The 72,089-nt window shown below is 30.7% G+C and overlaps 5 protein-coding genes across 5 annotated transcripts; 1 reads left to right on the top strand and 4 right to left on the bottom strand.

Moving 5' to 3' along the window:
• Positions 1-34,887: 34,887 nt before the first annotated feature.
• LOC125064080 (THUMP domain-containing protein 1 homolog) lies at positions 34,888-36,105 on the bottom strand. Its single transcript, XM_047670865.1, has one exon. The coding sequence runs from the start codon at positions 35,890-35,892 to the stop codon at positions 35,029-35,031; it is 864 nt and encodes a 287-aa protein (XP_047526821.1). The 5' UTR covers positions 35,893-36,105; the 3' UTR covers positions 34,888-35,028.
• A 1,127-nt stretch (positions 36,106-37,232) lies between these two features.
• LOC125064092 (pancreatic lipase-related protein 2-like) lies at positions 37,233-47,215 on the bottom strand. Its single transcript, XM_047670880.1, has 11 exons — positions 46,219-47,215; positions 45,895-46,012; positions 42,284-42,431; positions 41,574-41,735; positions 41,218-41,313; positions 40,972-41,119; positions 40,157-40,383; positions 39,614-39,779; positions 39,159-39,297; positions 37,834-38,025; positions 37,233-37,585 (listed from the first exon to the last, which is right to left on the bottom strand). The coding sequence occupies exons 1-11, from the start codon at positions 46,319-46,321 to the stop codon at positions 37,498-37,500; spliced, it is 1,587 nt and encodes a 528-aa protein (XP_047526836.1). The 5' UTR covers positions 46,322-47,215; the 3' UTR covers positions 37,233-37,497.
• A 1,630-nt stretch (positions 47,216-48,845) lies between these two features.
• LOC125064114 lies at positions 48,846-54,415 on the bottom strand. The gene is made up of 9 exons (XM_047670916.1): positions 54,328-54,415; positions 54,047-54,225; positions 53,808-53,972; positions 53,509-53,645; positions 53,220-53,305; positions 52,870-53,064; positions 52,271-52,513; positions 51,212-51,503; positions 48,846-49,927 (listed from the first exon to the last, which is right to left on the bottom strand). Exons 2-9 carry the CDS (start codon positions 54,163-54,165, stop codon positions 49,104-49,106), a joined length of 2,061 nt encoding a protein of 686 aa, XP_047526872.1. The 5' UTR covers positions 54,166-54,225; positions 54,328-54,415; the 3' UTR covers positions 48,846-49,103.
• Positions 54,416-55,638: 1,223 nt separating this feature from the next.
• Positions 55,639-56,997, top strand: LOC125064221. The gene has a single exon (XM_047671167.1). It carries the CDS (start codon positions 55,954-55,956, stop codon positions 56,944-56,946), a length of 993 nt encoding a protein of 330 aa, XP_047527123.1. The 5' UTR covers positions 55,639-55,953; the 3' UTR covers positions 56,947-56,997.
• Positions 56,998-58,257: 1,260 nt separating this feature from the next.
• Positions 58,258-62,936, bottom strand: LOC125063952 (calcium/calmodulin-dependent protein kinase type II alpha chain). Its single transcript, XM_047670686.1, has 2 exons — positions 62,823-62,936; positions 58,258-62,073 (listed from the first exon to the last, which is right to left on the bottom strand). The coding sequence occupies exon 2, from the start codon at positions 61,974-61,976 to the stop codon at positions 60,444-60,446; it is 1,533 nt and encodes a 510-aa protein (XP_047526642.1). The 5' UTR covers positions 61,977-62,073; positions 62,823-62,936; the 3' UTR covers positions 58,258-60,443.
• Positions 62,937-72,089: the final 9,153 nt, after the last annotated feature.

The following is a 72,089-nucleotide window of genomic DNA, read 5'->3' as shown; positions in this document are numbered from 1 at the left end:
CGATTTTAATAATTCTCCTACCATCCGTAACCTAATTTATCCGGGAGTAACGCAGGCTTTTTTTCAGTAGTATTAGCTTGAAATATTTATAAAACAAGTCAGCAGAAAAAGCCCTATATAAATGGTCTGACAGAAATACTATTGTATTACAAAACATTGCTATTTCTATATAAAAAATATATATGTGTATATCTATTTTATAATAAGTAAGGCACAGCGATGGATTTTATGTCGAATATGAGTTAAAAACTCCGAAAAATCACTAATCAATACGGATATCACTTCGAAAACTCGGAAGTGCTTGTCGTGGGATCGAACCTCTGCGTTATAGTCTCAACACTCAATTATTGCTGCTTCTTAATAAATTAATTATGTCGTATCTATAATTTAAATATGAATTTTTATTATTAAAATAATAATAACTAAACTGTATAAGGGGACGATGCCGGATTTAAGACTTTCATCAGAAACTGAATGCTATGTAGGCGACGCCGCTCGTTCTGCTAGATATTTATATAACGGTTTGCAAGAGCCAAGCTAACTCAGTAGATAAAAAGATCTTAATAGGATGTAACTGTACTATAATTAGTCTGTTTTTGTTTACCACAGAGAGACACACAACTTAATAATATTATTTATACAAATGTAGCGATGTCTTTATTTAGAATAATTATTTTATAGTAATATATGTATATGTTTTAAATTATTATAAGTACCTGCGAGTATATACTTAAACGTAGCCGTAAAGCAATTTTAATTGGTACAAATAATGTAGACGGATTTAATAATTCTAGCATGAACAAGTCTAATATAAGTAAGACGACCTCGTAATCTCATTCCTTAGTACATGACAAAGAGATTATCTGCGATGCTAGAACCAACCAACATCATTAATGCGAAATTCAATTACTCTGTTAGTAAAATTTCTGTTTTATTAAAAATATTCAGCATTGTTTCAGGTTTATTTGGAAATTACTAAAGACATATCATGAAATTAATATAATAGCTATTTAATTAAAAATTTAACGTTACGTTTACCAACGTAACCAACCAAATAATAATATTAAAATATATTATTAATATCTATAATCATAAATGAGGAGACGTATTCCCTGATTGAAATATCTCCTAAACCAATATACATACATACATTTTAAACCAGAAAATGCGATTCGTTTCGGAAAATGTTTTAGTATATAATATATATTACATAAGTATATTATTAACAAAACAAATTTACTTTTAATAAATTAATTACGTGAATATAAAATAATAATTAGTAAATAACAAAATACTTTAATCAATTTCTGGTTTGCTAATATTATTACAAAAACAGTTTACAATGATACGCCTGACCGTATAACGCGCTGCTTCCCGCCAAAAAAAAAAGCGAATGCATTTAAAAGACGTCTGACAGCTTGACGCATGACGTTCGGAAAGTCACACTAATTCTCCTTATAATGTAATAAATATACGCTTTCAATTAAAAGTGCTTACATGTGCATGTGACAAGCGTCAAAATGAAGTAAAAATTTCCACTAGTTGTACATGAATGAAAAGAATATGAAAACTTTAAATGTATGGACTCCTTTCATGATCACATTCATATCTATCTTAATAAAGCTTGCTCAGCAAATCACATTGTTCCCGTGCTAAAGAGAATGCGCCCACTTAATTATGTTCTTGATGTACGACATACGAGCCAGATAAACTTTGAAATACGCTGACATACAACCTCGGATGATGACGACTTATCATTGTATCTAAATACTGTTTTGGAAATAAACATTTCATCGTGTCATGTCATGTCAGTAAAGCATCGCAAAAACTAAATGTACATAAAACTGCACTCTGTGTTAGGTAATGACATTCTTGAAGGATTTCAAAAGAAATATGCTATTACGAGAACTTTACAATAGTTTTATAGTTCCTGAAGAACGTAGGTACTTAGTTCTTGTGTCAGCAGTATAAATTGTATTCTTACTTTAAACATAGTGAATTTATAGTTTATTTATAGTCTAATATTTTTATTGTTGAAAAATATTAAAAAAGAAATTCTCTTATTACTTTACTTTAACTTACTTATGTTGTACTCTATTATTAAAAAGAAATATATGTTTTTATAAATGTTATGAATTTGCTACCAGACTGGCCGATAAACATTAGCCCACCATCACCACCATTTCTTTCCCATCCTGTATAACCTTATGAAATATTCTCTATGACTGTGAGAAAAATACAAACAGATTTTTACAGACAATAAACGAAGATTTTGCCACCTTTATAAATATAAAAGTAATCACAGTAGCTAATAAATCTGTCAATTGTTTCGTTGGAACCCTTATCACAAAATTATCTTAGAGCTAGGTCAATGTACAATCTATAAAATAAAAATTGAGATGTGAGAATTCTGAACTTCGGGCGCTCGTGAATATTTTTTAACGTGTACAAAAGGCACAAAGGGCGTGAAAGTGAGTTGCAATTCGATTTCATGCAATACTATTTTTTTCTTAAAATCTAATACAAAAGTACCATGTACAAGGATGAGATGACCTAGTCGGAGATGGCCTAGTGGTTAGAACCCGTGCATCTTAACCGATAATTGCGGGTTCAAACCCAGGCAAGCACCACTGAAATTTCATGTGCTTAATTTGTGTCTATAATTCATCTCGTGCTCAGCGGTGAAGGAAAACATCGTGAAGAAACCTGCATTCGTCTAATTTCAATGAAATTCTGCCACATGTGTATTCCACCATGGGTGAGGAGGCCTTAGCTCGGCAGTGGGAAATTTACAGGCTGTTAATGTAATGTATGTAATGTATGTACAAGAAAATAATAAGCAAAATGAAAAATGTCTTGATGAACAAGAACGAGGTCGTTGAACGCAGCTTTGTCAGTCGATTAATGCCGGAATGTGAAGCGAAAGAAACCCTGACACAAAAGAAAAGTTGTAAATTATGTTTAAAGTTAAATCTGCTCTAAATCTTTTCGTTTCTTTTTTTTTAATTAAATTATTAATAGCTAACTTTTTGGGACTAGTTTTTGTCAAATACATTAAGCAAATTATAATGAATTTGAAATTATTAGCATTATTATAAAATTAATGTTATCTCATAACACTAAAATTATATTATCATTAAAATATCACGAAACTGATGTTTCGTGATATTTTAATTCTGAAACTGAAGTTACAGTTTTGCAGTTTGAATAAAACTTTACGAATGAAGTCATTTAAGTAATTAATACATCAGATGATCAGATCTTGACCGATGACATAACATGAAATGACATTAATTCAATGTCAAAGTCATTTATCTTTACGCCTCTTTTTAGTAACATAGACTATAACTAACTGCACAGGTTATACTTGTTTGCCCAAAAAAAAGTTCATTCTTAGAATATCTAATCTCATAATCCAATAGAAAAGCAATTCCAATACGACTCGAAAGATTTCAGGTCCAGGATGAATGGATTTACGTGTTTTTCGAAGCTCAACAGTGTTTTTTAGCTGTACTCCTTTTTCGATTGGAATAGTTTTGTCTTGAGAATGGCAACATTGTCCGAAATCATCTTCGTTTAGTGGGTGCATCAACCATTGTTGTATGCACACACTAAATGCAGTTCATTTCATTTGATATTTATTAGTATGGTAATAATAGATTTAAGAAACTATACCGCTGTTTATATAAAGATATGTGAATTTTTTCTCTAAAATTTTATGTAGTTACATAAAAAGTTAGGATGAATTTGTAAAAAGCGAGATGAGCTACTAATGTCTACCATTTGTTATAAAGTGGTCACATTGCCGCCCCTGAATGAAGAAAATAAAATAGCGTTCTTTGTTCGTACTGAAAGAAATAAAATTCATGCAGACGTGGTGCGAGTGCCTACATTCTACACTAGCAATAATTCTATTATAAAACTTCGATACAATTTCTTTTGAACTCTTCGAACAGTTCGTTGTCCTCGTTAGTAATAGAAACTTTTTTTTAATTATTATTAATTTAGTAATCTATTTTATTATTCCAATAATATTAAATATATTTCATGTAAGTTAAACAAGCAGTCACTTTTATTCAAATGAATAAATGGTCACAGATTGAAATTATGTTTAGCATTTTTGTAGGTCGAACTGTTTTGAAAAAGAGGCGGACACACATTTCTAGAAATCTTTTTTATTCCCTCTCCCTTTTATCCCTTCAGTGTTTTTATGATGCATCTATCGAAAAATCTAAAATCAAATATTATATTCTGTTAAAGTACTCAAACAACTGAAAAATAGCAGTGTGATTCTATAAAAACTCATTTCGACACTCATAACATGTTGACAACCTTACGTCCCAACTTACGGTGATACGTCAATTCGATACGTGTATCCTATAAATTATATAATTATTACAGTCAGTGTCACATATCATATTCTTACATTTCACATTCGTGTTCTGCGGTGATTTTCGAGTTTCCTTCTTACATAATACCTGTACTGTTCTTGATCTTGATTGAATTCATATATATATATATAGAATTGAATATTAAACTGTGAAGTAATTACAAGCGGAAAAGTGTACAGACAAGGCAATAGAGCTGTCTTTATCATTACAGCCCTACAAAGGGAGGTTGGGTCGAGTGACTGTTGTAAATTGCTTGTCAAATTCTAACGGTAACCGTTTCTTAATATTGATTCTGTTGCATTTATTATTATATCTAAAAGTTTTTAACAGTCCTACCAACTTATCATACCAGTTCATTGAAACACTTGTCTATTAAATACGAATGTTATGTAATATTTACAATATTAGTTTCTACTAAATATTTATAATACATCTGAAACTCAATTCAACTATATTTGGTAACTTGGTGTAATAGTAGTAGTTTTTTTTTTTATAATTAATGTTACTATTGACATACTTCTTACGCACTAAATCCATATTAATATTATAAATGCGAAAGTAACTCCGTCTGTCTGTCTGTCTCGCTTTCACGCCAAAACTACTTGACCGATTTTAATGAAATTTGGTATACAAATAGCCTGAGATAGGCTACTTTTTATTTGGAAAAAAGTGCTGTAAAGGGGTGAAAAGGGGGATGAAAGGTTGTAAGTTGTTGAAAATATTGTCATTTTTAGAACTAGAAGCATAAAACTTATATTTTAGGCTATATATAACATATCATGACACCCACTAATAAGAAAATTTTGAAAATTCTACCCCTAAAGGAGTGAAAAAGGGGGGTTGAACGTTTGTACGGAAGTCCGTTATTTTTTAAGTTAGAAACATGAAACTTTATTTTTGGGATACTGATTAAAATGATTAAATACGTATTTAAGGGTTTCTCGATATTCTACCCTTACGGGGGTGAAATTAGACACATGCAGGTTTCCTCACGATGTTTTCCTTAACGGCCAAGCAAGAGATGATTTATAAACACAAATTAAGCACATGAAAATTCAGTGGTGCACATGAAAATTCAGTGTAGCACGTGAAAATTCAGTGGCAATAATACAAGGTTTTGTATATATATGTCAAAAATATTTGTACTACGTGTATGTCTATAGTTCAAATAGATAACGCGAAAACAATAAAATAAAACGATATAGATGCAAAAAATAGTGGCGTGAGTTATAGTCGATGAAAATGGAATTTTTTACAGGCGTTTACAAAGTATTGCATACGTAAATAATTAAAATCTATCTAATATTAATGTAGTAAGAGAATTCCTGGTTAATAATATATATATATATATATATATAATATTTTAAAAGTGTAATACCGATTTCGAATAGATCGACACCGGAGTAATTTCAATAAAAACTTCGCGATGGTATAACAACCTTCAGCAAACGATTTCAATATTTTAATCTCCTATTAAGAAAAACTTAACTTTGAACGGACGTTGTGGGAATCCAGAACAAAGAAACCTGCGCTTTACAAGATCCGATGGGAGATGCAAGCCGCCTGATGACTGTTACGAGCTCCTTCAACATTTCCTGGCGCAATTTATCCATTGTATTTGATCACAGCCTATTATCGCCGATAGACTTTTAAATATCTTACGTCGATTATTTTATTAAGGATTTTATTTGGGGTTACCATAATTACAGAGTTATTTCTGCTTGGTACCCTACTATATTTGCAATCATAAGGAATCTAAAGGAATTAATAAAATCGGACTACCAAAAGAACTTTTTCGTAGAAACAGTCGCTAGCTACTTATAGACCCGACCCGGGGTTTGAACCTAGAACCTCAGAGAGTTCCAAACCAAAATACAATTTGTAAAAGTAGATTGTAAATATTGTTGGTAAAAAACGTAGTAGATATGTCATTATAACATACAATAGGCAATGAAAGCCTTAGCTTTTGGTCCTGAGGGAGATTGATCTTTGAATAAGCAATACGCTTTACTTTGACGTACTTGATTAAATTTAATGAATATCACCTAAAATTATAATTAACAATCAAAATGTACACTTAGCCTTCTCATTTTTGTTTTATAAATAAACATTTTAATATTAGATCTGTAAAATATTTATAACATTAATTTTAATACTATTTTTTAGTTAATTCAATTCTAACAAGCAAATATTATCAATAAAAAAAAACGCATTCCATTTAAAAATATATCACACTCATGAAAAAAATTATTTATTTATTCGAAGCAAAACTTAGTATACGTATTGTTGTATTCCGATTTCCGGTTAGGACATAACACACTACATGTGTATGTCAGCCAGTGTAACTATAGGCACAAGGCCTTCTTTTCCCAAATTGGTTATATAAGGGATGCTTAATATTTTTACAGCAATAATGACCACTTACAATCAGATGACCTATTTACTAGTATGCTTACCTAATTTAAATAAAACTAACTATTGTTTACATAAACTTCATAAATATTTTACGTACCTAAATACCTAAATTTTGTATAAAACAAATTATAAACTTACTTTGATTATTGATTGCGAAACTAAGAAGTTTAATTCGGAGTAATTTTAATATTAAACTTTATTGTTTCAACTTCGGCGTATTGAACTAAACTAAGCTAATTAATTATTTACAATAAAACAACTACAAATTAATTAAAAACAATGTGTATAATTAGAACAGATTGAATATGTTAAAATTAACTGAAAATAAGGGATTTAAACACGGGTAAGCACTACTGAGTTCTCTCGTGTTCGATTTGAGTTTTAATCATCTCTTGCTCGTCGTTGTAGGAAATGACATCGCGAGAAAACTTGCATGTACCGGATGAAATGCAGCCACAATAACATATATCCACCACTCCGCAGTAACACAGCGTGGAGGACTACTCTCCAAAGTCTCATTCCGTACCACCAAAGAGCGTCGAGCAATGAACCCCCCTCCCCTTCCTCGTACCGGAAGAGAAGGTTCGTTACTGAGTTCGAAAAATTAAAAAAATATATTCACTAACAAAAAAAATTATTACACTAATTGTAATTACTATGAACTAAATTTTATAATATACGTCATAACAATTACTAAACTATTGTATATAGTGTACTGGAAATAATAAAATTAAAGAAAATTTAAGGAATAAACAATAATATTGTATCACACTGCACAAGTTATTCACTACTCTGCTCTAAATAGACAAGCTTCACAGATTGAAAACGTCGAGTGCACTTTGATATAATTAAATTTACTCTTTAACCAACGAAACAACTAGTACGTTGCTTTGTTTACAGTTTTTCTGTTAACAAGATCGTAATAATTATAAATGTAATTATTTTCTAGCTTATGAATATAAGGTAACCAAATTAAACAAAAGTTTGTTTTCATCCAATTAATGGATTTCATAATAATTATGAATGAATGAATAATTTTATTGGTGTTTTAATTTCCGATCGTCGCTTTTTGTAATGTTCCGAACGTGTCAATTAGTCCAGTCAGTTTGTGACCACAAATATAATTCAGTTAGGTATAAAAATATATTTTTTTAGCAAATATTTAATACTTAATATTATTAATATTTACTTCAATGATTAAATTAACGTTTTTCTGAATACAATTATATACAAATTTCAACGTACTTCATATAATATTTGAGAGCCTTAACAGGATTCTCATTTTATTAAGGACTCGGAAGCCCCGTCTTGTCTTCAGCCCTAAGAATTTCATTATTACCACATATTTTATAATGAAAATGTATCACGTCTTCTTAAGAAAATTTTTACACAAATTAAATTACATAAATTGTTCATGTAAAATTCGACTAGAATGTTAAATTTTCGTTTACAATGTTAACATTTTCAAAATTTACAGGTAGTCGAGAAATACCCAAGCCACCGGGAGTTGAGGCTTAAGAGTAAGCAACTTCCTCAACACATATACCGCTTTAAGTAACACTGCATACTCTATTCGTGTATATATGAAAGACTAACACGCTCTGAGGTCACCACACTTCCTACTCATAAAAGCAAGTCGTACGAAAGAAAATACAATAAAAGTCCGTGACAGCATATATCTTTTATGAGCTAGTGACAGTAACGTTCTGGTTTTATGTTTCAAAAAGTAAAACAAAACAAACAGCTTAAGTATTTCTACTTTAAATTTTATAATCGTTTTTAGAATTTCTTACCAGGAAATCATTTTGTGAACGATCGAATTCAGGTTTTTTATTAATGTAATGTCTTGACTGAACAACAATACTTTAAAGCATATAATAATTTCATCAAAAAGCGGCAATAGCACCTGTGCGAAAATTATTAATCCCATTAATTCTGCCTAGTAGATAAATATTGATACATTCGTGGTAGTGATACAGATAGTTTAACCACCATAGTAATACTTCATACTTTTTAATTGAGTAATTTCCTAACCTAAAGTTGAGAAAATACGGCATTTAATAATAATATTTTCTGTGCGCTGACCTGACCACGTACTTGGCCTGCATTATTATTTGAATACAAATATTATAAAGTGTATGGGTTCACACAAATATGTAATTTTTGTGTGAACATATACTCGATATATTATTTAAACGATGGATATGAAATTCCACATTCAGAACGATAACAGACTTTTATATTTTCTATTTTGGCAATGTAGGTTATTATGCCAACCTACTTAGTACGTTTCTAAATAATACCGACGTATCTTGTACGGACATGACCTTTTTACAAACTGTTTGATAATTTCACTCTAAGACTGCTTCGATTAAGTATTCCGCCTAATTTTAATAAATGATGTTGATTTCGATCACGGATGCAATTCCGAAGAGAAAACAAGAGACTAGCTAACTATGCAGTGGATACGTTTCCAACTTGTAGACTATGGGCTAATATAGAATATTTTTCAAGAAATGCAAAGACCTAATAACTTTTTATCGATTTAACATGGGTTTGGAACCCAGTAGACCTCGGAAATCTCAGCCTAATTTAGCCACTTTTACTTCATGCTTCGAAAACCTTCAGAAAAGGAGGTTGGCTTGGGATTCTTACCCATAAAACTACTACGATGGCCATCTTCAACACGAATCGGTGAGGCTACGGGATCGTTTTAAAATAATTCATCCGCGGCTCCTCTCATGGTGTCCTCTCGAAGGTAATCTTGTTGCCAGCACTTCTGGCTAGAGCAAGGAAATTCCAGCGACCATCCTTCTCAGGGTTTTCTAAAAAAGGACACGCAGAGCACCCTCCTCATGCATCTACCTTTTAAATACGAGATATGATATGATAATCCTCCACGAGAATATGGGCCTCCACGTCAATTCCCTATGGAGCATTACTGATTTCTCTCAGGGAAAGATCTCGCCCTACCTCGTGGTCAAAAATCTGCCTGTCCATGTTCCACGCGAAGTGCGCTTAGAGCGTATGCTGGTAAGTGGTAGGACCATATGCGCCACATTGGTGAAACATCGTCATCGCTTCGCGTCAGATCTTACACAGATATTCTTCAAAACAATCATGTCCGAACATCAACTGCGTATATCTAGCCACCAAGCCAACGAGTGGAAATTCATGTCTTAAGAATATTTTTATTTATAATAAAACTCGGTCGGTTGATGTACTTTTGTTGTGAAAAAACCATTGCGTTCACATTTCTTGAATATATTTACTTATTATAAACTCAAATGCTTCCTAGATATTCCTCCACTTTTTGAAAGATACAAATTACAGAAGTATAAAATGCATCTTTTGTTGGCGATAAGACGAATACATTTTATGCAACAGTCAGCACGCGTAGTTCAATTCTATACAAGTAATCATTCTATTGTGAAAGAAATTTACCAGACTGCCTTGTAAGCTTTCTATAAGTTTATATAGAAATATTTTTTAATCAAATACATTTCGGTTCTGTACAATTCCGTTATTCATGGGAGAAAAATCGCTGAAATTAGGTGAGAAAAGTAGCGTATTCATTAAAGTTACAAAAAGTTAACAAATAATGTTCGAATGATTTAAGTATGAATAGTGAAATGTATTTTTTGAAGTAATCACTTCAAATTTCAATAAACTTTTTAAAATTGCTCTAAAGGTTTGATTAAAATTTTGAATTATAATAATTTCAAGTGATTAATTACTTAGTGTGACTTATTTTTACATTAAAAGAATATGAGGGTTGAGTGCCAGTAGTCACTATCAATAGCATGTTTTATATAGAACATTATACGCGTTAAGCCGCATCGTCGACTCGATTCCACGCTCGCCGTCCCATGAAATTAAATCTGAATTTGTTTACGAAATTTTAAATTAGCCGTTTACAGTCACATAAATGTGGTGGTTTCAGAACTGGACCACGGCGCGTGTTGTTTTTTGATGACACCAAAAATATTTATGCCGTAAACACTTTGCCTAATCTGAACAACGGTCTAATTAAAAATAACTTCTTTAATAAAGTAGAATACTCTATACTCTTATAAGCTTAAAACTAAATCCATTTCTACTTAAAAATATGGACATAAAATCAACTGAACATCAATCAAATGATAATTCCGGCAAAAATATTGCTCTAGACGAATACTATCCAATTATGCAGAAGATATTATAGTCCTCTAGTGTGTGCGCAAATAAACATGTGCACTTTTTTTATAAGAAATAAGGCACAGGATCAACTGATACGTATCTTATTTTCGGGGGAAAGGAGTGCAAACCTTTCCTAAACGCGTTAGCCCTACGTTGCTCTGATAAAATTAATAGACCGAAAAATTTAATTGAACCCTGAAGCTGCATTATCGGGTATCTTCAAGCTTATTTACTAGTTTTGAAACCAACGAAGCAATTGCCGTGAATTATATTTGATAATTGAAGAATATCATTTACTCGATCGCAAAATCATCAATAATTTATGTCCACAAGAAGCACTAAATAAATATAATAGCGCTAAAACCTAAACGTCTGTAAATGCAATAAATCTTGGCTGTTCCACTGCAGTCAGCGAGAAGATGATGCGAGTGCGAATGGTCAGGTGTTTTCGACAAAATAGCATCCATTTTATCTACTTCGAACAAATTTAAGTGAACTGCGTTCATCCAAGCCTTCATTCAATACAAAAAAAATGTATACAATAAATATTTTTTTTGTAAAATAACTTCGATTAAATAAATATAGTCTTGATACCGTCATAGTTACTGCGTTAGAAGTATTTAATATTATAATTATTCATTATATTATTTGTGGGAGATTAAAATAAGTTGTTTTGTCATTGACGCTTAAATATTTTATTAATAGTATAAGAGAGTGAGTATATTATTTAACATTATGTTCCTCTTTTTATATCTAATGTTCATAAAAACAATCCTATAATCATCAGGTAAAGTTAAAATTAGCCGCTAAGTTATTATATTATTAAACAAATGATTATAACTTGTTTTACTATCATTCTATTATTGATTTTTTGTTACTTATATGAAGATTGTAATTTGTTTGAATATATTATAACGTATACATTATGATTAAATAAAATATTTAGAATAGAAAGCTAAGCTTTATTGTACATCAAAAATTAATTTAATGTACCATACATTACACAGAATTCGTTATTATCGCTAAGAGAAAGATTATTCAAATAACAAAGTCAAAATAAAAGTCAAAATCAAAAATCTTTATTCGATATAGAAGTGTTAGACTTGCTTATTGGTAGTCAAAAATCTACCACCGGTTTGGAAATTAATACCTCAGACCTGCGAAGAACCGGCGAAAGAAACTTTGCGGGATTTTCTTTTCTTTAAATTATTTTTATAGCTATTGTTTTCATACCATAACAATAAATATTTTTTCGTTATTTGAAACAGCCTGAAGGTGATCATATCATTTCCAAGATGTGCAATTTACTAAGAAGTCATTAGTGTTGTAATATCCTTTAACACACAAACGTTCTTTAATAAGTGATATTCAAAGTATACATTTTATTTTATATTATATTTTTATTTCTACTTTTTATTTTTATTTTTTATCGAAAGAATAAGATTCTTAATTCATGAGTTTATATGAAGAATCTTATTTTTCTTCTTGAATAAAAAATGTTCGAATATATTACTTTTTTGTTATGAATCGATTTTGTTTTGGTTTCAGTGTAGCTCCAAAGTTTGTCCACCTCCACTTCCATTTCATTGGTTTTGAACATTGTTAAGTTTTTATTGAAGCGTAAATTCAGGCCAAATTTTGAAGGCTCTTTGTTTTGAGATGGATGTTTTAGTTGTTAAATTATTATTATTTTATTGATTTTTATAATTCTTCCACATTTAAATTTTATTTTATAACATTGATAATAAAAATATAATTTAAGAATTAGGGACGACACCTAATGTCTAAGACAATGTTGACATTATAACATTCGATAGCTACAAGCTAGCAGCAGCGGTAGCCAATGGCTTAATTTTGCTTTGATGAGCTCACGACTGATATTGTCTTGCCTATGCGTTACACGGAACATATAATTATAAAAATACTGTAAAAAATAAAAGCATTAATCTTATTCAGCTAATGATATTTTCACTAAAACGTAAATTAAATACCTCAATAATGCTATGTTCAAAAGCAATTTCTAATTACTGGCAAACAATATATTTAATGACACTTTGAAACGTTGGAAACAGTGACAACGTGACACGAGCAGACCAAATGTTTGCCGATAAATATTTCTCCTTCTTTCATAATTATATTTATACTTTAGTAACCAACGATGATTTTCGAAATTGTCGATACAGCAGGCCTTTTTCATTCGCCATATATGAAATACAAGACTGAAACATTAAAAAAATTATGTTTGATACGAAAAATTAAAATCTTTCAATATATGATTTCTTAGCTGTTTTTTTTTTTTTTTAATAATATAGGTAGGCGGAGCTGTGGACCTATAGGTGGCAAATAAACAAGAGACTCATGTGATGGAAGGCGATTACTACCGGCCATAGACATTTGAAACACCAAGGGGCTTGAAGGTTCATTGCTGGCCTTTGAGAAATGTGTAGGTTTGAAGGTTCCCAAGTCGTATTGGTTTAGAAAAACCGCTATTGAAAGCTAGTGCCACGGGTTCGTTGTACGAGGCAGAAAATGCCTTAAAAATCGCGCTGCTATGTATTTTCGGCCACCTTGGTAGTAAGGATGAAAGTGATCACCACCGTCCATAGACATCAGCGCTATAGTTACACTGACTCACTCAACCCTCAAATCGGAACACAACAATACTAAGTATCGCCGCTTGGTGGTAAAATATATAAAGAGTGGGTGGTACTTAGCCAGACGGGCATGCAAAAAATTCTACCACAAAGTAAGATTGCTCAACAGTATGCGGATGACTTAGTAATGTGTAAACAGGTGCGATGTTTAATACTTAAGTTTTAACTTAATATATGGTATGAAACATTTCGCAGAGCTTACAGTTTCTAAAGTATTTATTTATTTAGGTTGCAAGTTGCAACATTATTGTTATCTCTACTCCTGCAGATGAAATTTAGAGAACACTAGCTTTGTGCCATTTGAACTATGCTCTTAGAATTCGGAACAACTTCCAGTTAAATAGATGTTAGTTCAAAATAATTGTACTGTCGCTTTTACTACGACATAATTACAACACGTCGACCTAAGAGTTCTTTAAATTTCTGAAGGAAAATTATTATTGCAAATAAATTTGATAAATAATTTTAGTACTATGAAAACCAAAAAAATATATAAAATCATAACATAATGTGCACGAGTGTCGGAATGAGTGAACGTAATATTCTACTTATGGTTGTAAAAATGTTTCAGTTTTGTAAGTTCATCTAGTAAGAAGGTGCAAAAAGCTGATTTGTATTCACGAGAAGAACTCTCTGTACTATGTTAGAATGATGCGTTAGCTAAGTTGAAGTTTAAGACTAAGCGGAGGATTAATTCCGGCCCGTACGCTAAAAAGTTGGGCCCTATATAAAAAAAAGTTTTCATTACAAAGATGATCTCAGCTGTTAAAGTGTGGATATGCGTAAAGTATCCATATTTGAATTGCATTACGATTACATACACGTTAGTGTTCCAGAACGTCGCGCAGAACACGCTTTGGATCGGTACGCTTGTTTAAATATACATACAGACGAAAAAGACTTAAAGCATACGCTTTCGTTGACTTGTAAAATAATATCGAAGCTTGACAAAAACTCTTTATCATAATAAACATTGAGCAAAGCGGATATTGATGTGAGGTCCCCGCTTCTAAGCTTTATTGTGCTACATTTATTTACTTTTTACTAAGATTTTCCGGGGTTCAATGGTTGATACTAAAAGGCGTGCTTACTGGAGGTATAATTTATTAAAATGGTTATTATTCAAATATATCTGTTGCTAATGGCTTTGAAACTTTTTTCTTTGATAGTCTCTTGAATAAGGCGAAGATATTGTGATCCAAAATTAATTTTGTCATTGAAATATACAGAGTAAAATGAGAGATAGATCATAATGGTTTAAATTGGACCGTTGAGCTTAGCTGTATCTACGGAAAAGTGTGTTTATGACTTTATGAAATTAAAAGACACAAAATAAAATATGGGTAGGGCTTTGTGCAAGCAAGTTTAGGCAGGTACTACCCAAACATCAGATCTTCTACCAAGTAGCAATGCTTAGTGTTGTTGTGAGGCAGTGTGACTGACGGCACAATGGATATCACATCTTAATTCCCAAGGATGGCTTTTGAATCTTTTGTATACAAAAAAAAATTTGTAAAGCCTCAAAATATTTTGCATTGCTGTTATATAACTAGGGCGCCATTAATCTTAAAAAAGCAATAAATAAAACCAGTATTTATTAATGTCACAACTTGGTGATGACTTCCTTCGCCTACAATTTGTTAGGTACACGACTCTTGACTTATTAGTTTTGATGTTTGGCATTTTACAATTAACCTCTAAATATAATTAACTTAATAAATCTACAAAATATAACACAAGGAAACAAATTTTATATAATAAAACCAACGTCACGTCACTTGATTGTCTTCAATAAAGTTATTAAAGAAATATAAAAGATCGTATTTATTATTATAGATATATAATGCTATTTATTGTTATAATGTATTCCATTATGTATACATATCTTTTTGTATAAAGCCAGTAAATATGCTTTGAAAGATATATTTTTATTTATAGAATTACTTTATCCTGGGAAATTAAAGTTGTAGTCGATAGAACGTAGATTCGTATACAAAAGAAAATGTTTGAGATGTTCGAATTCGTTACTTTTGAAACAGGCCATACATATATGTTTAATTATTTCTATTATTGTTATTAGTTTTAACGGTTATTTACACTGTTCCGTTATTTAATAAATAAATAAATATTGGACAACATCACATACATTACTCTCGATCGATCGAACCCGGATCGAACCCGGGACCTCGGAGTGGCGTATCCATGAAAACCGGTGTATATACTACTCGACCACGGAGGTCGTCACTAGTTGTCTATATATTTAACTTGAGTAAAACTGTACTTTTTTTTAAATTTATTACTAAATATTCTTGTCGATTCTTCTCGGTAAAAACTACATAGCAAACGATATGGTAACCTCATGGACTATACATGAAGTTACCTGTTTCATCCTATAACATGATTACTCAAAAGTACATACACATTTTCGGTAATTATGTTGTCATTTATGATATCTGTTGAAGGATTGGCTTTAGAGGCAGGTGAGACTAACTTACATTTTATATTATTGTCAGTTATATATTATAAATTTCCAACAGCTATAACTTAACTTTATGAAACACCAGTTTCCGCTCGCGGTTTCGCTCGTATGTTAGGTCAGGCGTTAGGTACCCTATGGCCTTTTCTATATATCCCTCACAACGTGTATGCAAAATTTAATGATGATCATTTTCACACAAATAGTATTACTTAAGACATAACCTACAAACTTGTAGAGCTTTGTGCAAGCCCGTCTGGGTAGGTACCACCCACTCATCAGATTTTCTACCGCCAAGCAGCAGTACTCAGTATTGTTGTGTTCCGGTTCCAGCCAAGTAAACCCAGTAAGCCAGTGTAACTACAGGCACAAGGGACATAAAATCTTAGTTTCCAAGGTTGGTGGCGCTTTGGTGATGTAAGGAATGGTTAATATTTCTTACAGCGCCATTTATATGGGCGATGACGTCCGCCTAGGTAGGCGGATAACGGTACATCATAAAAAGAAAAAAAAAAAATCTTATACCTAGATTGAGTGTCACACTACATAAAACCGTATAAAAGAAAATAATTCACTTCACAAATACCCAATTTTTCAATTTAGTAGAAAATAATAGAAATTATAGAAATAAAGATATCCTACAAAAACATTAGAAAACGATATTTGTTGGGATGAATTATTGTTAAGTGAATTAAGATGAAGTTGAAATGATTTTTATCAAAACAAAAAACAACGGACAGGAAATGATAGAGTTACGGTAAGCCAGAGAGGAAATTTAATTAAGACAAGCGGATACTTGACTTTTACAGTCTGAGGCCCGCCAACAGCCTGCCAATTAAAAAGTAGCTGAGATTTGTACGCTATCCGCTGCAGAATAACTCAGAACTGAAGTTGGTGGTGCTTGAAAGTTAAACGAGGAGCGCTTTTAGTCTTGATTTTTTATAAAAAAAATCTTTATAATAATATCCTGAATATAGACTTCTAATTTACGTGAGGACGACATTACCTCTCACGTGACATTTTTATTTAATTATCGTTTTATTTTGTGAATAAACAATTCAATAAAACTTACATAGTTTTTATAATTATTTTATAAAAAAAATATTTTATACATTAGCTGGTTTTAAATAATATAAAGGTATTATTACTACTTCACTTACTATATATTGAAAGTAGACCAAAATATGACATACTTCAGCCTTATTTATTCATATCTAATATTTTATAATAGGTAATATGAAAAAACAATACGACACTATAATGACATAAAAGTTTCCTGTAAATTTTACTAATTAATTTTCTTAAATATTGATTATTGTAAAAACAATTTGTTGAAAGATACTAATGTTATTAAATAATATAGGTAAAATTAACAACTATTTAAAGTTATATCAGCAAATACTTCCTTTTTTTTAAATATTCTGGAAGTTAATCAAAACCAGTGTTGCCAGTAAGTAGCCTTTAACATATAGATAGTTCCTAAAAAGAAACTTTTCTACAAGGAAGAAAAATGACAATTTTTATAAATATTTATTAGCCTAATTTTGTTGATATACTTAGTTTACCAATTAAGTTACGCTTAAAAATAGAAATTTCCACGAAAACTTTTATGTATCAAAATGTCAATTTTAAACATTAATACAAATTGAAATACGACGAAGCGTATTTTTATAAAATTTCCTTATTGATCTACTGACAAGCTAATTAGGCTGCCGATTCTGAGTTCCTGATTTTAATCTCCGAGTTGGGATAACATTTCGGGGTTTGTCTGTTAAGACATTCTCAGTAGCAGTGCAGAGTTTCTAAGTTGGTAGTATATACAAGCCTCGGTAAGTATACTTAATGTGCCTGATATTTTTTTAGTCTTGTCAAACGTTAAGACCCATTGGCTTATGAAAGTTAAGGTGTTTGAATATATAAACTTGTGCACTAAAACACATGCTATGAGGTGTCCATCGTCATTTACTTAAATATTATCAATTTAATTTTCACTTCAAAATTAGTCAAAATGTCCAAACTATTTGTTATACTATTTGTTATACTTATATAATTAAAATATTTCAAGTGTCACTTATCACTTATAAAGACTACCGCGAAACTAAACACAAACTCAAGTTGAATAGGAACGTGATCTGTTCAAATATATATATATATATATATATGCTTTAGTGCAATAAATCGAAGAGATACAGTAAGACGTCTCCCATTTTTCCTGCCGTAATAACTTTGTACAAACGTACTTACACGAAAAACCTTTTACGTAAAGCTAAGGAATTATAAGTCTATATATATAATGGGATAATTTTCAACCACTACTTTAAATTATGAAATTTCTAAACAAAAGTAAGTATATAAGTAATTTAATCATAATTTAATTTTCCTGTCGCGTTGTTGTTGTAAATTTATACTTATACGAATATATATTTTATTTCAAGTTACTAGTAATTTTATTCACATACGAATTATTAACATTAAGTCCTTAAATATATACAAATATAAATTAAAAATAGTTACTGTATAAATCTTGACCGCGTGGAATGGTGGCAAGAATTCTAGCAGCATTTCCCCGTTGAATCGCAATTCCGATCTTCTGGGCAAAAAATGAACCAGCCCTCCTGTCAGCAGTGGGGGATAATAAAAATTTGATAAAAAATTAAATAATCGTCAATAATCGTATACATTTATTGAGTTATATTTATAATCTATACGATTTTAAAACTAAACTTCAAGCTTCACCCAAAAATACTAGAAAAGTTTTCCTGAACTACTTATAATTTAAAATTTATAAATTTCATCATAAAAAGTACTCAATGGTGAGGCAAAATAAGGATTTCGTATTCAATTAATAAGTATAAGTCGATTACGCCGCGGACATAAGCTATCATTACCTTTTAACATAGACAAAATACGACTAGTTTACCTTTTATATTTTCTTGCTTTATTTTTTTATTGCGTCTGACAACAAAAACGTACTTCTTACCCGTGCAGTGTGCAGCATCTCATTAACCTCAAAATGCGTAAAATTATGTTTGTTTGGACAATTAATCATTAACTCTGAAAGATCGAATAAGTACTATATATTCTAAATGAAGGTAGGGTGTAGATAAACAAACCTTAGATTAAGTTGTTCCACATTCCATGCAATTTGCTAATAGTTCTGCTATATTATACATTACAAATAGTTCTTGACTAATATGTATATTAGGTAACGAGTTCATAGTCGACATGCATATTCTGATAAATCTTACAGCTGTCTGAAGGTATCGTAATGTAATATAAGAGTACGTAATTAGTGAAAATGTTAAATAATTATAAATTAAAATTAAATTAAGGTTATAGTGAATTAACTAATAATATTTTCTTTTATTTCTAATAGATATTGTTTACTAGTACGAATCAAAGGGAGAAGTTTAGGCCACACAATAAAAGGCTCTATTAACACAATGCTGCCAAAATTATTTAGGCATTATTACTTCTAAAAAGTGTAACATATTCATATCCTTCAAATGTTGTGTTTTCCAATTTGTTTTCATTTACATTGTTTTTTTTTTAATAAAACTGACTTGCAATGCGCCGCGTGGTGTTCACCACCGCCCATAAACATAATCGCCGTAAGATATTCAAATTATTCCATACATCGTCAATAAGCCTCATCACCTATCTTGGGAAATAAGTTATTGTTTCGTTACTTTGGTTACACTGGCTCACTCCCGCTTCAAACCGAAACACAATAATGTTAAGTATTGCTGTTTGGCGGTAGAATAAATTACGAAGGAGTGATACCTCCCAAACGAAGCTTACACAAAGCCCTCCATCAAATAATTTGTTCCCAGATATTTGAAATATTCTATTTTGAAAGTCTAGGGTTACATCTTGTGCTCGTTGATATGTGATAAACATGTAAGACAAAAGGTAACGAAAGGGTTCTAATTATATTACCTTCTTAACTACGCTGTGCAAATTATTAAACAGCAAAAAAAATATTGCTAACTAACACATTCTCGAAAAATAAAGTTACGAACTTCTCTATTTGATTATGATAATCAATGTAGAGGAAAAAACCGTACTGGACGATGAAATAAATTGTATCTGCAAAATATAAGAGCGATCATTTTTCAAATTTCTAGCATTAGGGAGAGACAAGTTGACGAAACTAATGATCAATGTCCAAGAATGGACTAATAAAGGAAGAATGGATTGATGGATGATTTTAATTTACTCCAGCACAATATTTAACACAGTTATTGGAATTACACAAAATAATAAATTGTTTTGTTTAAAATCTCTATTTCTAAAACAACAAAATAAAATGATAAGTTATATAATTTTGTAACAACAGCACAATGTACATTGTTTCCCGTGAGGTTTGGTGAACTATAATCAATTACAGCAGCAGATGAACAATTTCCAGAAGCATTTATTCCTACATTCCTTGACGTACAGTTTCTATATATAAACTATCTAATTGAAGATCTCCCCGTGGGAATGAAAAGGTACATTGTTTGAGGAATAGTAATTCCCAATTGAAATTACAGTCGTGATTTTTTTTTCTTAATGTGTTTGTATAAAACGGGTATAAAAGCAATCACATACGGTATAATTATTATTTATCAGGTAGGCGAACCGGCAAATGGCTAATTTGATTTAAAATAATTACCACTGCCCATAGACATTGACGCTGTTAGAAATATTAAAAATCCTTTACTTCTCCAATGCGCCGCCGACCTTTGGGAATTAAGATGTTATGTTCCTTGTGCCTGTAATTACAATTGCTCACTCACCCTTCAAGCCGGAACACAACAATTCCAAGTATTGCTGCTTGGTGGCAGAAAATCTGATGAGTGGGTGGAACTTAACCAGACGGACCAATTTTAATAACAAATTTGTCACTTCATCATAATCGGATCGCTACGTTATCGTTGCCGTTCATCCGTTTTCCATTTCTATTAACACAACGATCCAGTCGCGGTTCCGTCGAAGTCGGATCGGGATCGTATCATGACTTATACAGATAAGTAGAAATGGCCCTCAGTTGCATTTAAGCTGAATTTTATTTTTGTGAGTAATGGTCCAAGTCGGATCGAAATAGAATCGTGATCGTATTATAACCGTCTTATGTTAGTATAATTGACCACGCCCCCAAAATAACGTAAATCCAAGTTATAAAAAAAGTACAAAGTAAGAAGCACAAGTCTATAAAGATGTTACTATTCGAGAGAATTTAATTATACATAATCATGTAGTTCGTTTAATATAAAAGAACGTATGTAAATAAGGTAATTACGAGCACAATATAGTTGCTTTTTAATTCCTGTAAAACGTTGTCAGGATCTCGAATGCTAATTTTAAAAGAACCTAAAAACTTACGTAGTATGCTCTGAAAAGAAAAGCGACTTCCTACTCCAAAAAAATATGTCAGCAGTAGGCTCAGAAAACGGTTGTCAAAGAACGGTATAAGAGCCACTTTCTGGGCACGGGCCTGCTTTATCGACATCTGTGACGGCGTTCAAACACGACTTCAGCGCTCTTCTTTGAACCCCTCTAGCTAACCTTACCCTCCACATAATGTGTACTATAATGAAAGATATTACAATATAAAAAATATTTTTACCCTAATATATATATATATATATTTACCTACTGATTATTAATAAAGGCACTAGTAGATTAATTATCCGTCACGAGTAACAGGTTAAAAAGTTTAGCCACTAGATATTATTAAATAATAACCAATATCTTCATTGATAAAACAATAATAATAAACAATTAAATTAATTTTTGTTTGCGACGAAACTAGAAAACAATGTATTAGTTAACGTGTAATGTTAGTTATCTTAAAATTCAATGTATTATTTTGTTGTGTTTTAATGTCTTGCTTATTTCTAGAGTTTGAATGTGCATTTTTTTCGGATTAATTTGGTTGACTTTATAGTTTTACATGCGCTTTATTTACTGGATAGTAGTCCTAATGAAGTTTGGTTATTTATATCATCATTCAAATTCGATCACTACTAAGTTTATCGAACATTAAAGAAAATATACATCTTAAAAATATTATTATATTAAAATGTGCTGAAGATTTTATTAAGTACTTGTTCTTCTTCTTCGTATTATCGTTACAAAATATTTTTTTTTTGAGTTAAAATAAGATGTACAGATACTTGGGATACCAATGTTGTCAGCATTTATGAGAATTGGAATAATTCCTTAAACAGTCAATGCAATTGCAACCATGCAGTCCTGAATGTTAAGTTATTTATGCTTGTATTAACGCTCACTCACCCCTTAAACCAACACAATAATTTAAAGAATTAATATTTTGCGATAGAATTACTGATTGATGGCTCAAACTTTGAACAACCAGAGGGTTTTGCACTGTGGACTTCCAACGGTAAATTAATGATATATATTACAACAACCGTCTAACACTTAGTTACAAAATATTGTATTTTAAAATCGATTGTTTTTGAGTATATCAAAGTATTTAATAATACTTTGATATATCAAAGTATTATTAAATACTTTGATATACTTTGGTATATCAAAGTATTTAATAATAAGAATAAAAACAATTTACAGGATTATTTAACTAAATGTATTGCTAAATAATTAATTTAGTTCCAAAAAAACCCAAAAGCTTTAACAAAGAAAACATTATAAAATATTCCTAGATTAATATTATATTTCAATATTAGATAAGTGTTTTTAAAAACATTTTCCAGGAAACCATACTCATTGTGTCCGCTCAAAATTACCAGGAATGTTCATATACTACAATACAAAGGTTTCAAATTCTTTCATCGCTACGCGTGAATTAATTTTTTCAACGCAATTATACGTACGAAGAATATTAATTAAGTTACCTGGGAAAAATAAATGATAGATATTTTAAATCAAAAAGAATCAATTTATACATATATAAAAGCCAAAGAAACATTTAATGTGAATACGGTCCCTGGAAGTTAAACTATTAACGACTACAACTTTCATGATAAAGAAACACTTCTTTGGATGATGAAGATTTCCAAAGTTTTTAAATTATTGTTGTATTTGTTCAATGAACAATTACAGCCTTGTACTTAAGTGTGTTTATTTTTCTCTATTTAATTGATAAACTGTACCAACTTGTTTTTTTTTTTTAATATAACACAACATAACATAACATAAACGGCCTGTAAATTTCCCACTGCTGGGCTAAGGCCTCCTCTCCCTTTGAGGAGAAGGTTTGAAACATATTCCACCACGCTGCTCGAATGCGGGTTGGTGGAATACACATTTGGCAGAATTTCGTTGAAATTAAACACATTCAGGTTTCCACTCGATGTTTTCCTTCACCGCCGAGCACGAAATGAATTATAAAACTAAATTAAGCTCATGAAAATTCAGTGGTGTTTGCCTGGGTTTGAACCCGAAATCATCGGTTAAGATGCACGCGTTCTAACCACTGGTCCATCTCGGCTTTTTATATATATAATACTAAAAATGTTGCACTTAATGACGATAATCTTCTGGCCAATTACAGCCATGGCGACCAGTCCCAAGCGAGACTAGCCATGTGCCTGGACATATTATAGTTCACGTGTATGTGCGCTAACACAAGTACACTCTCTAAATCCGATGGGACAGCAAATCCGACAGAATCGAAAAGAGTTCAGGCACACGACTACGTGCTTTGCAGTTGGAGGTTGTTTGTTAGTTGGGAGTGTATCACGGGAGTGTAGTCTTTTTTGATGGAATTAAATTTTAATAAAACTCTATAAAATGCATAATAATAATTATCATGAGCCAAGGTTTAAAATAGTGTTCATTCTGGAAAATAACATACGATAAATTGAGAGAATAAAATCATATACTTTATAACCATATCGAAATTGCAATTCCAATTATTCACCACAATTGGATACAGCCGTTCTTCGATTATTATAATTCAATTCTATATTTATTCACAGATGACATCAAAAACAATCAAATTGACATTACCTGTAACAAGTTAATAGTAAATAAAATACATTAATTACAAGCTTACGTCGTTACTGTTTCACACTAATTTATTGCACCGAAAAGTATGCCACAAACGCGTTCCCTTCACACAACAATAAACTTAATGTTGCGGTATCTTCCCTCTGCGGTTAGCTCCGACGTATTGGCAACTACGTACACTTCCGCCAGCTTCTAGAAACGGCTCTTGTATCTACGTTGAGGTGTTACGTACATATTATAACTAACGTCTAATTGCCTCTTAGCAACAAAATAACTAATAGCTTAAATTTAATACGCTTAAGATTTATTAAGTAGGTACGTAGCTACGTAGCCTACTAGATACATCTACTTATACATTAATTATAACAAAGAAATTTGGGATCTATTTTTAATTATGAAAACTAATATTTAATTTTTCACTTTTTGATTGTTTCTAAGCATATTGAAGAAATATTTTATATACTTACAAAAGAGGCATTAAGGCAAACTTGTTTCGTGTTACAATTAATGTAATAATCCTTGTCAAAAGTAATTAAAAAAATGACGTACGAGGTCAGTCAGACCTTAGGCGACAATATATTATCCCAAGTTATAAGAAGAAATGATATTTTATGTAGTTATAAATAAATTTCAGAAAGGACTATTTAACTTGGCACAAATTTAGATCTCACTTCTTTTGTTGTTGAAGTCAACAACCAAGGTATATACATAATATTTAACTTGGCTCTCATTTTTACATTTATGTTTTTGATGGGATTACCTATCACTTTATACTTTTCACGTGCTGAACAATTGAAATAGATTTCAATGGTACAGATTTTTGACGAATTATATTAAAGAACAGTTATATTTTACATAATCTGTTTTGATGTATGTATTATACGGTCAACGAGATATTATAATCTGTCTGGCAATAATTGACGGCGGCTGTCACGATGAGGTTCCATATTATATTACTTTATTGAAAATTGCTAACTTCATACGTGATAAATTGTGATGGTCGAATTGCACAGAGCTACTATTAACGAACGACAATTTCATAAAATGCTTCGCTTTATCGGCATACAATGTACTTTAGTACGAATCACAATCGCGAATGGTTCGATTTAACGCGTCGTGAAACTCGAATATAATATTGGCATATTTTTTAATATTGGTTTGCAGTCAAAAATTATTTTATAATAACAGTAACGCTATTATCATTTTTAACAAGTACAAAATTTTTACCAATCGAAATACAAAGAGTTTAAAGGTTATAAATATAAATACCTAATTATTATATAATTAAGAATTGCTGATGGAGACTTTTTTATTTAACCGATTTATATTCATGACAAAGCAAAAAGAGAGAAGCCTTTAAACTTAAAAAATTGAACATAATAATCGGTGTCGAAAAATTATATTTTATCAAATACTTACATTAATTTATTGCTTCATAAATTGTATAAAGTTGTGCTTGAGAATTTATATTTATTGGCACATATATACAAATAATGAATTAATTATATAGACCTTTAGAGAACCGATGTATTTCTGAGCATACCCAAACATTCTTGATGGAATTGATTCGTCGAGGTGAAATTCTAGGTTCAGTTATGTAGTCTGTTAGAAGCTTTGAAATTTAATTACAATTAAAATCACTATCTTCACAGCTTAATTGTCTAGATTTCAACGGTAAGGTTTTAATATCAAGTGACAAGCTAGTGTCTGTTTACAACCGGCAATATGAAGCGTACGTTATTGAAATTTTAGTACCGCTAAATTTAAATTCTAATTAAGTTTTTATACATTATGTCCGTTGATGATATATCCTCAGACACTGTCGATTATGAAGATATTTAACCTTGTAATAAACAAAGTCCAAAGTGTTATTGTATGCGTCTATATTGAATAAGAAAATTGAAATGAATGAATCTTTTTTAACTCAGACTATTATGCTAAGATTCGGTTCAATATTAAATCCATCAAAACGATTAGCACGACATTATGTATCTAAATGGTATTATAAGGCAATATTTGTTTAAACTGCTCACATTTACGATTTCTTTTCTCGAATTCGTGTTCCATTAGAAATATATTCGATAATAAAACACGTAAGCATGTTCGAATTTCAACTAAAAAAATATAATGAGTAACACTACTAATAGCGGAATTTAAGTTACGATATAACTTTTATACACTATAGAATGAGAAAATAATCTTGATAAAATCAACTCTTCGACTCATGACGACCTCCGTGGTCGAGTAGTGTGTACACCGGTTTTCATGAGTACGCCACTCTGAGGTCCCGGGTTCAATTCCCGGCCGAGTCGATGTAGAAAAACGTGGGTCTGGGTGTTTGTGGTAAAGTCGTTACTTCTGATTTTCCATAACACAAGTGCTTTAGCTACTTACAATGGGATCATAGTAATGTATGTGATGTTGTCCAATATTTATTTATTTATTATTTATCTGCTTTATTATTATAAAAAATATATAAAACACTCGCTTAAGTTTTAAATAAACAATAGAAAATATCAAAGCAATAATTAATTCTCATGAACTTTAAAGTGATGTATCATGTATTAATATTAATTCGCAATACATACTTTTTTGCACAAAATGCAAAAATATAATTAAATTAAATATTTATGAAAAATTGTGACTAAATCATAAAATTATGAAGGCTTAATGAACTTATTATGGTAATAAATATGCCTTCATGAATAACACATATATTCTGAAAATTTCGTTGTTCGTGTTTTATCAGGCAGCTAATTTGCATTGTAGGCACCAAGATCACCATTTCCAGACTCCGGATTGAAAATAATTGTAAACTGTATGTATAATACGACAGCGTTTCAAATATATAGCTATATCTGTATAAGGTGTGATTAATGCTAAATAATACGTTCATTTTAATACGTTAGTTTTAGAGTTTGAGTTTGGATTCATCATTATGGATTAAATATCGAAATTTTATGGATTTTTTCAGATATATGTTGTCGATTAAAAAACTTTATTTTTTAACGATCTACAATTATGGACAGGTTTAGATCGGGTCAAGATTACAAATGATTTAATTTTTATTTTATGACAAAGATAGTTAAAAGCGTAATATTATATTTAAATTAAAGCGCAAGTACCGAGTATTTTATAGCTAAAAGTTAAATTATGGAAAATTGAATTCAATAATCCAATATCAAAAATTGTATCAACGGAAGAAAATACCTACTCTTAAAACACGTTTATTTCTCACTCACGTTACAAAAATATATTTAATGCTTTCGATTTGTTTTCTATTGTTGCCCTGTTCGCTCCAATCAAACAAGAATAATATTTGAAAGTGTTTATTGATTTTATATAAAATTGTGAATTATGACTTAATATTTCAACTCGTTGAACATTTAATGTATTTTCAAGTTAAGAATCTTGTATCAAGGCTTATTGTGAAAACTATTAGCATTAGCATTAGCAGTCTGTAAATTTTCCCACTGCTGGGCTAAAGGCCTCCTCTCCCTTTGAGGAGAAGCTTTGGAGCATATTCCACCACGCTGCTCCAATGCGGGTTGGCGGAATACACATGTGGCAGAATTTCGTTGAAATTAGACACATGCAGGTTTCCTCACGATGTTTTCCTTCACCGCCGAGTACGAGATGAATTATAAACACAAATTCAGCACATGAAAATTCAGTGGTGCCTGCCTGGGTTTGAACCCAAAATCATCGGTTAAGATGCACGCGTTCTAACCACTGGGCCATCTCGGCTCGTACTATTAAGTTTTCGTAAATCATAATTTAATTAATTTATTGATATATGTGTTCTTGTATCGTTATTTTTTTACTATTGCTATACTGCATTATATGAATAGATTTCCTTCGCTTCACTTCAATGAGAAAGCCTCTCTATATATTACTAAATTTAATTTTTCTACTTTGTTTTTCTTGTTATTTAAATATAAGAATATTTTGATATAAGCATTGAAGAAAAACAATTTATTGTCTTAAAATTAAATGTTTATTTAAAAACCAATAATTATGCTAAAAATATTGTAAAGAATCAAATATACACTTTGTTTCATTAACCTTACCTACTCTATTTAAAAATGTTTCCGATCAACATAAGCTACAAATAAAATACTCTTTGAAACATTCTAAGAAAATTATACAATAAAAGTTTGAAGGAATTCCATTCGATAAAATATAAGTCTTTCAAAATAATAATTTAAGTTTCATACTTAGAGTTTAATAGGATTACAGTTGATATATCCAAACAATACTTGTATATAGTAACATACTTAAAAAAAAATGAACAGAAAAATATCGTTACTTTTAAATTCAACCTTAATCATTTACAAATGTGACAAGCAACTTAAGTATTGTTTCGAGTCTAGCTGTTTCACGCGGATTCAAATGTATTTAATGTTACAGTAACATCGTTACTGCCCCGTCCCCGTGGGACATATAATAAACAATATATCATTTTATCAATAAATAGGCTACCTAACGCAATAAAGGATTTATTTCCTAAATAATTCATAACGGCTTCTGCTGAAGCACAAGGATGCGAATAAAGTATTGCTCGTATATTTGGGCTATAGTCCCAAAATACCAACTGCTTTCCCTTAACTCTATACAAAGACGAGCGGTCCGAGTGGTCGTTAATCCCCATCTGACCTACAGCCTGGGTGTTCTGCCGGCTCTCTAACGAGGTGTACTTTAAGAAACTATTGAATTTGATTTCCAAAGCACCATTCTTCTTTCGCAGTACACCTCGTGAATAACTTCACCCATTTTAACTGGAACCTATTTTATGTAGTACCGTGTGCTTCTAGGGGTCATGTATACCTCTTTCTTTAAAATTATGGGTTAATCACGTCACCTCCGTGTTTCTTTAGTGCTATGCCATAGCAAAATGCCCTTTGTTAAGAGAAACTTGAGAAGAGTATTTTCCGAAACTCATTGGCTTGGATGTGTCCCTGTCATTGATGACGCTCAAGAGTGACGGTGACCACTCAACATCACGTGACCCGATTGCTCGTCTGGTGCGAAAGACAAAAAATAAAAATTCAAATTCAAATTGGACTAGGGCCCTGATTATTGAAAGTGCATTATGCAATAAATTTTACAAAGAAGTAAAAAAGATCTTCAGCATTATATTTATGTTAGTAAATACCTACATAGTAATATAAATGAAAATTCATACGTGCCACGATATAGCTGCATATTGCATATTACTCAAAAAAAAATTTACAAGTTTTCTTCTTTAGAAAACTTATTATGTACAATATTAAAACAAAATAAAAAGTATTGGATAGCCGCACTTTTATTATAACTTTCCTTATTTGCTCACAGAATCCGGACGAAAGACGTCCAAGAATTGAAACAACATTGAGTATTTGCAGCAAGCATCTGCGCTCCGAGTGTTTCGGTCATATTATGTAGAAGTGAGCTGAATAAGCCGCACTTTGTTACAAATCCCGCACTCGGGTTGGATTTGCCGGTGTCCGTTTTGTGCTTGTTATTCCGGCGTTCTGAGACCGGTGCAGGCTTAAGTGAGCGCACACACTGGGGACGCAAATGGAACCTTCTAACGACTGTCTCTAAGCAAACTAGTCGAAATCCTCATGTGTAATGTATGTATACATTTTATTATTAATAGTAAAAATATCATTTTCAAAATTTATATTAATAATTTATTTATATTTATTAGCATATATTTATATTATTAGCATATATTAGCATAGTAAAAATATCATTATATTTATTTATATTTATTTATATTTATTAGCATTTTCACTTCAGAACATCCGAAGAAAAAAACGAACTTCAACAGAATATAATTCAATGGATGAGGATACTTAGAACAACCCTAGTAATGATACTAAAAAAATCTATTTTTTATTTTAATATAATTTTTATAACCATGTTAGTTGTTAATCTTCTTTAGAGATAACTTTTCTTAACCATTTTTAATTCTTTTTACACATTTTTATCAATTAAATGTGTTCTAGTCATATTATGTTCTACTTCATATGATACTTACTTAACACCAGCAATATCGCTAATTTATCTTTTTTCATTTTAGTTCGTAAATATCTAAATATTTAGATCATAATATCATAATTAATGATGTATTAGTTTCCTTAGTTACCTTCGCTTGCCCCTTGGACCTTGAAACCTTCGAATAACATATCGAGTATCTTGGTGTAAATGTTTAGTTCAAGAAACTATTGAATGTGGCTTCCTTCGCTTGGAATCAGTTACCTGTCAGGTAGGTAAGATATATTTAATATTACCTATGAATATTAATAATTGAATACACGTACAATAATCCATAGACAATTTTACTATTAAAAAAATCACCCGCATACTCTATTGAATATTTTAATAGCTGTATTTAAGTGAATGACTGTGTATTTAGGACATGAAAAGGTCTAATAAATATAAGGTAGTCATAATTGTATTGAAATCTTCAATAATAAAACTGGTATCCGAATCGTAACTTTTATTTGGGGAAACATTCTAAGTACACTTAACTACATGTCCATTGCAACACATTACGTGTCTTCATTAATATTCTTTTCACTCTTCGGCTGACTGACGAATATTTCATTTAAATGGTAAAAACGGACCGTGAAAAAGAAAACTCGCTGACTCGAGGGGAAAAAATAAAATGAGTAGTATGTCCTAACGACCGTCAAGGGATGTCATTAGCTGATGTCCACGGCCGCATGACTTAAATTAGTTCCTTTAGATATTCTGAACACAGACAACATTACCCCATGGACTTGCCTATAAATTTATTATCATTTACTTGTACTAAATAGATAATTTTGTGACCTCGTTCACGGGGTATATGAAACATTACAAATTGTCTAATGTGTTTTAAGTTTCGATAAGATCTGAAGAAAAAAAATTTGGGGCGCTGCATCAAACCTTTGTAGTTTTCATCACGTATTCGATTTTCACTTATCGTAATGGAATCCTCTATAAATATACTTGTATAAAATATATCTTTGCCACAAAAACATTATTTTATTACATTGCTTAGTAGTAAAGTCGAGTGAGAGGCCGTTAATGTCCAAGTGCTGGGCTGGAAGAGTTCTCACTTTTCGAGGGGAAGTTTCGGAGGTTATTCCAATACGTTGCGGATTGATGGATGCACATGGAATATTTTCATCCGAAACGTTTTCTAACGACGTTATCCTTCATCGCCAAACACTAGATGATTTTTAAACACAAATTAAGCACATAAAAATGCAGTTGAATTCGCAATCTTCGGTTAAGATTCGCGTGTAAATACACACTACTGGACCATTTCTGTAAAATCGCTTTCAAATCCGTAAATAATTATACAACGATATAATTATTCTATCACGTTATTGTTTTAATTTGTTGTTCTCTTTCCCCGTTTAAATATATAAACGTACCTGAAATTGCATTAAAAACAATACATGTATTACGCGCGTATTTCGTGCCAGTATTTTTGACACATTTTTTATTAGTATATGTAGAACAATACGTAACTAATTACAAATTTCCCATTGCTGATCCACCTCTCTCCTTGAGATATAAAGTGAGGTTTTCCTACCAGGTTCATCTCAATGTGACTTCGCAGATATACACATTTAATTTTCATCCGCCACCTGCAAGCTTACTTACGTTTTCCTACACCGCAAACAAGAGATGAATTATAAACAAATTAATCACATTATAATTCATTGGTGCTTGCCCCGGCTTGAACCCGCAATTTTCAGTTAAGATTCAAGTGTTATAGGCACTGGACTATCTCGGCTAAACAATAAATATATGTATGATGCAGCATTCGTTAAATTTGTCTGGGAAGTCCTACTTATTCATGAATTAAACATTATCAGGTCTAGAAATAAATTTCATCTTGAAATTCGATTTAAAATGAAAAATGTACTTATAACATTCAACTTGGTCTTTGGGGATAATATCATATCTAATATGTTCAATAATATATAAATACAAAATGTATGCAGGGATTATTATTATATATAGGTGCAATCACTTAATATAATCAGGTAGCTTTTCATTTAATATAATCTTGTAAAATGATTATTTAAAAATGCTTTAAAGCGACTAATTGATAAAATTGAGTGTTGATTTTTTTATTGTAATATTATTTTATTTTTTTATTGTAATATTATTTTATTTTTTTATTATATTAACTTTATCACAAACGATTTCATTTTAAAAATTAGCTACATTTAGCTGTAACCGAGAACAACGAATTTTGTATGGAACATCTTGGCACAATTCCAACGATCGCGTTGATGCCCTTGAAAACTTTTAATTACCTAGGCCACCCCGGCAATTACGATATTTTATTTAGTTGGGTACAAGAATTAGTGTGCTTTATTAAAACAATATTGATGAATTACCGTGTAGGGTTATATACAAATTTTAACCTAAGAATTATTATTTAACATGTAGAGTTAATGACAAAAATTTTTTTACATAATTATATACATAAAAATTCATGGACTAGTGGCAAGAGTTCTAGCAGTATGTCTAAGTAGTCTCTATTAAATCGCATTATGTTGTCATATAAATAATAATATTAATAAGTTTCGTGTAACTCAAAACTGGCAAAATTGTAATAAAACTGGAACACAAAACTCACACAACAACCAAAATGATTTCAAAAAACATCTGAATAAAATGAATGTTATTCAACGTTAGATAACCCGTTAAATGAGAAAATTATATCTTAGATAACTACTACTCTCGAGAAATGGAGCAGTAACCATAAACGTCAACCAACCTGGCAAACTAAAGGCAAGTTCGCGAAGCGAGAACTATGACAGGCGACGTAGGTACGGCGGCGCATTGAGAGGATACCTATTATGTTAAAAGATATGCATTTCCTTATGTACTTAATGATGGTGACTATGTGTGAAATAGGATTTTGTAATCCAAATTTAACGCAGGTGAATCAAATAACACGCCTGAAAAGGAGATTTATATTATTTTAGAAATACGATGGGCAAATGTTTTCCTTGATGGATCACTGTTCGTAATTGTGCTATTATACCGGCTCACCCTTCAAACCAAAACACAGGAATACCAAGTAGCAACCCAAGTGGCCTACACTAAGTATTATAATCAAATTTATTTATATTGAGTCGATACCAAACTAAAATACAATAGATTAAAACAAATCCCTGTTTATATACATGTACATAGTATTGTAGTAAACAATAACTTAAGCATAATAAAAATAATAAGATATTCCACTCTCATTTTGATCCATATTAGCGCAACAATGGGACAGGTCGTTGTAAGAGCATTCAATTTCGACACTGACCAGCTTCAACCGTCGGAACACCAAAGGTGCCTTTGTTGATTAGTTCCCTTTGTTTCAACGTCCGACCGCTATTCTGTGAACAATTTATTGAAGACGTATTCCTTTGAAATGCAATGTATTTATTTGATACTATTTCAACGGATTATATATATTCTTACGCTCTACCTTTGAATTTCTTCGTGAACTATTTAATTAATTATCGAGTAGATTCGCATTCGTAAGGCTAAGTTAGAGACAAGTAGTCCAAGCTTCACAATCAGAAATTGCGGATGAGCCCTTATACCCAAAAATATTCATAGCGCTATTGTAAACAATTCAGATCAGATTCAGGGAATATATTATAAATTAAAAAAGCTAAACTAAATCATCTTCGACTCGATTAAGACCTGGTTGTGCTAGCAGAAACAATGTTACAACGTGTTATATGAGATATTTAAATGACCATTATATGAGTGGGTCTTCAAATAAAATCATAATTAACTATATTAAGGACGAACAGCACTCATAGTATTAAAACATCCAAAATTAAATCTCTGAGCTGTTTTGTTTCCACTATATCCACAACAACGCGATTTCTGAGACATATTCTGCCTCGCAGAACCACTTCGTGAAACCAGCTTTTGCCGGCGGTTTTTCTGAAATGACACGACTTGGAAACTTTCCTTAAGGTGAAATAAATAGCATAAAAAACAAAATAAACAACCTGCAACCATAGCTGGCCACTGAAACAAAACGTTAGTTGTTTACCTATGGAAAAAAAAATCATACTAAGGAAAACAAAAGTTATTCGTAAAACGAAGTTACAAAAAATATTTAAAGTCAAATGCCACTTAATTTGAATAATAAATAATACGAAAATAATATTTATTATGAAATATTGCAGTTAAAATATAGTATGGAGTGAAAAACAATGCATGAATTATTGTTTTAATAAAAGTTTTTAATAACTTTATTGCTAGCACCTGTTACCTTTTGTAAATAAATAAAGCCCATATTTTATTTTTCTCACGTCCTCTTTTATTAAGTTCATTCTAAGTTATTGCACAGGATAAATATATCATTAAATTTTACGATGTGTAATTTTAAAATACAATATCGTAATTCGTTTCCTGGCAATATTCTTAGCTTTGCAACATATTAAATGACTTTTATAATTTGTTTGCCATTTTTTTTAATACAACTACTGGCGCCATCTAGTACAATCTCGTTGTAACTCTAAGGACATTTATTTATGTCTATTTAAGGTTTAGGTGGTTGTTACTTTGTAGTGTTCAATGTTTTCGTTATATAAGTCTTGTATACCTAACTCTTACATCACATACCTTACGTGACACGTATTAGTGTTATATAATATTGTTATGAATTCGTTAGTTTTGTAGCCTTCAAAATTATATAAATACTTCATGAAAATATCATGTAACTGAGTAATATTTTAAAAAATTTTATAGACTATTGGAGGAAAATGAAAACAATTGATTCAGTTACACATATATTTATATAGTAAACATTTATGTATTTAAAAAGATAAGAAATAGAGAAGAATTTGGTGCAAGAATTGGTATTGGGGCCCCAGGTTGCCTTAACCTATACACTAAAGTACAACAAAGAGAAATACATTTATTTATCAATTTTACTTTGCTCTTCTTCCTGAGATATGTCAGACTTAAACTTCTTAGCTTCTGTCTCTCCGGAATCATCGCACACCTCTTCTTTACATATTTCATGTAAATTATACTTTTTATATGAATAGTAATTATCCACAATACTTAATAAGCAAATGCCTTTTATTATTTCCACTATTATACAAAGGCCTGGATTTTTCAAATCTGCCTTGTTTTCACCATTCTTCAGTACTATTAAATCAGCGAGCTCTTTTATTATAAGATCTCGAGAGGCACTACTATTTAACCTTTTGTTAAAAATAACTGCAAATGTTGAAGGTTCCTTCAAAAAGTATTTATCAAAGAGTTTCCCTGCAGATTCCATTATATCAGGCAAGTTTGCTTTGCAAGTTGCCATTATGGGTAGCAAACGTAAAACGTGTCGTGTTTTCTGCACTTTCGTCGTTGTTAAATCTTTTATGATAGCTGTTGTTAATTCCTCAGGGCTTGGTAAATTCGTTTTGATAAAAATACAGTTTGATACACCTGTCTCTACAACCTGAAATCTCTTATGCTTAAGAGATTTTTGCGAATCTTTTCTCATTGAATCTACTTCACGTCTAAGCATATCTCCAATATCAGTCTCATTGTCTGTATCAGTGTCAGATCGCTCGTCGGAATCAACAGATGTTGGCTTAGAGCCGTAGTCTTCAGTGTACAATTTACCTGCATACTCATTCAATAAATTGTACATCTCCTTTACACAGTCTTTCTCCCTGAAGTTACATGTGCAGAAGAAGCCTCTAAAGCCGGGTTCCAGGAAATATTTATTTCTTCGTTTACGAAAGTAGAATTTTTTCTTCTTTCTGTTATCGCCCATTGTATTTCCAACAATTTCCACCTTATTTCAGGAGTGATTCAAAGGATAAGATATGATATAACTTTTATTACGTGAATTGAATTATGAAATCATAATAACACAGCGAAGATACACCCATGCTAACATAGTTGTCAAATGTGACTTTACAGAAATGACAGTTGGGAATGTAGACTCAAGAGCTATGTTGCTAGTCTAAAATTTTAATATCTAATATAAAAGCAATTTGTCATTAATACATTGTTTTATATAAGTTTTATACATTACAGTTTTCTTATACTTCGGCGTAAATAATTAAATACGTCGCTCATTCAAAAAAGTCAGTAATTCAAATTTTCTCTAAGTATCGCAAGTGTTGCATGTAAAATTGCCGCATAATTAGCATTAGCATTTTAGCATTAGCAGCCTATAAATTTTCCCACTGCTGGGCTAAAGGCCTCCTCTCCCTTTGAGGAGAAGGTTTGGAGCATATTCCACCACGCTGCTCCAATGCGAGTTGGCGGAATACACATGTGGCAGAATTTCGTTGAAATTAGACACATGCAGGTTTCCTCACGATGTTTTCCTTCACCGCCGAGCACGAGATCAATTATAAACACAAATTAAGCACATGAAAATTCAGTGGTGCCTGCCTGGGTTTGAACCCGAAATCATCGGTTAAGATGCACGCGTTCTAACTACTGGGCCATCTCGGCTCTGTCGCATAATACAGATCATTATTGCACTTATTTCCAAAAGACTAATAAGCGCCAGATTCTCACCCTAACTGTAACGTTTTGTAAAAAGTTACTTAATCATTTTTTGATACACTTAATTTATTATATCTTACGTTGTTCATCGTTAATTCATCGATGAGAAATAATCTGATCATTCTTTAATAAATCGATACAATTATAAGCTTATGTATGTGCCATTAGTAGTAATCTTTAGATTTACTGTCTATTCACGCGGAGTAAGAAAGTAAAATTGTACGAATGAGCAATGCGAAGCACAGTTGTGAACTGTTTGTCCATTAAAGCGTTTAAGCGAAGCGAAGCTAGGCCGATAACACGTGACGAGTCCAAGGTTGGCAGCAGCGGGCTTTTAGATTTGTTAGATTTGTAAAAAGTTGCACATACGACGGCATCTCTGGTTCACAAAACTATATCCACTGAGCAAAGTTTAAGTTTTATAAAAATCTATTGATCCAAATTTGCAAAACTCTGCTCCGTTGCTCTCTCCTCTGAACAGGCGGATAGGCAGCCTCAAAAACCACCTATGCCTAGCATTTTACGAAATGGCAATATTTTACTTAATAGAAAAAGTAAGAATTATATCCACATAGAACGACTAAAACAAAACCATTATTTTCAGTAATTTTATTGATGGTACTACATACTTACAATAATTTATATTAAATATTAAATTATTTCTAATTATGTACATTTCATATTTTAGTTTGTAATTCATTGAATAAAGGTTCTATAACAAAAATAAATCTTAATTAATAAAAATACTATTACAATACTTTTAATTTTCGCTATTGCGTTAAAGTAGGCGTCTTTATTTCATAGCTAACACGTTTTATTCTGCCGCTAGAATTTTTTTTCAATCAAAATGTTTGGAAAATTACTTTCCGAAAACGCAATACTTGGTTTTCATAACTGTTGGTAGATTCGTAACTACGGGTTTCTTGAGTTTCGGGCATACAGTGATACTGAAAGAAAATAAAAACATTCACTTAATTTTAAATTTTAAAATTAGGCCATTTAAAAACTGAGCGCAATATTAATATATTATTTTACTGCTACTTTTGATTTCAAATTTTTATATATATATTTTCTATAAAATTATCTTTCTATTCTTTTAAATGAATTTAAATTGCTTAGTTGCATCTCTAAGAAATTTCAAAGGATTTATAGGTAAATATTATTAGAAATTTAAATTTGTTGTAAATAAACTTACATAGTGTTATATTCGATTGATGTAAATTTTATGTATTCAATATAAATGCTAGATGATTTAAGTAATCTCCAGGTCATTGGGTTAAGGAGGTTTGTTTCATATTTCCATTCAACAATAACTGATAGTGGCGGGTGTCCAGTGTCCTTGAATGGTATCAATTTTTTATCTAAATCTCCGGGTTTGTAGTACTTTCTATAACAAAAAATAATTAAACTTTTATTTTAAGTTGCATAATACAAAGCAAACTGCATGCTTAATGCATTTTCTAACACTTTAAATATGCAAACAAGGAATATTTGGGTGAATGATTATGCTTGGTTAAAATACCGAAATACAACTGAGATCAATAATTTGTCAACTACAAGGTACTATATTAATAATTAAAAAAATATGTCCTATAACTAAATAAGACATATTTTTTGGTGTAAGTTATGATGAGTAAGTTAGGATTTTCAAAAATATTAAAGTTTAATCAAAAGTAAAACAATTAATTCCTAATATTATTACATATTAAAAAGTAAGTTTGTTAGTTGCCCCGCTTGTTATCTATTCACATGAGGTTTAATTACCAATAAACCTTGACAATTAGATATTAGAGTTTAAAATTTAAATTATATATGTATTTCTGTTTTGCTAACGGTACATAGTTATCAAAAATAATGCTTTATCTGAATTACGTATGATAAAAAACCTATAAAAAATCATATTAGGAAAACAGTTACAGTTCAATAATAATGATTATTGTTTATACATTTGATAGTAATGTATTTAGACAAAAAATATTTTGTTTAAAAGCTTTTTACGTATATTAATTGACGTCATTAATTAATTTTATCACTACGTCGCAAAGTTACAACTCATTTACAATGCAGTGTCAAACAAAAATCATTATTATATAAACAAAGATAAATGAGTTCCGTGTACACTCACAGTACCTACAGATTTATATAATTATTACAAAAATATTATTAAATAAACAAATATGTACTGGTTATATAAAACTTTTAAAGTATAAACTACATCTTTATATTTTCTGAGTTCTTAATATTATGGGTCAAATAAGCACTTGTGTTGATTTGAAGTTTTAAATAAATTCTAATCAAAACTTTTGATTTCTTGTCGGAATAGCTAGTTTTGCTTATAATTTAATATATGTATCATTAAATAGTATTTGCAAATAACATATTATGGTGATGCAATTACGGATTTTATTTCACTGAAACTCTACAATTATAATTATGATGATGCAATAACTAAATCCGATCGTAAGAATGCTTGAGCGAAAATTGAAATAAATATTATACAAGGCAATAAATGTGACTTACTGTTCATCATTCAGAAACTTGTGATCACTTTTATTATTATTCCTATCAACGAGTGTAATAGAAACTCTTCCGACATCTGGACCGTGGATCCTGCTTTCGGTTGAATTGGACACTTTCAATGTGACCTCGTAATGTACTCCTGAAATGAAAAAAACAATACATATAGCTATATAAAGATATATAAAGTACATTACTTCTATACTAATACAAGAGGAGAATATTACTATTATATATTACTATAATATTTGTATTGCCTAAATGAAAACACTAGTAAAGCAATATCTATAAAAACTATACCAGGAGATACAGTGTATTTCGGAGATGGTGTTATAGGAGTCTTAAAACATAGTATGTATAGCAACTGTGTTTAGCTGCTTCACCCGCTTTAGATTTAAACAATTGAGTGTGAATTTCGTTTTCTTATAGATATGTAGTGCTGATATAAAAATACTTACTGCAAAATGGTTTTACACTTCCAGTTAATGAATACAAGGCAATATTGTTGTTCGAATCCACGAGTCCTCCGTTTTGGAGCTGCTTATACGAACTTTGGGAATGTAAACCAATCGGCACGCATAAATGCTTGTGGTCACACGTTGTACAATTTCCTTCTAAGAATGCCTGAAATTGAATAAAAAATACACATCGATTATAATTTACAAACAAAGCATCATCTACTAGGATTGTATCTGACTAAAACACGTGAATTTTATCGGAAAATAACCTCCAAATAAATTTAGTTTTTTTTTAAATTATTTTAGATAGACAAACTAGCAAGGTAGACCTGATGCTAAATGATCAACCGCCACCTATGCACATTGGCATTGCAAGAAATATTAACTATCCCTTGAACGACAATGCGTCACCACAATCTTAGGGACGATGTTTTGTCTTGTGCCTGTAGTTACCAGATGTCATTAATCCAGTAGTGAATAGGATAAACGGACCATTGACCCTAAACGAATACTATATTAATAAACCGAGCCTACGTAGCTCACCTCATATGATTTACATTGGATTGCCATGAAAGGGCAAGATGGCGCCACACTCTCAGTGAACAGTTCGTAGCTTCTCTCGTGGTTGCAGCTCACGTATCTGACGACTTGTTTGTACATGTCATTGTCCATGTCCTGGTAGGTCGGCGCGTCGTTCTTGCAGCCCGGTTGGATCGAACCGCCATTCGGGTAGAAGTCCACGTGACCGATCGGTTCCGATATACCGAAACCTGAAACGGATATACGAGTTTTAAAAAAAAAAGACAGCTCAAAAAAACATATTTATTTTTATATTTATTGAATCTTATGAAGGTAGAACTAGATAATATAGACAATAATCTATCATACACAAATAACACCTACATATTTTTGTTAATTATAAATCTTATAGATAGCGGGGACTGCAGTGATATTCTGTAAGAACTCACTTCGTAGGAAACGTAACAAAATAAATTTGGTCCCTACATTTACCAACTCTCAAATCTGCCGTCCTAGACTTAAGCTAACTCAGTCTGCTGGTAAACTACTGATTAAAAGTTACTTATAATTCCCAACTAATACATTATCTGTATGTAAGTTTATGGCTGCACCAAATTGTATTGAAAAGATGGCTAATTAACCATAAGTCGGGTGGACTTAAGGCTTATAGGATTTTTTATGAGCCATCAATCTTCCAGTGGTTCCAAACACGTTTTTTCTTACTTTCCAACCGATAAAGTATATCGATAACAATTAATAAATAAATAAGTTACATTAAAGACGTAAAATATGTAATTTTTTTTTAATAATTATTTAATTTTTAAATATTTGTCTCTTACCTGAGAAGTACAAGGGCATGGCATTACTGTGAATGATATCAACGTAGCTAGCATCTGATCTGTCTAAGCGCACTAAAGTCACGGTATTACTAAAGTATGGCGCAGCAGGATCTAAGCCCGTTATCCTTCCCAATTTAAGACTAAATTTCTGAAAAAAGTAAAAACAATTTTGAATCAAATTTTAGAACTTACAATAAACATTGTATCGTCATTATTTCTTTAAGGTATACGCAAGATATAATTTACCTTTTGCAACGTATGCCCGCAATAACCCCCCAAGTGTGCTCCCAATGAGTGGCCAATAAAATGAAAATTATCCAAATCTGATAACTGTAATACATCCTGTAAAATAAATTAAATTAATTGGTTATAAATGTATACGTGAGTTGTTTAAATGTAACGTGATGTTAATGTGAGTTGTTTTAACTAATAAACCGACCGTCCTGAAGTTTTTCATACACGTTGTCAAATATACAGAAAAAAACACGCGGGTAGAAAATTGGTTGTAAGACAAATATGATGGAATACTATATACTACTAAAACTTATTGACTCTTGATACGATAGATGTAATTATAGTACTTTGGAGTTATTTTTACTTACGTATATGTTATGTATAAGAAAAGCGGTCATGGCACCAACAAGTCTGATGTTGGCCACCGCTTGGCCGTATGGTGGCTGCGAACCTCTACGCCAATCGACTACAACTACGGTTGCTGCGTTATTTCCTTGTAAATTTAAAAGTGCATCCGCCATATTTTGAATCTAGAACAATTTAGAATTAAACGTTTAGTTTTTTTTATATTACAAGATCATGACCAACATTATAATATATTCAAATTAAATTAAGGTAATAATTAAATTTAAAGCAACCACTGCTTCACCATGTAGAATAAACCAAAATAACCAAGAAAGAACTCAGTATAGATCTATTCAATCAAAATTGCAAGATGCCTTAGTGCGCGTGAGACGACTACGTATGAAGTCAGCAAAAAATCTAAATTAGTTTATATTCCTTATTTTTTTTTTAATTCGTGAGTGAATAGATCTGTAGTTACTCTTTTCATTAAACACATTGAAGCCTAATGTTAGGAATATAACATGCAGTAAAAATAAGTAAAATTTTCTTTTTATAAATCTCATTTTCTTTGTTTAAATTATATATCCTGTATAAAAATGAACGAATACTAACTCCAAATTCTTTCATTATCTAATTTCTTGTACAGAAAAAGATACCTTATTTTTTAATTCATTTTATGATAATAATAGCTTGAAATTTATTTAATGATTCATAGATATCATTTAATTCTAACCCAATGCTTATGTCCGCCTTCCAAAAATCCATGAGAAATAAAATAAAACGGTCCCCTTGAATCCAGATTAGCATTTCGTATTTTAGCCGTGTCTTTCGCTTGTAATAACACCGGTATCTTACGATTCCGTCTGGTGAACACGGCATACCTGCAACGATGAAATAATATGAATCAGTTACAATCAAAACCAAAAAAATCGAAAAGTCGCTATATAATTTACTTTTATCTTTATTGACGCTATAAACTGAAATTCAAGCATTCACAAAACTTAATGTTTTGAACGTTAGCATTGATAATTAAAGCGTTAAATGGCTGATAAATATTATTTCTAAGTATAATTTCGTTATCTTATACCCACGACAAACCCTGCAGAGTCCAAAGGTTTATAGACCCTTTCGAATCTATGATAAAGTACACGTTACAAATAATAGTCCGACTTGTTTACTTATTGATAATACGTCATAATGCAATAATGAGACAAATAAGTGTTTTGTCTCTGAACGATGTCACGGACGAGCCCCCGTCTTATCACAATGAACCGTATTATATTTTTAATTAAGTAACGCTGTACTTTGAACGATTTAGGGGCAAAGCAAAGTCATAAAAATATTTAACAATGTAATTAATATTTACACGTACACAAGTGGTACTCTAATCCCTACAAATATTATAAGATGCGAAATGTGCGTATCTACTATCTATTTATTATTTTTTTATAACATTTTTGTAGCCGGATGTTTATTTTTTTGATCAAGAGTTTTGTGGATATAATAAATACATAATATAAGGCGATTAAATTCTTTTAGATTATTGAGAGTTTAATAAACAGAACTACAATTAAATATAAACAAACTCTATACTAGGTAGGTACGTCCTTGAATCCATTAGGTATTCAGTATGTTTTTAGAAAATAATAAAAAATCTGTAATACAAATACTATGGGTAGCAACTAGCGTAAAGCTCGTCATATGTTTTTTTAATAATTGCAATTAAATAAATTAAAGTACATATATACATAAATAAATAATTAAAATATAGATTTATCTGCGAATACGATGCGCATGTTGCATCGTATGAAATGATTACTTGAACGATACCTAATTAAAAAGGTCTTATCAATCTTCGTACGATTGACTACGAGTCTGAAATAAACAAGACTTATCTTTACACGTCTAATGACATCATAAAGTAAAGGACACACCCTCGACTATCAACAAAAAATAAGATTATTTCAAATGTAACATTAGTTGAAAAAATGAAAAAAAATTACGATTCATCGATTTTTTTTCTAAGCAATCGCATGACAACAACATTTAGACTTCTATATAACGTTTTAATCGCGTTCCATGATAATATAAATATACCTAAACCTCTAAGTATCCGAATCCGATAGGATCGATTACTTTATATAAAAAAGGATCGTTGCGATCTATTATATTATTTACTTACATTGTACTTATTTAAACAATAAGAGTTAATAAAGCGAAGGTATATTTAAAAAAAAAAGTAATCAATATTTTACCTTCTCCTAAAATATTTTCAATCTCAAAATTATTCAGTTAATATTCATGACAAAAACATTTTTTTACTATATGTTATTATCTAAATCGAAGATACAAATAATTATATTAAGATAAAATCATTTTTATATTTTTTGTATATATAAACTTAATATAATTATTTTTATAATATGTTACTATTCATTTTTTTTTTGCATTAAATTAGAATTTATGTCGTGTCTGTGACACACAAAAATACATATCAAATCATATTTACTTACATTATAGTCAAAGTATCATAAACATTGTATGCAGTTACTAATAATTATTCTAGAATTCATAGACGAAAGGTCTTAAATTCGGTCAAATAGATAAAACAAGACGCAGACTAATATTAGAATATTCAAGTGCGATGACACACATTTAACTGCTATAAATAAATATTTGTAAACGCAAAATCCAACCGACTATCATGAGTATAAATACAATGTAGTTTGATACTGTAATGATAATAAAACAGAAATAAACGATGAAAAAGCAATAGGCAGTATTAAAAAAAAAGAGATAGTAACTCTGCCAGTTTGTTACGCTTTCACGACAAAATTACTGAATCGAATTTGATGAGTTATGAAGCAAGCTTAAACACCAAGGAGTCTACTTTTTTATACATAAAACTTGACGATCAACACCTAAAACGGAAAAGGAACCCCGTGTGACAACAAGTTAATAAAACAAACAGAAATCTCGAATATTATTTTATAATACATATAGTTTTTTTGTTTATTTTTTTATTTTTTATTATTTATGCACATTTCCTGTGGCAAATAGAAAGCAGCTTTAAATAATGTTTACTCATAAATAATTTATATGCATTAATAAATCAAATCAATAAAAAGGAAGTGTCTCTATGGCTAATACCAAGTTACCAAAACCAAAACATTTTTTTTTAAATTGTCGTGTTTTATAAAATAAATGTTAAATCTATCGAAAGTTATAACAACTTAAAGTTTATTTATGTAGCAATTAATGAAAACAATTTTGAAGATGATATTAAAAAATAGGGCAAAATCAGTTACATTGCTATTTATTAATACATGTACGTATATGTGAAACATATCAATTAGTTAAAACATAGTAGAAATTATATTAATAAATAAACAATTATATAAGAGTCAATAACTTATCATGTTAATTAATACAGTGTTTATTACACATTACAGATTTAACGGGAATAAAACGACTTGAGTCATAGTTTTATTTATTTTGGAAACTGCGTCTTTTTACTTCCATTGACTGCACGGGTCTCGCCTTTAAGCTGAATATATTTAAGCGTGAATTTATTCAATTTATCTTTTCTATAAATAGGTACTAGGATTTATACTCTACTCAAAAGAGGCCTAAGGCCAGCAGTGGGTCATATTTATAGACTGTTACTATATTGGTTTATGTTGTTTATTAACTCAATGGTTTAAAAGTGCTTTATTGAAATTGATCGGAATGAGCTTTAATCTACAGTTTGAGCAGTTTTGTTGTCTCGTCGTATTGTCTCCAGACACGTTTGTACCTTGTTCTAAATGTCCGTATGCAATCCAATTCAGTTGATACTTTTTACAGTTGTTGATGATATTACTAGTTGTTGATCAAGATTCTCATTTAAGGAAAAATTTATAAAAATATTTAACCTAAATCTTTGATCGTTTTATATTTTTTCTAAGCCAATATAGCCTATAAATGTTCCACTCCTGGACTAAGGAGCTTAATAGACTGAGTTACTCCAATGCGGTTCGGTGGATACAAATGTGGCAGATTACATTAAATCCGACCATGCTGAAACCAGCATCTGATGTTTTGATTTATGCTAAGCACGAGACGAATTATAATTATAAACACATGAAGGATCAAAAAATGCAGTGATGCTTGACTGGGCTCAAACTCGAATTCATCGATTGAGATCCATGTGTTCTAACCACTGGGCTCTCTTGTCTCATCTTTTTTGAAAAAATTATTGTGCAATTATTATCTTAATAAGACTCGCGGTTATTTTAAAATCTAAAGCAGTAATTAAGCACATAAACGGCATAATTTGGGCAAAAACATATTTCATCCACTCACCGAACACCCAGCGACTCAGGAGACACGGGGAAATAGTTGTCAGGGCGGTGTTCTGTCCATGGGTAGCCCTTCGAGAAGCAACCATAAGGGTTGTAGCATCGCTCCAACTCCGCATCCTCTTATAATACAATTAAAATTATTAGAATTTTTGTCATACATTAAAAAATATATATAAGTTAACATACCATTGCAAAAAACAGTAAATGAGAACCAGAATAGAACGAAATTGATTTTATTGTTTTGTCCAGAGAAAATAACCAAATTGTTAATGACTCATCGAGTCATTAAATTTAACTAATTAATTATATCATAAAATGAACTAACCATAGAATGTGCTAGGAAAGTTGGTGACACCTGTCGAATTTTGTTTTTCCATCAACACCATAATGGTCTGCAACATCAAAGTCGCGCTTGTTTTGTTAAGCATGTTGAAACGTCAATCCGACGAGTGTTTTGCCGAAACAATGTTGTATGAACCCGAAATTCGACCTACGTGCCTGTGTCACTGTACTTTATCAGTAATGAAATTTAATTCTTATGTATCGTTAAGCCGTACAACTAATAACTCGTCTGAGTGTGAAATGAATCGTTTTCAAGGCGTATCTTGTTTATATAGTTCATAGTTATTGCACTGAATACAACCTCCTTCGGTACGTATCATGGACTAATAGATCCGCATTGCTGGTAGTTCGCAGACGTTCCGGGATACGCCGATAAGAGGGGTTACGACGTTATCAATACTCGATTATTTGTTAAATGCTATTGACGCACGAACAGTCTGCTCGATTGTGAATACAATAATTAAAAATTACGAACAGTGTACCACGATCTGTCTCAAATGATTACCGTGCTGATTTTATCTACCCTCTAATTTAAACGTCTAGACGGGATGACGCTGTGAAGGGGAAAATCAACCGACTAAACTAAAAAAAAAAAAACCTTAAAGCCAAATACAAATTCGAATTTAATATATAAATTGTCATTAAGTACTTTATTCGTTCATTATACTTTTTATATTGTCAATACATATAGTAAACATTACATCCGGCACTGACGTTGACGAAGTTGTTTATTTTTTAACTTTCCCGTTAAACTTTAAATTCCAATATAAAAAACACACTTGTGTAGTAAATAATGATAGCCTTTATAATTAACTCAACCAATGGACTTTGTAACACGATAAAATCTTTAAAAATATCATTTGAGAAACTTTACACAAACAACTGAATCATTATTATAATAAACAAAAGTAAATTCCTTTAATGGACACAATTTGTTTTGATAGACGTGAACACCTAAGGTTAATTAAAATCTGACAAGAGATAAATGGAATGCGCGGGAAACATGAGACGTGACAAGACGCAGATGTATAATCATCACAGTTACATCGTTGTTTACTTATATAGTAAAAAACAACCAATAAATATTGTATTACCATCGCAACCATCTTCAAGAATCTAAATCATATATAATAAAACTAGGACGGGGCCATTTCTGTTCATATAATATTAGTTCGTGTATTCTTGAATGATATTACCTACTACATATTAATACGTAAGTATTGTATTTCAATCCGATAAATTAATAAGAAAATTATTTTGAGAAACAAAAGGGAGATAATTGTTTCAACATGCGACCATGTTGGAACAATTATCTCCTATCTAAAGCATGCAAAAGGCAGTTCCGTATCTCTATAATATTTTTTGGATTTTTATAAGGATGTTCTAGACGACAATATTACAAGACTAGAAGACTTGAACTACTATCATTAATGAGAAGAGAATTCACTTTGTGATGCAACTTGCATGGTTAATCCATTATAGTTTTTAATAGTATGCGATACGCAATATGTAGCACTGAACTCAATAACATGGTAATCAAGACTTAAAACTGAGAAAATTCATTGTTGTTTCTTTGTAACCAGTATTGGCCAAACATCGTGCCGTTGATAAAAATGATTTTTGGTTTCCTAGCACTATTAAATTTTCTAAATCAGTTCACAGATTTATTTTTCTTCGCTATCAGACAAGGGAAGTATGAATGGATGCTGCACGATCACGACAGTGTGACGACGAGATTTGCCGCGGCTGCAAGACATATCCTCTTGAATCAAAAAATGTTATCCACTGCTATTTACTTGATTTAACTAAGGGGGACAATATTCGGGATGCTAATTATAAACGTAATATATATCTTATAGATCTAGATCTTTAATGGAATAGAACTGTATTCAGTTATTACGGAAAAATCAGGATCTTAATACTATTATATATGAATAATTTTATCTGTTTAGATTACACAGATTTCGTTTTTAATTGTAAACTATAATGTAATAAAATATTAGCTTACGAATATATGCAACGAAGAAATATTTCCAAGAAATTACTGATAACATTTTCCTCTCCCATTAAACATCACCTTTTCTTACGTAATAATTACATGAAACTAAAATATAAACATTTTTTTTATATAAATCGGTATATTAATACTACCAATGGTATTGTGTATCCGCCATACAACGTCACCGGACAATAAATAAGGCACAATAATACACATTTTGTACTAACGAGCCAATGAACATTGTCAACATGTCATTTCATATATATATATATATATATATATATATATTAAAATTATCGTTGAGTAGTACAGGGCCACCTGTAGGATCTTATAATAGCATTGTACCATAGTTTTAACTTTATTTTAAAAAAATAATTGTATGAATGTAACTAATATCAAGAAATGTTATTTTTTTTTTAAATGTGTTGTTACGTTATTTCTACAGCTACAGTTACAAGCATAATAATCGAACGCGTATTTCCGCACCTTGAATCGGTTCCTAAAGGTACTGAAATGTTAAATATTTGTAAAATATTGCTAACTCGTAAAAATATAAAACAACATATAACGAACAAACGAAAGTGTAAAATAAAAAAAAACTAAAATTTCAGTCTCTTATTTTTATTAAATGCCTCTTTACCTGAGTAAACACACGATCTCAAAAATAATTATTTCATGCAATGTATCTAGGTCACAATTATTCATTTTTAAACTATTTAACATAATTTTAATAAAAAAAAATCCACAATAATGGATTCTAGTCAAAACAAACTAATCTTATTGTATACATACCCAAACTAATAAATGCTTATAAAATTCATATTACGTTATAAAAAATAACCTCAGAGTTGAGTAAATAGTGAAAGACACTACGAGTTAGCTTTACGCGATTTGTTTTTAGATGGTGTTGATGAAAAGTTACAGTTGAATGCCAAATCTTCTGTAAATATATCAGACATTGAAATGGCATTATTTTTGTTCGGAGTCTGTATGAGAAATCTATCAAATTCCTCAACATTCTCCTTATCCTGCATTTTCACTTCTGAGAAACGATATGTGGACTTCTTGCTCGAACTTTCACTGTTTGGATAGAACTGCATACTATCTGTTGAAGTCTCGTCTTTAAAACCGCTATCGACTCTCATCCAATTTACGTTCGATATTTCTTTTAATGCAGTCTTACTAGTGTTCATAGTCACAGTCAACTCTGAAGGTTTTATGGCACTTTCGTAGTAACTAGAAGCGTTTGCGTAGAATGTATTCTCATTAAAACCACTATCAACTCTTTTAAAACTGGTCGAACTGTCGCCAGTTTTTGTACTATTCGTGTTGTAGTCCAATTGAGATACATTTTCAGTCAAAAATTTGAGATCAACATTATTAAAATCTATCTTCTTATCCTCCATACTTAATGGAATATCAAAATTGTCTAAGCTACTATCTAAGGACATGTGCATAGGACTAAGTGCGACCGGTGCACGAATTTTACTAATCTCATGACATAAAACATTTGTCTTGCGTTTACTCTTAATAGGAGTATCATCTAATAAATTAACACTAAGTATTTTAGTGGAAGACTGTACTTCGTGTGACCGCTCCTTGAAAGATTCCGACCTCACGAATTGATGGATGCCGGTATCCTCTTCGATGGACCACACGACTTGTTTACTAACTGGAGAACACTCTGAATCCACTGAAATGTATATGGCAAGCATGAGAATAGTTACAACATGAGTAAATAAAAGCAAATAACAACCTAATATGCAACAAAAAAGTTAATTCTCAAATACTACATATACAAGTTAAAAGAGTATGGAACTAGATGCATATATTGCCCAAATCATAAGGATAATTAAGTAACTAATACTTATTAACTGAATTCAAGAATCACATAATGTTCACAATTTGAATGTTTATAAATTTATTTAATATATTCGGGCGTAACTCCATCACAAGTTGTGACGATAAATTTGCAATTTTTACTTTTGTTCAAAAGAGTTCTATTCCGAAACCGCCCCATAAATTTTACAATTTTTTGAAACAACGGAACTCTTCAATAAATGTCAGCAAAACAACCGCGATTGCACTTATATACTAGTGAAGTCGATTACTTTTTGTAAAAAAAACTTTTGTTTCTATTGAGTATTTATTGTTATTCCATATCTACTTGGAAAGAAAAAATAAAAATTCACTTAATTTACTGTACCTATAAGCATTCGTAAATTACCAAATATTAAAATACTTTATAATCTAAACTAGCATTGGGTATTGCAGTATTTTGAAGAAATAAAACTCGTCTTAATTAAGTATTAACTACGACTTTAAGTACAATTAAAAAAGAAAACAAACCCACGATCTGACTTCTTTAAGAGACAACATTCATCTAATTTTGAAGTTGATTATTTTCGTCCTGCTAAACCAAAATTAATGAAACTTTATCACAGATCCGTTATATTATTGGGATCAATAAGATAGGCTCGTTATCTAGAAACTCATTACATTTACTAATAAAATTGAATTGATTTATTTTTACTTTATTTTTAAAATTGAGTTTTATATGAATATTGATGATGATTTATGGAGTAAATTTATAGATTTGGTGGAATTCCTCTTTAATTTACGATTTGAAGTATAATGAGATCAGACAAACCACTATCATCATTATTGTTTCTCCTCCATTTCAATACCTTACTCAGTTTTCGACCTACAAACACCTTTCCAATCACAAGAGTAAAGCAACCAATTTAGACATCAAAATTACGCGATATCATTGGTCGAGATTTTATATAATCTATGATATTCGTGGATTTCGGAACTTAGGAGTTGAGTGGCATAGTGTTGTATTATGTTGTAATATAAGATATATTAATCAAGAACTGCCAGTAGTGCATGATATCTAACATCTCGGCGTAAACAAATACTAATAGGCTGTAAGTTTTATTAATTATACATATATAAAGTAATTTAAAATAAATACCTTGAGAATTATTATGGATGGATCCATCAATACTCATGTCTATACTAAAGTCGAGTTTTTGAACTGACCGACTTCTCGACAAACTTGACAAGCTAACACTGCGCTTTTCCAAAAAGGAACCACTCCTTGTTTTTTGTGGCGAATCTTTAAGTGATGTACTTCTTTTCAAAATCGATTTATTTGGTGTTGCTTTACAAAAACAAGTTCCTTTCTTGTCACTCTCAGGCTCAGATACAATACAATCAAGGCAAGTTGCCATTGTTTCTGATTCAGGTGATGTAAAATTATTTTTCTAGAAAAGACAAACATGATATTAAGATCAAAGATTTATTTCAAAGTAACCCACTCCGGCATGAACTTCCCAATATATTAATGTATAATCTTTTTCATATTTCAGACAATTTGCTCAAAACTTCAATAAGTTATACACCTTAAGCTTCCTCATAAATCATTCTCTCCATTGGTAAAAACATATTAAATCCATTCAGTACTTTTTGAATTTTTTGCAGCAGTCAAATGAGGCAGGGGAACTAGTTTTATAATATGTGGTGATAAATAAACATAAATTTAATGTGAATGTGGTTCTAAATACATATAACAAATAAAGATATAAAAAATATATATAAAACATTAAGTATTCTCAAGTCTCAACAAAATAGTAGCTAATAGCTTTTTAGTAAATAATATTCAATTAAATAATTTAGCTTCTATATTGTATCTCACATAATATAGTCCATTCCAACCACACGAGGCAAAAGCCAAATGAAGAACCTTTGACATCGAATTGATGTGATATCCTTAGTCAAGAGTTTACATAATCTGACAATCATTACAGATTTACGAAAAAAAAAGTCGAGGAATCTGTTATCAGAACTTTAGATGTAAAAGTGAGGTGGATATATGTACTAGTTAATTGGAAAAGCCTTGTTTTATAAATATACTATTATTACCTTTAAGTAATGCACAATATAGCTGTGCTATGAGAAAATTGCATGGAATATGTAAATAAAAAAAACAATTATTAATTTATAATCAAAACTATTATAGGGTAAATTTTACCTCTTCATCACTGGAAGTAGCTTTGGTGACAGGTGATATAGAAGCACTTGCGAAGGATGAAGGTGTCTTGGACTCCTGGTTACTGCGCTTCGGTGTCCTGAACTCAATTGGGCTAAAGCATGGTTCAACAAAATCAACAACATCAAGTATCTTGTTACGATAACATGGTTTGTTACTCATTTGACTTTTGTGGAGCGGGGTTCCAAATGTCCGTTTCATACCTTTGGCTACTAAGTCACGACTCTGTAAATTTTTAAATATGATATTAAATACTAGTTTGTAGAATTTGTTTTATAATATTTTTAAAAGACATAGATTCAATTTAATTAAAAAGTATACTACATCTTGACCTACAAAATAGGTAGTTCCTTAAAACAAGGCCTATATTTTTCCATTGCATGAGCAATGAGCAATACTACATTAGTAAGTTTAAGGAATATTTGGAATGTGAGAATATATTAATTGCAAACATTGCTACTTAATAAAGGAAAATATCCATGACACTACTACTACACTACACTATTGTGATTACCATCAATTACAATTGATTCCTATAAATGCATATTTAAATAAAAAAATAAGTAAATTGTTAACATTACCAAATCAGGACTAAATAAAATAGGTGTGTGAGCCTCATAGTGAGTGTGAGTAGAAAGGGGTCGCTGTTCTATGTTAATCTCATCATCAGTTTGTTCAGATTCATCATGTTCCATATCACTGTGTTCCTCGAAAAATAACTTCCGTCTCAATGAACCATTTGCTGTGATTTCATATTCACCATATATATCCTGTTCCTGAAATTGTAAATGAAATATAAAATAACTAATAAAATAAATAACTAATGTTTAAAATCTATATGAATTGTATGGTATTTAATTTAATAATAGGATATTTTAATATGGTTAAATATACTATGTTAATTAAATAATACAAATTCACAATATTTCACCTGTGTGTAAGTGCAGAATGGTTTTAAGATGTTTTCTATCTCAGGAGGAAGATTTGGAGGCAGGGTAAGCATAGTTTGAGCGGCAACTAATGAAAAAACACCATCAGACTGTTTCAATGTACATACAATGCAAATATTCAAGTGTCAAATTTACAAACATTTATCTTAATTTGTTTCATTAAAAATTTTCAATGAGTAATATAAAATAAAATCTAGTTGAATCTTTATTTCAGTTAATATTATTCCCATCAGGAAGTCTACCAAGATAGAAATATAATAGTAAAAGCACCTTCTCTAACAATAGTTGTTTTTTCGCTAACAAAGCTAGTAATGATAAGATTACTACTATCAGCAGATGTTTGCAGAGGTTTGATCTTTTTTGAAATTTCCAATGGACTAGGCATCACCATCTCTTGTGAGAAAAATCTGCAAAAAACATCAATAACACATTACACACATTTCCTAAAATATAATATATGTTGTATGTTTATGGCAAATTAGTTAGGCTATTTAAATGAATCCTATTATTTAAAATATTTTTTTATCAAATAGTTGCTAATTAAATATTCTAATATAAAAAAAAAATACTTTTCGTTTGCTTCCTCTGCGATCTTTTCTAATACGGGATCAGGCGATGGTTCAAACTGACTATTGCAAGCCACAATGTCGGCGGGTACCAAAGTACATGCTTGGTCTATATCCCATTTGAATGATCCATTGCTAGACGCTTTATACATTTTACACATACCGGGACTAAAAAAAAATGAACATTAATTAAAAAATATAACATGATTTCTATTAATAATTAAGAAATAAAAAGTATATACCTGCATATTGGTTTGTGTAAGCTTTCAATTAAAACTTTATCAAAGGGATTCCGAACCTTGCCACTCGTTGGGGGTGTAGATTTTTTATTATTGATAGAATCATCATTTTTATCACTCATTTCGAAAATAGCATATAAACTACATTACCTAAACAACACTAACTATTCGCGTGGATCCATCTAAAACCAAAAATTTATAGTTTCACAAAATAAAAACCCCAAAATTTGATCAAATCCATTGGTAAAACCTAAGAAAAATAAAAGAAGATAAGTGTTAAGTACTTTGGTAGCTTTTTACCGCTTCAAATATTTTTTAAACTCTACTACTGACAATAATGACAGTTACATTTTAACTGATGGTGATGAGACGATCACAGTCCACAGATCACAATTAACTTTTCACAATCACAGTGTACAATAACACTGGATGGAAGTGGGTCAATGCTGCCAGATTTAAAAATCTACTCGCTTACAATAACGGTGTAAAATATGTTAAATTCCATCGCTTTATCGAATTGCAGACATTTACTATACAGCAGTCTCTTATATTTTTAATAATAATAATAATAATAAAGCATTTTTGAAATTTCCTTAACTAGAAAAGTAAAAAAATACATAAGGAGACATACATTTATATATATTTTTTTTATGTTAAAGCCACTAGCTGGTATAGGCCTCCTCCCACAGTTTCCAGGTTTTCCTTACCTGTACTATCTTCATCCAGTCTATACCGGCATTTTTTTAAATTTCATCTACCCATCTTTCTTTAGGGCGTCTTCTGGCTCTCTTGCCACTAAGACCGGACCATTTTGGGACCAATTTTGTCCACCTTTCATCAGTCGATCTTCCCAAGTGGCCAGCCCATTTCCACTTCAGTCGTTTCATATGCTGGAGTCCAGAGATCCGAGTTTGTGATCCGTATGTCATACAGGGGAGTAGACAGCCATCCATAAATTTCTTTTTCAGTTTCAAGGGTAGTTTTGATTTCATTATTTCTTTCAAACTCCAGAACTTAGTCCATGTCTTGTTTATTCTTCTATCAATTTCATCCTTGTGTCTGGAATTACTGAATGAAATGTTTTCCTCTAAATATATATATAGGTGTTTGGATAGGGTTGGTTATTACTTTCGTTTTGGATGAGTTTAATTGTAATCTTTGCTTTTTTCGCATAGATCTGTTATCATTTCTTCTAATTGCTTAGCAGTTAGCTGATTTTGATTGATGATTGATGATTATTAAGGGATTCCCCATTGATGTTAATACCTTTTTTTTCCAGTACAGGTCTATAATGTGTTGTAGAACTGCTATTAATATTGTAGGTGATAACGGGTCACCCTGTTTCACACCTCTACATAATTGATTATATTTTGAATACATTGCAGTAATTGGAACTGAACCAACATGCTCAATTAGAACTGTAAGATAAGAGGAAGTGATCCTAATTCGGCAAGATTTTTTTCTATAAACCAACGTCAGAACCAGCCAATCATTGGATTAATATAAAGTATAATTTGAAATAAAAATTAAAACTTTCAGTGTCACCACTCAGTTATTACTAATAAAGTATTATTATACTTTCCAAGTTTTCAGTTATCGCTTTATCGGTGACTTTGACAATGACATAGACATAAAAGTTCGTTTCTTTAATTTTTATAAATAGAAATAATTTATATTACACTTTTATTAAAAGTTATTACTATCTGTATGATTAAGATGAGATGTATTGATAAATTTTATGAAGTAAACAGAAAGTTAGAACTTAGAAGATTTAAAATTGCAAAACTGGAGTGGGAATTAATCCCTTAAAAGAATATATACTTCCTTAGTCAGTTTTCGATAACTTCAAAGTATCTACAACAATTATTGTAAGTTTTTATGAAAGATTATTTGATATACTTACGTACAATATGGATGATAGTGAAGTAAGCTATGAACCAATGGATGTTGACTTGAGTTCTAATTCCATAAGCGCAATGGAGATTTCATATGTGGATCGAAATTTTGAACATTCACCGATAATCATTAAAAAAGAAAAAGATGAAGATGAAGATGGTATTATTGATAATGAAAAATATCTTAACATAAAGCCTCTTTCTATTAATAATCTAATTGAGAATAACACATTAATGCTTAAAAGAAACAGTGCCTATTCAAAACTTATATTTAAATTGGTTATATGTGTAATAGTGGTACTTTTTTCTGCTGTGACATATCAAATAGTTTATTTTAGATGTAATGAAAGTTTTAATATGGATTTGCTTAGAAATAGTTTTGTAAATAAGGTACATGGACAATCTGCTGCAACATCATCATTATTAAAAGCACTAGAAGGTGAAATGGGGAACAAAATTATAATATTGTATGGAGGTACAGGAGTTGGCAAGACATATACAGTGTCATTACTATTGGATAACATACTTAACTATGGAAACACATATCATTATACAATGCCAGGTTTTACACAATCATCATTGGATTTGATGTTAGGTCTAATATATTGCAAGTCATCTGTAATAGTTGTGGATGATTTAAATAAAAATGATATATTAACTGTTGAAGATCATATAAAAAATTTGGTTAATAAAAGCATAAAGTACTCCAAAAGATTAACTATTATACTGATCTATAATTGTCATACCATGGGTGACCGATTTCACCAAAGGTGTGATGATAAATTTCTTCATGATTTAAAACATAGTTTAGCAACTATTGAAGCACATAAATATTTTATTAAATTTGAATCATTGACTGAAGAACAGTTGAGAAAATGTATTGAAAGTGAACTGACTAAAAAAACACTTAGTGAATCAGACATTGTTGAAATTATGAAAAACTTTAATGTTACACTTGATGGTTGCAAAGGTGTCTACCAAAAGATGAAATATTTAAGCATAATTTAAGTGTAAGGTATGTAATAGATAAACCTATATTAAAGTTGTGATTTGATTATAGATTTGTAGTTTTACTTGTAGAATGTAGTTAAGTACCTATTTAAATAAAAATGTAATTATTTTAACATGTTAGATAGAATCTTAATTAAAATTCTTATTATCAAATTCTCAGTCCTAATCAGTTTTGGATAGATAAAATGTGTAATAATTAAAAAAATAAAAATATTTTAGATCAAAAAAACTTTATTTTAGATAATGTTACATGATAATCGGCAATGCAGAGGTTTAAGAAATAATGTCAAATAGAAATATACTGACAAATGTTTAATACACCTACACTTCCACAATTTTCAATTTATCCTACACAAACATCACCATCTTCATAATAAAGAGCAAATTTTAAACAATTTAGTGGTGCATTAAAGTATGAATTACTTTGGTTAACCTAACTATGACACAAAACAATCTCAATGTAACTAGATAGGGGTGCGATATTTATTTTAATTGAAACTAAATATTACTAATCACTCAATTTAAGTACACCTATATAGTTTCAATATAAAGATCATAGGCTTTACAAATACTCTAACACATAACGCTCCATTAGTACAATACCAATTCTAGCTGAATGGTCAAAATGTTTTCATTTAATTAAAAGCAATGAACTAGCTAATGGAGAATAGATTTTATTTATAACAAGTTTGAAACTGTTTTTGTTAAAATAATAATTATATTTATGCCATATTGCACTGCACCCATATTATTTAATGATTTATATAATTAAAATTGTTGAAGCACATAGAGCGAATGCAATATTCCTCATGTAATAGTAAATTTAAATCACCTCTCAAATAAAAAAAAATATAACATAGCATTACTTAATGTATGAATCTATAAACAATAGTGAACATTTAAATGGTAACTTGAATTACTGATCATTAAGCAAATATTTTTCCATAAACTAATTTTCTATTAATTAATTATCATAACAAGTTTGCGAATAGATAAACATTATTATTTCAATTACTTTAATATTTAAAAAAGCTCTCCTAAATACTTTAAAGCCAGTAGGTTAGTGCATGCAATCAGGAAAAAGTGCTTTAACAATGAGAGAGAAAGAGAGCTGTCTTTTTAAATTTTTATAGTAAAATTCTGTTGTAAGTTATCATAATTATGTCATTGAAATAGTTTCGAACACTGCTGAAGGAAGACAATAACATGTTAATAATGTCATTCCTAAACATACTCAGTATAAGTATTGTTAAATTTTTTTGTAATACCATACATGTGTACATATTTTGTGCAATACTGGTATGTTTCTGTGTTGTAAATATTTTATTTGTTATGAATTTAATACAAATATGTTTTTTTTTTTTGTAATCATTCCAACATATTTTATACATGTAAAAGCTTTTTCAGAACAGAGAATACATTGGAGAACATATGTTTTGGACTGAAATATGTTAATTAGTGGTATAATGTGTAATCTTATAATATGTTTCAATACTATCTTTTAGAGCTCCTTTCTGAATACATAAATATATTAATAATAATATTAAAATTTAAGTTAGTAACAAACAAAACCCTTAACAATGTATTTTTTGAAATAGTTATGATGTAAATATATGAAAGTTATTTAAAAGCAAATATTTAAATTTAACCATTCAGTTAGTTAAACAGACATGGACGAGGTATCAAGAAATACTTTTATCCTTAATGTAAGTCTAGTCTATCTAGTTGTGATGTTTTAATGAAAAAATAACTTGATTCAAAGTAATAATACTATTTGCCAATTATCAAAATTGGCAATAAATAAATTACAAATTTAATGTCTTACTTATAAAATACAAAAAAATATATATATATAGTGACAATTTTAGGTATTATCATGGGAGAGCCCATAACAAAATAAATTAATAATCAACAAGTATAAAAGAAAAATATAAAAAAATAAAAATACTACATAAATAATTTTAGATGATACCAACTTTTGAACATGTGGTGTGCAAATCATATCTATTTACATGTAAGTATTTAGTTCTGTATAATTTTCCAAATTAATTAAAACATTGATTAAATACTAATATGCGTAACAATAAAGACTAGAATACATTTTATAATTTACAGTTATTGGCACTAATTTCAATGATAATGGCACAACTATGTACCTACCTTTCAATAGTGGGAATATCATTATAATCACAAATCAGTTATCTATGATGCAATTTACATTACAATTCCAAACACTTTTTGAAGTATATTTATAAAAATTAGGTTTTGCTAACTATCCTACGATTTACAAAATTGTAAAAACATTGGTTAATGTTGTTTATATATCTAAATTTACTTCTAGAAAATACTGAATTTTTTGCAGACTTAACATTAGCACATTTCTTAAGTGAAACTGTGCAACAATTATCATTACTACCCATTACACATATAATATCACTCTACAAGCTCCTCTCAAATTAATTACTTTGATAAAACAGTCCACTCCTTGCACAGTTCACTATAGAATTGTTATAATATATTTATTTTTTGAGTTTAAAATTATATGAGTTACAATTTTTTAACCTTTTGCAAATTATAATATAATTATATTTTCAACATACATTTCTGATTAATTAAAGCAAAAGCACAGTAAAGTTAACAATATTTAAATCTAAAATTGACAAAATTGATATAATTCACTTAAAACATTATAATATAATAAATCAATACTAGATTTAATAGTTCATGAATTTGAAAAGAAGTTATCAATTGTACATATTCTATGAGAGTAAACATATTTGAAAAATACAAAGTGGCAATTTTTAGTGGGTTTAGTATATAGTGCCAATAACTGCATTAATTTTAATCTTACTAGCTAGGTATTCAATAACAAATAGAACACCATTTTTAAGCACGACAAAACATTTATAGTTAAAAATGTAGAGAGACTTATTGAGAAATGTGCTAATAATTCTAAATCTTGAAAATGTCTGGAGATTTTATATTAGGTTAGGTTACTTGATAATGTTTAAGATTCATTTGTATCAGATCTGTAATATGTTTGAGATTTTTTGGATTTAGAGTTCACCAACGCTTGCATTGAATATTCGTTGATTTTCGATTGTGGCCGAGATCATTCTTTTAATATCCTCTTTAAATCTAGCGTGAAGCTTTGGATATTTATCAGTATCACATTTTAGCCACAAATTATTTTTGGTTTATTCTGGTAGTTTTAACTATTACAGAAAACGAAATAGCATTTTTGCTTATATTGATTGATTACCTATAATTAAATAACTTAATTCTTTGAGATTACAAAGAATTACTAGTAAAATTCGTGTAATTTTTAGCAGAATTAGATATAAATATATTTCGGTAGCCAAGGATTTGTTTGTAATGGTCTCGGCTTATTTATGAAAGGATATAATGCTTTTAATAACATCGCCATTACACAAATCTTGTTTTATGAGACCAAATTCCACTGGCTTGGTGTAGCCTTTAAGAGAAGGGACTAGTTAGGAGCGATGGAAGTGAACTGCAGTCCACTTGTTGAAGCGTTTGTGCCAAATACGTGTTTCTTGAGTCTGGTTTGTAGACCGTCGCCCTTCACCGTCCACACTCTGCGTAACACACACATAAGCTATAACAGCTACATCATCTCCAAGTAAGTGTACTCTGGGATTTAAAATTGTAGTATTTGTTTTTACGTGCGTTGGGGTGTTATCAATAAAGAATTTATGGAACTCTACGCCTTCTATGAGATTTCCTAGTGCGTCTGGATCAAATGCAGTAACAGTGGGATCACATAATTTCGAATAAGTTTCATAATCTCCATTATTAATGGCATCGATCAGAACTTCAGTTGCTTTGATTACTTCTGCTCGGCGCAGAGAAGCATTACTGTCGCCGCGAGCCTTTCCAAACGAGTCCGCTTTAGTGAGACTCTCTTCATCGTGTTCTTTAGAGATGACTGTACACGCTCTGTCAACTCCCTTTTTGTCTTTGTCCAGATCATCATCTTCTAAGGTAGTACTACTATCAGTTGATTCTTTTACTTGCGAACCATCTCCTTTCTTATTGACCATGGATTTGCCAGAAAAGTTGCGAGTAGCAAGCATAGTGGTTAAAATGGCCCCCTTCAATTTGCGGCGAGCATTGAATTTCTTCAAACAGTCCACTGTTTCTTGTCTATGCATAACCGATGCAACACGCTCACGATGGCAGATCCATGGGTGCTTCAATGCCTCAGAAGCAGTTATTCTCTTGCTCGGGTTAACCGTCAACATTTGGTTAATTAGACTTTTAGCTTCAGGCGTTACAGTATCCCATTCGGGAGATGGGTAATCATAAGCACCAGCTTTAATTTGTCCGTATAATCGATGTTGATCTTCATCCCAAAATGGTGGGTATCCAACTAACAAAATATATAATATAACGCCACATGCCCATATATCCACTGGCTTGCCGTAAGGTTCCTTTTTAAGCACTTCTGGTGACAGATATCCAGGAGTACCAGCGAATCCAAACCATGCTTGTTGATCACCCTGGACTTCGATAGCGAGTCCGAAATCAGCTAATTTCACTGCAGCTCCTTTAGCTTTGCTGGCAAGTAATAAGTTTTCAGGTTTGAGGTCTCTATGAACAACTCCATTATGATGGCAATGATGCACGGATTCCAAAATTTGTTGAATACAGTGAGATGCATCTGCTTCAGAATAAAACTCTCGTGCTACTATATCTTCAAATAATTCTCCACCAGTCACTAAATCAAATACGAGATAGTGAAAATGTTCCTCTTGAATAGAGTCATGTAATCTAACGATATTGGGATGTTGTAATTTTCGACAAATTCGAGCTTCTCTTTCTAATTTTTGAAAATCTCTGGCCGAGAGTTTCTTGGTATTGATTATTTTGGCCGCAAATTCGTATCCAGTTGATTTTTGAACAGCGCGTCTTACTATTGAAAATGCCCCCTTCCCTAATTCTTCTTTGAGGTCATAATTATCCGAGAAGCGCGTACTAACACTTTCACGATTTGGATTCGCCATATTTAATAAGAATGCTAACTTTACCTGTCTTGAAAGTTGAGTTCAACTTACTCTTCAACCTTGAGCGCAGATTTGTTCTGTTCTAAGTACAATTAATCTGAAACAAGTTAAATATCGAAATTTACTACTAAGATCTTTAACGAAGAAAATGTATATACTTTTTTATATTCATAAAATTAATTAAACGAGCGTTCGCAATTGTATAAGGTAATTTAGAGATTACCCATTCCTCCGAGCATCAATTGTAAGTGATTATTTAATTTGTCGTATTAATTAATAATTAAGAGATATAATAATTAAATAATTGCACTCGTGATGAAATAATAAAAATTTTAGGCCAGTTTCTTATTTGAAGAACATCATAACATGAGATATAACTTGATATTGATTAAAGATACTATTTTTGTCATCCAAGCTAAAATGAAATTTCCAAGCTGAATATAAAACACGTAGATGCCTAGACAAAAGTTATCATGATCACAAACATAGACTTCTAATATTAACACTACGGTACCGGGATGACATTTCGTTAGCGCAAAATAATCGATACACCATTGTCTCACCACATTCACAAAATCTGGAGGATTTAAAATTATTTAATTTAACAGTATCATAAATTATGTACAAAATACTTGGATATAATGTAAAAAAATCCATACTATTTTTCATTAATAACACTCAATTACATTTTAATAAGATGATCAGTGCGCAACTTTCGACGATATTCTTAGCAGTTGTAACTCGTATAGACTACTCGCGATGTATTTTTAATGACGAAAATTATGTCAAGCAAATTAAATAAGATAATTGACAGCAACATATTTCGAGATTAAAAAAGTTATTTACCTATTATGTGCCCATTTTACACAATATTAGCGAGATGAAGACCGAAAGCTAAGGGCCTGGCCCTACACCACACTCTCCTTCTGCTCGGGACACGAGCTTCGGGGTCAAACTCATAGACATTTATGTGTTGCTATAACGGTGTTACTTGATGTATATATTAAAAAATGTTTGTTCCAAAAATACGTTTCTCTTAGCGTATTGTTTGGTTTTTGATAAGAAATTAGATACAAAACATAAATATGCATATTAAACATTTCCATGACCAAACAATAACGAGTTTAATCAGTTTTATTTATTCATTTTTCGAGATGTAAACACCACGCAGCAAACAGAAAATCGATAGACTAGCGCAGCGCTAAACCAAAGAGAATATTCTACGATATCATAAACCAGCGCCATCTATCAATGTGACACGAAGTTTGGAATGACTAAAAATATATTAGTATGTTACGGAATTAATAGGTATTTGTAAAGAGTATTGACTATTGTATCAATAAATATAAATGAATGCCTTAAATTAAATTGAGTAAAGTATTACGAATGTTTTTTTTAAGTAAAATTAGTTTTTAGTAGGTATCATCAAAGTTTACATATTAGAGCAAATAAATGTATTTTTCGTTTTATATAATATTATTACATACTTACCTAGTCAACATCCGACATCTCACCGCATGTCGAACGCTGTTTTTTTTACGCAATGTTTCAAATAATCGTTGTTTGAATAAAATATTTTGGTATATCTATAATATAGTTTTGCTGTAGTTTAGACCTAGATTAGACTTTGTATAATCATATCGATAAACTCGATGATGCCTATGCAAAATACAAGTATCTGCATAATATTATATTAAGTACAGTTAAGTCCTTCAATATATTATTATATTGTGATTCGATGTTATGTCGAGCCGTTTAGGTGGGTACCGCCCACGCTCATCAATTATTCTAAAGCCAAATATCAATACTACGTATTTTTCTGTTCCTGTTGGCCTCAGTCACTTGATTATAGACTAGACTTTTATATTTTTTTATACAACTGACTAGTATCGTATATAATGTAAAATATCGTGCTTGCGAAATGACGGCGTAATGATTGATTTATAATACTTGCAGAACCAATGACTATTGACCACGAATCATAAGGTATAAGGTATCCCTTTTCTTGCTCTCTTTCTAATTTGCTAAATAGTAACTCTAAGATCAATGATAATGCTAACCCTTAAAATAAATGTATCTATTTTGGCAATATATTAAAGCCCACTGTATAACACATAGTTACATAAAGAATAGGTATATTTATTTATGAACACAGGAATCCAGCCTTCGTCATAGAAATGCTCGAACTCACAATAACCTTTCGACTTATCTTATATTGGTACAATAAGACATTAAAAATAGTCAGATTGGTATATTTAAATATAGATTGTAGAATTGGTTTTATTTATCTTGACAAAAAAGCTAAATAAATAAATCTACTCAAATATTGTAACCAAAAATATTTCAACAATAATGACTACCACAATAAATAGATTATCACAATGATGCAATTATAAAACAATTATAAATGTATTTATATCAAAATTTTTTTCCTGTTTCACATAACAACTATTGAACTGATTGTTATGAAAATTTATGTTAAGTATAATAGTTTTATGAAACTATAAACTATTATAAAAAAATCATATTCAATAGCTATGTCCGCACTGAAACTAGACGGAAGTAAGTATTAAATATTGTTTTTGCATATTTTTTGAGTTACAGCTTATTGTGCGAACATAGTTGAAGAGTAAATTGCCGGTCCGGAGGCTTTCGAAGCGAACGCTGCCAAAATATGAGAGATTTGTAGATCTAGAAAATGTTTACATAAAAATGTTAGCGAGCACATATAGAGCTATATCTATATATCATTTTCTATTTAAAAAATAATAGTGTGCTTCAATTTAATTTTTCAGTCACACTCACATCTTTCAAATCTATCAATATCAGTTTTTGTATTTTTAGAACAAAGACTTTATATTTGACTATTAAAATGTAATAGGGTAAATTATTAAATAACTTAATTCTTAAGTCGTTCAAAGTATAGAGATGGAGGTAGCTAAATGAAAATGTTTTAAATTAATTTGTATTATTTATTTACAAACGTTTGAATGTGTCATGGTGTCGTTGCTATATTTTTTTATTTAATTTCCAATTATAATTCAATACAATAATTACTTACTTTTTCGCATAATTGGCGATTATATGGCGAGATATATTCTTAATTCTTAAAGTAATCATAATAAACAAGATATTATATAATTATTTCAAATTCACTGAGAATTATGGATAAGTATAAAATGTTAAATATTTATTTGATTCCGATTGATATTTCCTATTTTACTTTATATTATTGTCGCTAAATATTAAGATTTAAAGCATTTTAAATAATAATTATAATAATTACATAATGAGAGTGAATGGTTTAGTGGTCCTGGACACCAAAACGTATTGCATTTTATTTTAAATTTAATTTGTTTGTTTATTCTTAACAATTTAGATTATTCTTAATAATGCTTCAAACATTCTTAAACAATTCCAATAACCAGACTAACGGTCCAGCCCAATAAAGAGGCGCCAGTAAACGGTTAAATCCCCAGTTATATTCATAAAAATCAAAACGGGTTCGCATCTTGCGCAAGTGTAGGGGGGCCAAACAAGGGCTTTCGCAGCGGGCCCTTCCGAAATTCGCCGGTGCACAATGCACCCTTCGTACCATCCCCACGCGAGTTCTCTTATTATTACGCGACTCCTGTTCCTGTCCCCACATTGTTCATATTATTTTTATATTTGGACTCGCTCGACGCGTTTCTAAGTTTATCTTAGTTTTTAACCGACATTATATTCTATTCTGTCGAAGTTTTTGGAACGTATTTAAAATCAATTCGCAATAATATATATCAATCAGTTCCTGAGAGCAAATGTGCTGTGCGAAAATTACGCGAAGTTATTCGAACGGATTCCTCGGTTCTGTCACCTAATATTTGCAGCGAAGGGAAGTATTAAGGTTTCGAACGCTGCGGTCGTCTCAAGTTGCTTTTCTCATGAGTGGACGTGTTTGTAAAATAATAACTTGAGAGTAATATGTGTGGTAGGAGCCGTCGGATGAACGGCGTTCTGCGTGCAGCGTCCGCAGGGCCGTGCAGTGAACGAGTATATCGATCGCGCACCTCGCTATCCTTACAATGTTCTGTGTATTTGGTGATCGTTTCAATTTGGCGGGAGCCGGGACGCCACGCCGCTTTTTGGCATGAAATCTAGTTCGGTGAGTTAACTCTGCTAGTATGTTTCGTTTCATTTATAGCATATTGATTGTTACATTTTTTTTGATAAACTTTTCAGATGCAAAAGTAATCGTAGATTGATTGTAAAAGCAGTTACAAAATTCAGTAGTGTGGGTATTTTCAAAGGATACTTTGAACCTTTGACTATCGTCTGATTCATTTTAATTCTTTCTAAAACACCCTTTAGTTAAATTATGATTTATAAAATATTGGACATCTATAAAGATCAGTTTAGTAACATTTAAATACATCTTGGCGATATATATATATATATATCAATTAAAATGTTGTCATTAATTAAGTTTTAGTTTAACGCAAACCGTAGGTACTTTTACGTTTCTAACAATAGCGTTATGAGCGTTATTTTGCTCGATCATGTTATATAGGTTAAACAAATATTCGACAAAAACAACCAATCACTTAGTTCTTTTGTCAAAATATTTAACAAACATACGATCCATCAAATATTACCCGTGGAAAAGCTACGTTGGCGACGAATAAATCGAAACAGTACGTGTATTAACAAAAACCGAAACAAAATTATAATGTAATATGAAAGAAATAAATCAGCAACAAAAAAAATTCAATGGTGCGGCGTTTATATTTGAATACAATGAAGTCAATTTACAAAATCGAGATTAAATTAACCGCGTCGATAATTACTTTACCGATTCAAATTTAATTTAAACATAATGTCGTGTTACTGTTTCTAATTAGGTTAGACTGAAACTTTACTTAAGACCACTCGAGAAACGGAAGTCGTATGTACTTTACGTTATATGAAATCGTGCGAGTGCCACGTGACCCCGCCGCGCAGGACAGCTTTGACGTCATCACTACTGTGAACGTTTTCAACTGCTCTTTAAATATATATTTAATATTAGTAGGAAATATATGTGATATAGCTAACATTTGATAATTAAGCATATATGAGTTTATTATCATATCATCAGTCATCATTTTACAAGCGATTTCAGTTCAACTAGAATTTAACGCCCGTCGGCTGTTCTCTAGATTCTACTGGTTCTGTGTGTAATCTTTGTCTTGCTTCAGTACATCTTACATGTTTATTACGTAAATTATTAACACACAATTTAAAATAATGTATAATAAAAAACGCGGAATTACATCTCTCTCCGATATAATCTTGTGTAGTATTGATATGTCACATTCGGGCTAAGGTCTCCTTTTCTCTTAAGTGGAAGATTTGTAACTGAATTCGTCTCGCTGCTCCAATGCGGGTTAGTATAAGAACACGAGATGAATTATAAAGACAAATAAAACCCGACAAAACTTAGCGGTGCACGTGTTCTAACTGCTAGGCCATTAACTTTATTTAGGTGTACGATTTTAATTTTGGCTAATTTATCCATATAGGTAAACAGAAATTATGTGATTTCATTGGTTAAAAATTTAATAAGCATGTCAGTTAGATATTTAATAAGCATGCTATTATGTAGCACATGCATACCAAGTATATTTAAGCTTATATGGTATATATTACATTAATTGGTGACAGATTCATATTAAATTCATAGACACAAAATAATGTGAATTATGAATTTGTCTAAATACACATTTTTTTATATGTCAGTAATATTTTTTAATATAATTATTAAATGACCTCTTACATCACATAAGAGATATGTTCTGCATTTAATTGCAATTACCTTAATGATTATGACGATGATAATTTAAGAGAACAAATTTTTTAAATTAATCTTTTTATTCATAACGAATTATATCTGGAGTGATAATTAATAGTGATGACATTAAAATAATTAATGTACCATAAAGACGACTAATTACAAGGTATTCGAAAGCTTTGATGACAGTTGCTTATCTCTTAATACTCTCGGAAGCCTTACGTGATATGACGAGACGATGTACTGACAGACTACAAATTCACCTATTTGTTCGACAATCCACACGTTAGATACAAAATTACATATTATAATACGGTCGGCCGGCGAGCTATGGCCAATATAAATGCTAATTTTACACGGTATAAACTACGTCTTTATAAATAACACCAGTTTTACCATGCACTAGGGACAGTTAAAAGTTTTTTTTTTTTAATTTCCAAAATTTTCATGTCCAAGATATAAAATATATATAGTAAAATAAAATATAGTACTTCGTCACACTTCAAGTAATAAACGGAATTTAGTACCAGTCATTTTGATCGATTTTTCTTTACATAATATTTAAAAAAAAAGATTATATTGTTCTTTTTATGAATATTATACGAAATCATTACATGGAAGGTTTTTTTTGCTTGTATTTAGATATATTTTATAATTGTTTTAAGTGGTATCTATCCACTTGCACTGCAATTCGTAAATTTACTTTAATAAATATATATAATCATGGTCCAATCTACCTCTGTGTGCATTTGGATCTCCCGTTTGGATGGGAAGTTGTGACGATGGAGCATACAAATAAACAAACATCTGCGATGAATGCATAAAATCTTCTGTATTAAATGCATTTTTTATCTTCATTTTCTGAATAATATGTATGTCTAAAATGTTTCAATACATTGTAGTGAGTTTCACAATAAATTCTTTAGATTTATAATAAACCGATAACTTGATATGTACAAATGCGAATTAATATCTGTAGGACGCAATATTATGAGAATGGAGTTTGAAAACCCGATACTATGTATTCGGTTTCAGTCATTGATGGCTGTTGCGTCTAGGCAACCACTGATTTTAAATAGTGGCCAGAAAAAGAATGGCTTTTTACCATGTATATAGTACTTTATTGTAATAGTTATATGCTCTTATTTTAACTTGGATTTATCAAACATATCAGATATTACTTGGTGGTAGATTTTTGTACGAGCCCGTCTGGGTACCTATCAACGGTACCTACCACCCATTCAACAAATATTCTACCGCCAAACAGTATTGTTTTATCCGATATGAAGGGTCAGTGAGCCAGTGTAACTACAAGCACATGGGATATAAAATCTTAGCTCCCAAGGTTGGTGGCGCGTTAGCGATATAAAAAATGGTTAATATTTATTATGTGGTGACCACTTAACATCACAAGGCTCATTTGCCTTACCAATATCATAAAAAAAATAAACAAACGCATTGCGTCCGACTTGGCTCAGAATAATCAGGAAAGTGTATTACTATCAAGATATTCGTGTTATTTGTTCTACTTTCAGTGGTATAATAAATAATATTCAGCTTCCTTTATCAGCAAAAGTGTGACTATATTTAGATTATGCACAGAAATGAATTGTCGCTCGAGTAAGGGTCAGTAATATCTTTGTGTCGTGCCCAATGTCTGCGGCTTGTGGTTGTGAACCACCACGTTGCGATTGAGGTTGATTTCCAATTTCTGCTGAGTTATATTTAGGTCAGTATTACCATACGATGTAAGAAAGACAATTTTATAAAGATTTATTTGTATTCGACAAAATTGGATTCTATTATAACATTGTTATTTATGCTGCTCGTAATATAGTAACAGTGCAATAATTTTTTCATGATAATAATACTCGTAATTGCGTTTAATTAAGCGCAGTGCGCAAAAGTGTGAAACTTTGAGTGTTTAATATTTCATCGTAAATAGCTTTTAGCACGAAAATTTCAGTCAACAATTTTTACAGCCATGAATATCAATTTGTTACGGCTAAGCTCACCACGTGTATTTTCTTTGATGTTCCTGATTTCTATTTTTACGCCTTGTACTTATTAATAATTTCTATATGAAATAGTATTCGAAAATAAAGTAAAACTAGGGTAAACCAGAGTTACGTATCTATTAAAAAATTATACTTATATTGAGACGAACCGAGTAACATGAATGTTTAGAATAAAGGTAAATTTATCTTTATATTAAATTGAACATGCGCTCTTTCTTATATTTTATATAGCATTATTTTGTGTTATTACAAGGTAGCGTTAGCTTTATAAATTGAATTGCTAGCAGAAACCTCATTTCTTTTAAAGTTTCATTGGCGTTAAATTCTTCATGAAAGTATTTGCTATCTATGGCTGTCTTAATTGAAAACGTGTGCAGTCGCAAGTCGCGGCTCAAAAGTTTTAGATCTCGGGTTCTTATTAAAACTTACATCCTTTGTTATTTTAGATTGTAGTCCTACAACATCGTAAAGAATTCTAACTATTTAATATATTATTACTAAAAAAAAAAATGATATTTTAAAATTATTATAGAAATTGAGAAACGAGAATATCTTTCGGAAATTCAGAAATTGCAGAGCGCGATTGCTATTTCCAATGGCAAGCCGTCAAAGCGGACACCCAATTTGAATGCGGTTTCAAAATGTCTAGGCTTTCGGCACATTTACAGTCGAAATGGGCAATGGTAGCTAATTAAACCATAAGCAATATTCAATATTCTATTAAAGAGGTATTATTTACGATAAGATATTACCATTTTTGATGGAGAACGATAAAAACTAAGTAAATATGAATATAAAAGAGAATTAATTTGAGTAAATAAAGGCTCGAAATGTTGAGGGTGGTGAAATTCGCAGTAACGGTTATGCGTGCCTTATCTTACAACGTGACGCTCGGGGCGTACAGCGAACTTTTATGTTTCCCCTTCTACGCTTTTAAAAGAATAATGCGAGTAAGTCAATCAAGATATTTTAATTTTTGCACACCTAAAATTTACATTTATATTTTTTCTATTTCGATGAAATAAATGAGCTTGAAATTCAGAGTCAGTAGGTATAGACTACCGAAACATCCAATTTGTACAAGCGGACCAAAAGGTGAAGCAATTACAATTTCTACAGGAAATGTGAAATGTCAGATTGCGAGAGTCGATCGACTTGCTGAAATTGTATTAAAATTGAGTTTGGTGTTTATACTTTGAAAAAAAATCTACTTACGTGTTGACAAATTGTCTATTTCATGTTTATGTGTAGGAATGATATTAAAATATCTACGTACTGTGATTTTTATATGATGGATTTAGAGGTATTTTTCACAAGAAATATACAAAGTTTTAAATTGTTAATAATTAATAAAAGATTTTATGGGTGCTCCTAATATACATAAATAAATAAGAGGATGGAGAAGGACACCGGGACAGACAGTATGACGCCGAGGTCATGCCCGTCCTCCGCATATTGATGCGTAATAAAACTTAACTAACGGCTCAATGTGAGATATTGATGCAGATTACCACTTTTACATAATTTATTGCCACATAAACCTATTTAGAGGCTTAACCAAAATAAGACGTATTTCAATGTCTTCTCTTGTAAACTGCTGATGTTGCCATGCAAAATAGAATGATACATTTAATTTTGCATGGCAACATATTTCAACCACAACAATTTCTTCTTACTAATCTAAAATGTAAATGTATAATATATTTTTTAGATATAAATCGAATTAAAATAGCCGTGGTATAATCAAAACGATCGATGTTTATCTATTATTAGTAAATATAAATACAATGTGTTAGGTTAGGTATTAGTTGGAACATTTCTGTGCAATTTAGCTTTGTTGGAACAAGCTGGGATCGAGTTCTTGTAATTACTACCGATCGTTCCTATCGTAGCAGCTACGAATTCAATTAGCAGAGCGGCTTTTGTTCGATGTCGGTCCGATCATCGACTTTTACTCGAAAAATAAAACATTTTATTATTATGAGGCAGGTTCGAATACTACGTTTTTTGATATTACAAAACGACGAAAACTCTAACGCATACTTACTTATTGATTAATACGGTTCGTATTAAATGGTACAAAAATACATTTATCAGAGAAATTCGTGTTGATTATATAAGTTTCCAGCAATGCAACGGGTCGTAACGGATTTAGCTTTAAACCCTCTTTTCAAGTGCAAAAGCTTTTCTAGCAAGAAGGTATTATAATTTTATTTGCTTTGATAACAGAGATACCTATTTGTATTGAACAGTTGCAAAAAGGTCTACTTAATTCTTAAGCTCTCC

This window comes from Vanessa atalanta, chromosome 5, assembly GCF_905147765.1.
Source record: "Vanessa atalanta chromosome 5, ilVanAtal1.2, whole genome shotgun sequence".
Lineage (NCBI taxonomy): Eukaryota > Metazoa > Arthropoda > Insecta > Lepidoptera > Nymphalidae > Vanessa > Vanessa atalanta.
This window is presented reverse-complemented; position numbering and strand designations above follow the sequence as displayed.

Excerpts from the sequence above, each read along its gene's own strand:
- LOC125064080 (XM_047670865.1), bottom strand. The coding sequence starts at position 35,892 with ATGGGCGATAACAGAAAGAAGAAAAAATTCTACTTTCGTAAACGAAGA.
- LOC125064092 (XM_047670880.1), bottom strand. The coding sequence starts at position 46,321 with ATGCTTAACAAAACAAGCGCGACTTTGATGTTGCAGACCATTATGGTG. Across the intron at positions 46,013-46,218 it reads CTTTCCTAGCACATTCTATG|AGGATGCGGAGTTGGAGCGA; the intron begins GTTAGTTCATTT and ends TTGTATTATAAG. Across the intron at positions 39,780-40,156 it reads TCCAATGTAAATCATATGAG|GCATTCTTAGAAGGAAATTG; the intron begins GTGAGCTACGTA and ends ATTCAATTTCAG.
- LOC125063952 (XM_047670686.1), bottom strand. The coding sequence starts at position 61,976 with ATGGCGAATCCAAATCGTGAAAGTGTTAGTACGCGCTTCTCGGATAAT.
- LOC125064114 (XM_047670916.1), bottom strand. The coding sequence starts at position 54,165 with ATGAGTGATAAAAATGATGATTCTATCAATAATAAAAAATCTACACCC. Across the intron at positions 53,646-53,807 it reads GCAGAGGAAGCAAACGAAAA|ATTTTTCTCACAAGAGATGG; the intron begins GTATTTTTTTTT and ends TGTTTTTTGCAG. Across the intron at positions 53,065-53,219 it reads CATTCTGCACTTACACACAG|GAACAGGATATATATGGTGA; the intron begins GTGAAATATTGT and ends TTACAATTTCAG.
- LOC125064221 (XM_047671167.1), top strand. The coding sequence starts at position 55,954 with ATGGATGATAGTGAAGTAAGCTATGAACCAATGGATGTTGACTTGAGT.